This window comes from Arachis ipaensis, chromosome B4, assembly GCF_059453495.1.
Source record: "Arachis ipaensis isolate K30076 ecotype BB chromosome B4, ASM5945349v1, whole genome shotgun sequence".
Taxonomy (NCBI): Eukaryota; Viridiplantae; Streptophyta; class Magnoliopsida; order Fabales; family Fabaceae; genus Arachis; species Arachis ipaensis.
Window position 1 is genome coordinate 98,047,139 of NC_142439.1, and position 70,195 is coordinate 98,117,333.

Here is a 70,195-nt window from a genome sequence, read left to right on the forward strand (position 1 = left end):
TCTCGAATTTAACCACGCTGGATTTTCGTCACTGCAACGCGGCCGCATGGATCACGCGGTCGCGTCGCCTAGCGTCAGAGCAACTATGGCATATTATATATTAAATCGAAGTCCCGGATGTTAGCTTTCCAACGCAACTGGAATCGCGTCGTTTGGACCTCTGTAGCTAAAGTTATAGCCGTTTGAGTGCGAAGAGGTCAGGCTGGACAGCTTAGCAGTTTCTCCAACTTCTTGTATTCCTTCCATTTTTGCATGCTTTCTTTCCATCCTTTGAGCCATTCCTGCCCTGTAATCTCTGAAATCACTTAACACACATATCAAAGCATCTAATGGTAATAAGAGAGGATTAATAATAAGCAAATATAATATCAAAGAAGCATGTTTTCAATCATAGCACAAAATCATGAAGGAAATATAAAACCATGCAAATATTATGAATAAGTAGGTAAAGAGTTGATAAAATCCACTCAATTGAGCACAAGATAAACCATGAAATAGTGGTTTATCAACCTCCCCACACTTAAAGCTTGGCACTGACGGGGGGCTGGTAGCAGCATCTCCACAATCGGGACCGTCATGGCTCCCTGTGCTGGTAAATGAGGTGGAGTCCGGGGTATCTGGGTCTTCTTCTGGTGGGTGGTTACCAACAAGCATCTCCTTGAGGTATGTAAATCGGCGCTTGTTACGGTGCTCCCTTTGCTTTCCTTTCCGGTCAAGCCGGTCTAGCCTCTCAAGTATCTGATGGAGCAGTTGGTTTGTTGAAGGTGCTTGTGATGTGGAAGGAGAAGGAATATCTTCGGCCGGTTCTGCAGGCGGCTAGTAGTGACTACTGGAGGTCTGATATACTTCCCGTTAGGGACTATCTGATCATCCCGTGGAATCATGGCCTTGGTATCCCCAGCTCTGTAGGAGACTCCGGCTGCTGAGACTAGATCTGAAACCAAGGCGAGAAAAGGTAGGTTGCCCGTAATCTGTACGTGTCCCATAGCATGCCAAATGTGTCTTGGTAAATTGAGGTGCTGGTCTGTAAGGATACACCAGAGTAAAACAGCCATGTCTGTGGTGAAGGAGGACTCGTGAGTGCTCGAAAAGACGTAATGGGACATGATTTATGCCCATACACGAGCCTCCAAGGTGAGTGCTGAAGCCAATATGCTCTTGGTTCGAGATCGATGGTATCCATAGATCCATCTGCTACCAGGTTGTGCTATGACTCTGAGAACGGTGTCCCAGTCAAATTGGTATGTTTGGCGCTTGAATGAAGCTCTTTGGAATGTGTCTAATCCTTCTGGAGCAGGGGGAAGATCTAAAGCTTTTTGAATGGCCTCTTCGGTATTGGGAACTTGCTTCAGACAGACATAGATAGACTGCATGGTTGGCATGTGAAAATTAGAGTAGAATTCAACTACCCATGATAGATTAACCTGCCGTGGCTGTCTCCGTAGGAATCCCCATTGTCTTCGCTCAATGCGGGGCTCAACAAATTCAACAATGTGGGTCGGGAGGATGAGTAGGTACTCATTGTTATAACTTCTCTCAGCCAGGATGGGGAACATTTGTTCACAGTAGCAGTTAGTGAACTGCGCAGTGTCCTTTGCTGGAAAAGCTTTCTCTTTTTCATCGACCTTGATAATCCTCTTGATTCATTTTGTTGAGGGCTTTACTGATGTTGAAGATGGCTCTTTCACTAGTGCTCTTTTTGTTCCTTTCCTTGCCGGTTGTTTGGGAGTGGCTTTCTCTTTAGCCTTCTTGGTGGCCATCCTGAAAAGGGAAAAAGAAAGTAACATGTAAAGCTAAGGGTTTGAGCAAGGAAGAGGATGGTACAAGTGATAATCAATGCATGGTAAAGAAGGATGTCGTTAACACATGGTCATGACTACATGTGAAAAGTTCATCAATGGGAATATAGCAAGTGCATGTGATGGCAATTAGATGCAGGATGTTTATTGGCATGCTGGCAAAGGCATGAGTAGCATAGATCAAGCATTAAATGTCCAAATTTGATTATCAACTCTTTCAAACTAACAATCTGTTTGTATTGACAATTATATTTAATCAATAAAATATAAAAGGGGTTTTGTGAAAAACAACAGGCATTTAGAGTAGTAGAATAGAATAATTTAAAATAATGCACAATGCCATACGGGCTTTTTCACAAACACTTAGCATGCATGGTAATTATGTTGTTGAAAGTATTAAACTGAACATGTAAGCAACCATTTAAGAAGTAACATTAATTGTCAAACAATTCCACAATAACTCACAAGCAAAATGTAAAAAAAAATAATCACCTAATTAAATTGCTAACACCAATTAAAAGAATAAAAAGGAAAAAAAAAAGAAAAAGGAAACATAGATAATGAAAGTAAAATGGTTAAGTACTGTTTTCGTCCCTAAGGTCTGAGGTGAAAATCAAATTCGTCCCCGACTTTTTTTTGTTATTAAAATCATCCTTAACGTTACAAAACGTTATAAAATCATCCTTTTATCCATAAACAACATTTTTCGGACAAAATTACCCTTAAACAAAAATAAAAATTATTAAAAAAGAAAAACCACCCCACCCCACCCCTTATCCCCATCCCTCCCACCTAAATCAGAAAACAAAAAGAAAATAAACAAAAGACACATAACAAAAGAAGAGAGAAACAAAGAAGAAGAAACAAAAGGAAAGGAAGAAGAGGGAGGTGACAGCGGGAAAGAGTGTGGCCGCCACCGTGCTTTCGACAGGAGGAAGCGTCTTCGAGTTCATCGTCTTCAGCTTCGAATCCCCCGACATGGCGGCACTGTGACGTGTTCTGGGAAGGGAGAGGCGACGCTTGTAGTGGTTATTGGCTTTCGACAGACGGTGATTGTGGGTGGCAGTTGGAAGGAAGAGGAAGAAGAATATGAAGAAGAAGGAGGGGCGCACTGAGGGCGGCGGCGGCCAGAGGTTGATTATGGCAGTAGGTTCCCGCACCGCACCGTCACTTCCTTCCTCCTCTTTATGTTTTTCATTTTTTTATTTTTTTTATTTTTGAAGAATTTGAACGTCTTTTTTTTTTTAATTTCTATCGTTGTTGATTTTGAATCTGAGGTTACGGTGATGATTGTTAAATTATTGTTAAATCTAAAATTTCTGTTAATTTATTTTGTGGATGTTGTTGCTATTGATTCATTTTAATTTTGGTGTTACTGAAAGTGTTTTATTGTTGCTGAATTTGTTGAATTTGTTATTGAATTTGTTGTTGAATTTAGTTGCTGCTGTTGCTTAATTTGTTTGTTAAGTTGAACAAAAGCTTGTTGTTAATGGAGTTTGAGGAGAGAGAAAATGAGGGTTGATGTAGAGAGAGAAAGGTAGGTGAAGGAAGAAGCTTAGGTTGGGAGTTTGAGTTTATTGGGTTGTTGGGGAGAAAACAAAGTTTGGGTCTTTGATTGGAGGAAGAAATGGGTTGGGAGGATTGATGGAGAAAGAGAGGGATAATGAAGCCGCTGCAAATGGGTTGGGAGGATGATGAACAAAATTAATTTATTTTATAATTTATTTTTTACAAGGGTAAATTTGTCTTTTTAAAGCGAAAAGGACGATTTTAATAAGAAAAAAAGGTCGGGGAAGATTTTGATTTTCACCCCAGACCTTAGGGATGAAAACAGTACTTAACCCAAAGTAAAAAAGGAAAAGAAGAAGAAAACATTAATAAAAATAATAATGGAAAAGTAAAAAGGGAAGAAAGAAAAAAAAAACCTTGATAATGGATGTAAAAAATAAGGGAGGAGAAAGTAAAAGGTGAGAAAGAATAAAGAATGAAGAAGGAAGAAGAAAGAAATAAGAAGGGAAAAGAGAAATTAGGATTGGGGAAGAAAAGATAAGATATCTGGCGCTGATCTAGATAAGCTGTGTGTCACATGTGACGCGGACGCATGGAGCACGTGTTCGCGTGATTTGTGATAATTTCAGGTGACGTGGACGCGTGGGTGACGTGCTCGTGTGATCTAATTTGTGCTATTGGTGCGAGTGCAGCCTCGCGTACGCACAACTGTCTGTATTGTATGCACATTTCCAAAATTTTGGGTGACGTGCACGCGTGAATGGCCTCTTTTTAAAAAACGACGCGGCCACGTGGGGCACGTGTTCGCATGGTAGGGCTTGTGCTTCCAGCACCATTCCAGCCCTACTCCATCATAACTCTCTGCCATATACCTCTTTACGTCGAGTTCGTAGGGTCACGCGTGCGTGTGGGTGACGCGCACGCGTGGAAGGCTGATTTTGCAATTTGACGCGGACGCGTCAGGGACGCGTACGCGTGGACATGTTTGTGCCTAAGGCATACCTCCAGCCACGCTCTCACGTGACTCTCTGCCTTTTTTCTTCCTTGTAGCGAATGCACATATGACGCCGGCGCGTCAACGACGCTTGCGCGTCGCGTGCAATTTTTTTTAATGCAGTATGCGATTGCAAATGCAGGCTATATGTAGAGATTATGAGAAGAATCATTGACAAAAACAAAATAGAATAAAGTAAAATAATACTAAGACTGAAACGGAACGATCATACCATGGTGGGTTGTCTCCCACCTAGCACTTTGCTTTTATGTCCTTAAGTTGGACGGTCTTCCGGCTCATTCTACTTCTGATGGTGGGTCTTCCAAGAGAAAAACCTCTAGTTCTTTGTGATCCTTCATCTTCTCACCATGATAAAGCTTTAGACGGTGTCCATTGACCTGTATGAATTTGGAGCTAGAGGGATGACGCAGGTGAAAAACTCCGTATGGCTCTGCCTTCTCTACTCTGTAGGGACCTTCCCATCTTGATCTTAGTTTGCCTGGCATAAGCCTTAGTCTGAAGTTATAAAGAAGAACTAACTCCCCTGGTCTAAATTCTCTTTGTCATGGACAGCCTTCATCTTCTCTTTGTATCGCCTGGAGTTGTCATATGCTTCTAGACGAAGATTCTCTAATTTTGCTAGTTGCAGCTTTCTTTCAGCACCAGCTTCTTCAAAATTCATGTTGCACTCCCTTACAGCCCAGAAAGCCTTGTGTTCCACCTCTACTGGAAGGTGGCAAGCCTTTCCGTACACTAAGCGGAAGGGGCTCATCCCAATGGGTGTCTTGTACGCTGTTCTATATGCCCAGAGTGCATCTTGTAGCCTGGAACTCCAGTCCTTCCTATGAGGCTTTATTATCTTCTCTAGAATGCATTTAATTTCTCTATTAGACACTTCTGCTTGCCCATTGGTCTGGGGATGATAAGCTGTTGCTACTTTGTGAACTATCCCATGCTTTTTCAGTAATCCTGTTAGTCTTCTGTTACAAAAGTGAGTGCCTTGATCGCTCACGATTGCTCGTGGTGATCCAAAGCGACAAATAATATGGTTTCTAACAAAGGAAACAACGGTGTTAGCATCATCAATATGGGTAAGAATTGCTTCCACCCATTTAGAAACATAATCTACAGCTAACAGTATATAAAGGTAACCATTAGAGTTTGGAAATGGACCTATGAAGTCAATGCCCCAAACATCAAAAATTTCACAGAAAAGCATAATCTGTTGAGGCATCTCATCCCTCTTGGATATATTACCAAATCTTTGGCATGGGGAACAAGATTTACAAAATTCAGCAGCATCTTTAAAAAGAGTAGGCCACCAGAATCCACAGTCTAAGATTTTCCTAGCTGTTCTTTGAGGGCCAAAATGTCCTCCACTCTCAGAAGACTGGTAGGCCTCTAAAATGGACTGGAATTCTGTTTGAGGTACACACCTTCTAGTTACCTGGTCAGCACCACACTTCCATAGATATGGGTCATCCCATATATAATATTTAGACTCGCTTTTCAGCTTGTCCCTTTGATGCTAAGTAAAATTGGGAGGGAAAGTATGGCTGACTAGATAATTAGCTACAAGTGCATACCAAGGGACTACTTCAGATACTGCATGCAAGCTATCAAATGGAAAAGCATCATTTATAGGAGTGGAGTCATCCTTAATGTGCTCAAGGCGACTCAAGTGGTCTGTCACTAAATTCTGATTACCACTCCTATCCTTAATTTCTAAATCAAATTCTTGCAGCAGCAGTATCCAACGTATCAACCTTGGTTTGGACTCTTTTGTAGCTAATAACTATTTCAGAGCTGCATGGTCTGAGTACACTACTACCTTAGAACCAAGTAAATAGGCTCGGAATTTATCCAGAACAAAAACAATAGCAAGAAGCTCTTTTTCAGTAGCAGTGTAATTAGACTGAGCAGCATCTAAGGTCTTAGATGCATAAGCAATTATGAAGGGGTCCTTACCTTCGCACTGAGCCAGCGGTGATCCTACTGCATGGTTGGAGGCATCACACATAATTTCAAATTGCTGGCTCCAGTCTGGTCCTCTCACAATCAGAGCTTGAGTCAGGGCGATCTTCAGCTTATCAAATGCTTGCATGCAATCCTCACTGAATTCGAACTCAATATCTTTCTGTAGCAGTCTGGATAAAGGTAATGCTACTTTACTAAAGTCCTTAATGAATCTCCTGTAGAAACCTGCATGGCCAAGGAACGAACGGACTTCCCTTACGGATGAGGGGTAAGGTAAACTAGAAATGACATCTACCTTTGCTGGATCTACTGAAATACCAGTTTTGGAGACAACATGTCCTAGAACAATCCCTTATTTCACCATAAAATGACACTTTTTAAAATTCAATACAAGGTTTGAACTAACACACCTGTCTAATACTCTAGCTAAACTATCCAAGCAGAGGTCAAATGAATCACCATATACGCTAAAATCATCCATAAATACTTCCATACAGTTCTCAATAAGATCTGAGAAGATACTCATCATGCATCTTTGGAAAGTAACAGGTGCATTACATAAGCCAAAAGGCATTCTTTTATATGCATACGTTCCAAAGGGACATGTAAAAGTGGTGTTTTCCTGATCTTCAGGAGCTATATGAATTTGAAAGTAGCCTGTATAACCATCTAAAAAGAAATAATGGGATTTACCTGACAGGCGATCGAGCATCTGATCAATAAATGGCAAGGGATAATGATCCTTGTGAGTAGCTTGGTTGAGACGCCTATAGTCAATGCAAACCCTCCATGAATTATGTACTCTAGTTGTCAGGAGCTCTCCATGCTCATTCTTTATTGTTGTGACTCCAGACTTCTTTGGCACCACTTGTACTGGACTGACCCATTCACTGTCTGAGATGGGGTAAATGATATCTGCTTCAAGTAGCTTGGTCACTTCTTTCTTGACAACTTCTAAGATGGTAGGATTTAGTCTTCTTTGGGGTTGACGGACAGGATTTGATTCCTCTTCTAAATATATTCTGTGCTAAAAAACTTGAGGACTGATGCCTACTATATCCGCCAAGCTCCACCCAATTGCTTTCTTGTGCTTTCGCAGCACACTGAGTAGTTTCTCTTCCTGTTGGGAAGTGAGTTCCCTTGCAATGATAACTGGAAACTTCTGATTATCCTCAAGGTACGCATACTTGAGGTGTGGAGGAAGGGCCTTCAATTCCAATTTCTGCTCATGGTTAGGCTCTGGATCATTCGGGGCTAGTGATAAGGGTAAGGTATCTTCATTATGTTCAGAGGGTGTCCCCACACTTGGACCTTGCTCCATGTGCCTCTCTTCTACTTCTTCTTGGTGAACTTCAGATATAGTTTCATCAATGATGTCGCACTGAAAGATGGAATGATCTTCCGGAGGGTGCTTCATAGCTTCATTTAAACTGAAACTCACTGTTCTGCCATCTATCTCAAAGGAGTAAGTTCCTGAGAATGCATCCAACTTGAACTTCGAAGTCTTCAGGAATGGTCTTCCAATCAGGATTGATGATGGTCTTCCTGAGTCATTAGGGGGCATTTCCAGGATATAGAAGTCAATAGGAAATGTGAGCCCCTTAATGCTCACTAATACATCTTCAGCAATTCCAACTACTGTAATAATGCTTTTATCTGCTAATACAAAATGAGCTGCCGACCTTTTTAAGGGAGAAAGCCTCAAAGTATCATATATAGACAATGGCATTATACTAACACACGCTCCTAAGTCGCACATGCAATCAGAAAATATTACACCTCCAATGGTACAGTTAACCATGCATGGACCTGGATCACTACATTTTTCAGGTATACCTCTCATTAAAGCAGATATAGAACTACCTAAAGGAATAGTTTCTAATTCATTAATTTTCTCTTTATGAATGCATAAATCTTTCAGAAACTTTGCGTATTAGGTACTTGTTGAATAACATCAAAAAGGGGAACAGTTACCTCAACCTTTTTGAAAATTTCTACCATTTTGGGATCAAGTTCCATCTGCTTTCTGGACTTCCTTGCAAGGTGTGGAAATGGGATAGGAATGGCGCCACTTGCAACTTCTGCATCTTTTGGTGGTCCATTCCCTTGCTGAGTGATGAGACACAGAAATTGGTGAATTAAAAATTATTAAAATAGTTACGTTGCAAGTATAGTTCTTAACTCACCGAAAATCTGCCTATCAATTTAGAAATATGTCATAGAGAGTTTAAATTAAAAATTACTGGGAGTTTAAGTCCCAGGTCGTCTCCCAACGAGTTGCAGAAAAGTGTGCTATTTTATTAATCAGATGTTCCAAGAAGTTGAGTTAAGTAGGTGGGAAATTAAATTGAGAAAATTCAAATAATATGAAATAAAAGCCTTGACTGGGAGTTGATTAGTTGGAATCTCTATCATTGATGGGATGAATTCAAGATTAATTTATAATTAATGGTTGTTCTGTTTAGTTATCCTTTACTAGGTAAAGGAAAGTCAAACAAGTTGGAGTGCTAGATCTGTTCACGAATTGCAACCCACTTAGTTCAAAGGGATTGGTGTTAGTGATTAGATAATAATCCAACAGTTAACCCAATTACAAATTTTCTTTCAATCCTTCCAACTCAAGAGTTCCTTTCAATCAACCCCCCATCAAGTGAGAGAACTACTCGCTCATTGTAAATAAAAAACCCATAACACATGAAAGGGAACTAAAAGAAGACATGATTATTGGAATGGAAATTAAATAAAAATGGAAGAAATAATCCTTGTACTAAATAATCATGAAAGTATTCAAATGAAAAAATTGAACAAAGTAAAGAACATGGAAGAATAAAACCAAGTTAAGAGAACGAACTAGAATGACGAAGTCTTGATGAGGAAATAACTCTTCTCAATGTTCCAATGCTAAGACCAATTGAAAATTAAAATTCTAAAACCTAGAGAAAAAAACCTAAAGGAGTAAAACTAGATCTAAAACTGAAAACTATCCAGAATGAATGTTGTTCTTTGTTTCTCCATATTCTCTGGTTCTAGTCTAATGTTCTGGGCCAAAAACTGGGTCGAAATAAGGTCCAAAATCGCCCCCAGCGAATTCTGCAGATTATGCAGATCGCACATGTCACGCGATCGCGTCATCCATGCGGACGCGTCATTCGCGCTTTTCCTTGCAACGCGTTCGCGTCGTCCACGCTACTGCGTCGCTTGAGCTTTTCCAATCCGCGCGGCCGCGTGAGCCATGCGGCCGCGTCACTGCAATTTGCTCTCCTTCGCGCGGTCGCATGAGCCATGCGACCGCGTCACTTCTCGCTGGTTATCTCCTCAAATTCTTGTGTTCCTTCCATTTTTCCTAGCTTCCTTTCCAATCTCCAACTCATTCATGCCCTATAAAGTCTGAAACACTCAACACACAGATCACGGCATCGAATGGAATAAAGGAGAATAAAAATTACATAATTAAAGTCTCTAGGAAGCAGTTTTCAAACATGTTATAAATTCAGGAAGGAATTATAATTTCATGCTAATTTAATGAATAAGTGGATAAGGATCATGATAAAACCACACAATTAAGCACAATATAAACTATAAAATAGTGGTTTATCAACCTCCCCACACTTAAACATTAGCATGTCCTCATGCTTAATTGAAGGAGATAAGGAAATAAGTATGAACATGTAGAAACTCATGAAATGCAATGCAAGCCTATATATATATATATATATATATATATATATATATATATATATATATATATATATATATATATATATATATGCAACTATATGATTCTTGCCCACTTGATCAAAAGTAAATAAGCTCTTCAAAACAATTACAAATCAAATTCCACTAATTCTATCATTATACAATAAAACAGATAAAAGTGCAAGAAGATAGCTCATGAAAGCAGGGAACATGAAAATTCAAGCATTGAACCCTCACTGATAATGTATGTACGCTCTAATCTCTAGTGTATAGGGTAATCACTCTATCCTTCTCTAATCATGCTTTCTAACTTTTGTTCTTCTCCTAACCAATCAACAACAGTTAATATACCAATGCAAACATCATGAGGTCTTTTCAAGGTTGTAATGGGGCTAAGGTACAGGTAGGGGTATACATTTGGTCAAGTGAGCTAATAAATTGAATCTTTAATTAACCCAAGCTTCAACCCAACATATATATTTTTAATGTAATCTTAAAGTTCATACCTAGCTACCCAGAATTCCCTTTTTCTATCCATACTCATGTATCAACTTTATATTTGGTTCTATCATATGTGCATTGATCTTTGAATTCTGAATTTAACATTGGGGTAATTTTTGTCCCCTTATTTATTTATATAAATTTTTTTATTGACATTAAAATAAATATAGCTTATCAATGCACATAGATTTTTAATTCTTATAGTTTCACATGAGTAGGTATCCAAGTCCCCATTAAATTCTCATGACACATTCCCTTAACAACTTTTGTTCCCATAATTTCCCATACTTAACTAGCACACACAATTCTATCTTAAGCTAACCAAAGATTCAATTTGGGATATACAATTGTTTTTCAGCTTAAGGTTAGTAATGTGGTAAAATATAGAACAAATGGGATTTAAAGGCTCAAAGTGGTTAACAAAGGTAATCGAAAAGGGTAGGCTTAATTTGGATAAGTGAGTTTAAACAGATAATGGCCTCAATCATGTGCAAACATGCAAATATAGTAAATATTGGACATATAAGATAAAACAAAATATAGATTACAATCATAGAGAAGTAAACACACAAGAATGAAATGATTATGGTTAAATAATGTAACCATACATAAAGGCTCAAATCTTTCACAGGTTGTGTGTTCTTTAGCTCAAATATCATGTTCCAAATACAACTCAAGCAAATTTATCATAAAATTTTGAAAAATTAGTGAAATTTTGTTCCAAAGATAGAGTCTTAAAAAAAACTTATTGTCTTTTCAATCAAGTAGAACATGCATGCAACTATCCTAACCTATGCAATTTATTCTATTCTATAAAAGAAAGAAAATCTAACTAAAATATCCTAATTATTGGTGCTAGGGAAAAGAAATTATCTCCGGAAGTCAGGTACTGACCGACCTCCCCACACTTAAGGCTTTGCACCATCCTCGATGCCGTCTGTCAGGAACAGGGGTGGGCTGGTGGCAGTATCTCTACAGTCGGGACCATTATGGCTCCCTGTGCTGGTAAAAAAAGTGGAGTCTGGGGTATCCGAGTCCTTGAAGTGTCCCTTGAGTAGCTCCTTGAGGTGTTTGAATCGGCGCTCGTTACGGCGCTCTCTCATCTTTGTTTCCTGTTCTTGCCGATCCAACCTTTCGATTATTTGCTGGAGTAATTCATCAGTTGTAGGTGCTTGTGGTGTTGAAGAAGGATTATCTTCAACTGGAGTAGTAGGAAGGCTTGTAGTGGCTGCTGGGAGTCTGAGGTATTTCCCGTTAGGGACATACTGATCATCCCGTTGAAGCACGACTTTGGTGTCCCCAGCTCTGTAGGAGACTCTGGCTGCTGAGACAAGATCTGAGACCAAGGCGGGGAAAGGTAAGTTACCTGCAATTTGTACGTGTCCCATAGCATTTCAGATATGTCTTGAGAGATGCAGAGGTTGGTCTGTAAGGATGCACCATAGCAGAACAGCCATGTCCGCAGTGAAGGAGGACTCATGAGTGCTCGGAAAGACGTAATGGGACATGATCTGTGCCCAGACGCGAGCCTCCAAGGTAAGTGCTGAAGCCAAGATTTCCTTAGGGCGGGTACGGTGGTATCCATAGATCCAACGGCTGCCAGGTAATGCGATAACTCCAAGAACGGAGTCCCAGTCAAATTGGTACTTCTGGCGCTTAAGTGCGGCTTCTTGGAAGGCGTCCATTCCTTCTGGAATAGGGGGAAGACTCATAGCTTGCTGAATGGCCTCTTCTGTGATGGGGACTTGCTTCTGCCGGACATAAACAGACTGCAGGGTTGGCATGTAGAAGTTAGAGTAGAACTCAACTACCCAAGAAAGATTAACCGGCCTTGGCTTTCTCCGTAGGAAACCCCATTGTCTTCGTTCAATTTGCGGCTCAACAAAGGAAACAATATTGGACGGGAGGATAAGAAGGTATTCATTGTTATAGTTTCTTTCTGCCAGGATAGGGAACATCTGTTCACAGTGGCGATTGGAAAATCGCGCAGTGTCCTTTGCTGGAAAGGCTTTCTCCTTCTCATCAACCTTTATTATCCTCTTAACTCTTTTTGTTGAGGGCTTGACTGCGGTTGAAGAAGGCTCTGCCATTAATGCTCTTTTAGTTCCTCCTCTTGCTGGTGGTTTGGAAGTAGCTTTCTCTTTTCCTTTCTTGGTGGCCATCCTGAAGGAAGGGAAGAGAAAGTAAATTAAATTCAAAGAGATATACAGCAAGGAAGGAAACGGAAAAGAGGGTGATGGATGCACATTAAGATATACTAACATTATCACATACTCGCGAGTACATGTGAAAAGCCAACAATGGAAAATAGCTAGTGCATATAAAGGCAAGTGACTGCAAGGTGTTTATTGGCATGCCGGCAAAGGGCATGAGTAGCATAGACCAAGCAATATTTTGTAACAAACCATCACGTTTGTCTTGACAATTAAATTCAATTAATACAATAATAAAGGAAAGTTGTGAAAAGCAAGCATTGAATAGTATAACAACATAGAGAAATGCATAATGCCATTTGAGCTTTTTCACAAACACATAGCATGCATGTTGAATAAGGTATAGAAAATATGAAGGTGAACATGCAAGCAATCCCTTAAATAGAATAAAAATAATTGTCAAACAATTTGCAACAATCCACAAGCATATAATGAGGGATAATGACTCAAAAAGGAAAAACAATTAAATTTCTAACGCCATGTAAAAAGAAAAAGAAAAAGAAAGAAAATATGAATAATGAAAAGAAAAAGAAAAGAAAAAAATACATATAAAATAATAAGAATGATAGAAAAAGAAAGTGGGAGGAAGAAAGTAAAACCTTGTTAATGGAGGTGAGAGAGATAGAGAGTGAAAGGTGAGATAGAAGGGGGGAGGGGGAAGGAAGAAATAAGGAGGGAAAAGAAAAACTAGGATTTGGAGGAGAGAAAGATAAGATGATTTGGCAATTTAGGTTGAGCTGTGCGGTGCATGCGACGCGGCCGCGTGGGGCACGCGTTCGCGTGAATGCGCTTCAAGTAAGGTGACGCGATCGCGTCGGTCACGCGGTCGCATGACCCATATTATGCTTCTGGCGCGAGTGCAGCCTCGCACCAGCACAACTCTCTGTTCAAATTAATTTATTTGCCAAAATTAGGATGGCGCGATCGTGTGGGTCACGCGATCGCGTGAGTGTGCGCCAGAAAATGGATGACGCAGCCGCGTCGGCGACGCGGTCGCGTGATAGGGATTGTGCTTCCAGCACCAATCCAGCAACACTCTCGCACAATATTTCATTGTGAATCCTTTTACGTCGAAAACTCAGGGCACGCGGTCGCGTGGGAGGCCATGATTCCCATGCGACGCGAACGCGTCAGCGACGCGGTCGCGTGGGTTGATTTGTGCCATTGGCACGCCTCCAGCCACACTCCAGCGTGACTTTCTGTTCATTTTTATTTTTCTTTACTCTCCCTGTGACGCGGACGCGTCGCTGATGCGATCGCGTCACGTAGCAAATTTTTTTTTAATGTAAATGCAGATGCACGAAAGTACTAAGAAAGAGAAGAGTTATTGAATAGGAAGAACTAAAAATAAAGAGAAGAACGATCATACCATGGTGGGTTGTCTCCCACCTAGCACTTTGCTTTAACGTCCATAAGTTGGACACTCCACTAGCTCAATCTTCCGCTATGTGGGGATCTTCCAAGAGGAAGATCTCAAGCTCCTTGTTTCTCTGCATCTTCTCGTCATGGTATAGCTTCAGGCGTTGTCCATTAACCTTAATAAGTTCAGAGCTTGAAGGATGGCTTAGGTGATAAACTCCGTATGGTTCGGCCTTCTCTACTCTGTATGGACCTTCCCATCTTGATCTCAACTTGCCTGGCATGAGCCTTAGTCGAGATTTGTAAAGGAGGACTAAATCCCCAGGTTAGAACTCTTTCTTCTTGATGTTTTGATCATGCACAGCCTTCATCTTTTCCTTGTATATTCTGGAGTTTTCATAAGCTTCTAGGCGAAGGCTCTCTAGTTCCTGCAGTTGCAACTTCCTTTCAGCTCTGGCTTTCTCAATTCCCATGTTACACTCCTTAACTGCCCAAAAAGCTCTGTGTTCTACTTCAACTGGGAGATGACAAGCTTTTCCATAAACCAAGCGGAAAGGACTCATCCCAATGGGTGTCTTGTATGCTGTTCTATATGCCCATAGTACATCTTGTAGCCTGGTGCTCCAGTCTTTTCTATAAGGCTTTACTATCTTTTGCAAGATACGCTTAATTTCTCTGTTTGACACCTCAGCTTGCCCATTAGTTTAGGGATGGTAAGCTGTTGCAACTTTATGAATTATCCCATGCTTCTTCATTAACCCTGTTAGTCTCCTGTTACAAAAATGGGTGCCTTGATCGCTCACGATTGCTCGTGGTGATCCGAAGTGACATATAATATGGTTTCTCACAAAGGAAACAACAGTGTTAGCATCATCAGTGCGGGTAGGAATTGCTTCCACCCATTTAGAAACATAATCCACAGCTAACAATATATAAAAATATCCATTAGAATTTGGAAATGGACCCATGAAGTCAATGCCCCAAACATCAAAAATTTCACAGAAAAGCATAATTTGTTGAGGCATCTCATCCCTCCTAGATATATTACCAAATTTATGGCATGGGAGACAAGATTTACAAAACTCAACAGCGTCTCTAAAAAGAGTAGGCCACCAGAATCCACAGTCTAAGATCTTTCTAGCTGTTCTTTGAGGACCAAAATGTCCTCCACTCTCAGATGAGTGACAGGCCTCTAAAATGGACTGGAATTCTGATTGAGGCACACAACGTCTAATTACTTGATCAGCGCCACATCTCCATAAATATGGGTCATCCCATATATAATATTTAGACTCACTTTTCAGCTTGTCTCTTTGATGCTTAGAAAAATTTGGAGGAAATGTGCAGCTAACTAAATAATTAGCAACAGGTGCATACCAAGGGACTACCTCAGATACTGCTTGCAGGTTATCAAAAGGAAAATTATTATCTATAGGAGTAGAATCATCCTTAATATGCTCAAGGCGACTCAAGTGGTCTGCCACTAAATTTTGATTACCACTCCTATTCTTTATTTCTAAATTGAATTCTTGTAACAGCAGTATCCAACGTATAAGTCTTGGTTTAGACTCCTTTTTAGCTAATAGATACTTTAAAGCTGCATGGTCCAAATACACTACTACTCTAGTACCAAGTAAATAAGCTCGGAATTTATCTAGAGTAAAAACAATAGCAAGAAGCTCTTTCTCAGTAGTAGTATAGTTGGACTGGGCAATGTCTAAAGTCTTAGACGCATAAGCAATAACGAAAGGATCCTTACCTTCACGCTGAGCCAGCGCTGCTCCTACTGCATGGTTAGAAGCATCGCACATGATTTCAAACGGCTGGCTCCAGTCTGGTCCTCTCACAATTGGAGCTTGAGTCAGAGCAGTCTTCAGCTTATCAAACGCTTGTTTGCAATCCTCACTGAACTCGAACTCAATATCCTTCTGCAGTAATCTGGATAAGGGAAGTGCGACCTTACTAAAGTCCTTAATAAATCTCCTGTAAAAACCTGCATGGCCAAGGAACGAACGGACTTCCCTCACAGAAGAGGGGTAAGGTAAACTAGAAATAACATTCACCTTTGCTGGGTCTACAGAAATGCCATTATTAGATACCACATGTCCTAATACAATTCCTTGTTTTACCATAAAGTGACATTTTTCGAAATTTAATACAAGGTTTGTATTAACACATCTATCTAATACTCTAGATAATCCATCTAAGAAAAGGCTAAAAGAATCACCATAAATGCTAAAATCGTCCATAAAAACTTCCATACAGTCCTCAATGAGATCAGAGAAAAGGCTCATCATGCACCTTTGGAAAGTAGCTGGTGCATTGTACAATGATGCCAAGGCATCTTAGGCTAGTTTCACTAGTATTTTTCTGTTAGTTTTAGTGGTTTTATGCATTTTCTTGAGCTTAAAGTAACCAAGAATGGTTAAAAGAATAACAAAGCAATGAACCATCCAAACAATATGATTTTGATGCAAATTCCATGAGTTTTAGTTATATTACTTGAATGCTATGAATGGAAGATTTCTCATGAATTTTTGCAAGACTTTGATGCATTTGTTTGGATGATTTCAGGGAAGAAGAGGCTAAGCAAGGAAGCAACAAAATCAATAAAGGAAGCTTGAATATCACATGTGGAGTTTAAGTTCCAGTTTAAGCCTAAACTGGAGCTTAAACGCCAGAATCATGAAGGCTAAGAAATGCTGGAATTGAAGTTTAACCTCCAGTTTAACCTTAAACTGGAGGTTAAACGCCAGAATGAAAAGTCTCACCAAAGAAGCATTCCACGTTTAACCTCCAGTTTGACCTCAAACTGGAGGTTAAACGCCAGAATGAGAATGCCACCCAGGAAGGAGTTCCACGTTTAACCTCCAGTTTAACCTTAAACTGGAGGTTAAACGCCAGAATGGGAAAAGCACCAGGGAGCCATTTCCACGTTTAAGCTCCAGTTTGACCTCAAACTGGAGCTTAAACGTGTTCGACCAAGTTTTCTCCTCCAGGGTTGCTCTCTCCATTTCCACGTTTAAGCTCCAGTTTGACCTCAAACTGGAGCTTAAACGTGTTCGACACCTCCAGGGCTACCCTTCTAAGCTTCCACGTTTAACCTCCAGTTTAACCTTAAACTGGAGGTTAAACGTGTTCGACCTCCAGGATGCCTCCTTCCATTTCCACGTTTAACCTCCAGTTTAACCTTAGACTGGAGGTTAAACGTGTTCGACCTCCAGGGCTGCCCTTCCTATATCCACGTTTAAGCTTCAGTTTAACCTTAAACTGAAGCTTAAACGTGTTCGACTACATGACTCTCCAGGGCTGCTTTCTTCCATTTCCACGTTTAAGCTTCAGTTTAACCTTAAACTGAAGCTTAAACGTGCTTCTACAAAAGGCCTCACTGGAAGTGTCTGGTGTTTAAGCTGCAGTTTAAGCTTAAACTGCAACTTAAACGCCACTCTTGGAAAAGGTTTCTGGACCAAAAATATTGTGGTTTAAGTTAGTATTTGAGCACAAACATTAACTTAAACTTATTCTGGTATGAAACCCAATTGAATATCATGGTTTATGGGATTGGGCCTGAAGGATTGATGAGTTTGAAATCTCAATTTATTGAGTCATGTGTCATTATTTGATTATCACTAAGTTGGCTCAATGAATGTTACAGAATTTGGATCAACAACCCCATCAAGATTATGGATCATAAACCCAAGGCAAAAGGAAAGCAGGGAGAGGCCTCAAAGCCCAAGAAACACAACAGAAGCTCAATATAGAAAGTGTATAAATAGGATAGAATTGAAGTTAGAAAGGACTTTTACCTTCACTTTTAGCTAGTTTTCATATCTTTGTAATTGAATTCAGAGCTATGACTCACTAAACCCCCTTTCATTGGGTTAGGGAGCTCTATTGTAATTCAATGAATCAATAATAGTTTATCTTCTTCTTCAATCTTTTCTCTTGAATTTTGTTAGAAAGCTTCTCGATCTAATTCCATTGGGTAGTTGTCTTGGGAAAGAAACTACCCATAATTGGAATCCTTCGGAACCTTGGGAAAGGAATGGAGGATTCATGCTAGAGAAGCTTTCTCACAGTGAATTGGATTGGGGTTTGGATGGATATTGTGACATGTAATCCTACCAAATTGTGGTTCATGAAACTGTGTGGTATAATCAGTGATCGAGCATCATCTCTTCTTATGAACATTTAAACCAAGGGATTGGGAATTTGTTTGTTTTTAGAGAGAATTGGTGAGCCAAGGAATTGGGATCCAATCATATAAGATTGCCAAGCAAAATTTAATGAACGCATTGGTTGAGGAAGAGATAAACATGTTTTGATTCGGAGATCTCAATATCTCCTATAACCCAATGAATTCCCCATTTCTGATTTCCACTTTCTCTTTACATTCGGCAAGTACATTCATGCAATCACCACCATTCCCTTTTAATTTCAGCAATTTAGTTTCTGCTCTTTAATTCATGCAATTTAAGATTCCGCCATTTCAATTTCTTGTCATTTACTTTTCCCGCCAATTTTACATTCCGCAATTCTCATCTAAATCTTGATTCCGCTCAACTAGAACACACTTCTAATCTGAATTGCTCATTCAACCAATCCTTGTGGGATTCGACCTCACTCTATTGTGAGTTTTTACTTGACGATAACCGGTGCACTTGCCGGAAGGAATTTTGCCGATCGTGCAATTTCCTAATTCGTAGCATATGGCGCCGTTACCGGGGATTGGTTTTCGATTGACAATTCTCCAATTGGAAGCTAACTAGATTGAGCAATTTTCTCTTGCTTTGTTAATTCTGTTCAAGTTACTTGTTGAATTTTAATTTCTGCACTCGGTTACATGTTTTCTTTCTTTATGCCTTTAAATTCAAGCAACTAACTCACTGACTCACTAACTGTTTGAATTAATTCCTCAATTGCTCTAACCATACTCTTCCATTAACCAAGAGTATTTCACTTGTTTGTGCCTGTGCTGTGTTCTTGTATGACAGGTAGGAGAGGAGAGACATCAACTCCTCCATATACCGAACCAGAGAGGACCCTTCATAGACTGAGAAGGGAAGCAAGAGGGAAGAGAGTAGTGGGAGAAGAGGAATCTGAAGGAGAATCTGAGGACAATTTTGAGGAAGCTTTAGATCTCAACATGGATAGAGAAGTTCACAACCATGAGAGAGCTGATGGAAACAATGCCATTCCTGAGAGGAGGGTTCTTAGTTCATACATAAACCCAACCTCTGGGAATTGTGGTAGCAGCATCCAGAAACCACCCATTCAGGCCAACAATTTCGAGCTCAAACCACAGCTAATATCACTGGTGGAGAATCATTGTTCATTTGGTGGAAGTGCTAATGAAGATCCCAACCAACATCTCACAAAATTCCTGAGAATTTGTGACACTGTGAAGTCCAATGAAGTCCAGGAAGATGCCTATAAACTGCTTTTGTTCCCATTTTCACTTAGGGACAAAGCAGCTAAGTGGCTGGAATCATTCCCAAGGGGGAGTCTAACAACATGGGATGAGGTGGAAAGCAAGTTTCTGGCACGTTTCTACCCCCCACAAAAGGTCAATAGGCTTCGATCTGAGGTTCAGACTTTTAGACAACAAGATGGTGAGACTCTTTACGAGGCATGGGAGAGATTCAAGGACTTGACAAGGAAATACCCACCAGACATGTTCCATGATTGGGTGCAATTGCATATTTTCTATGATGGACTCTCTTATGAATCAAGGAAGGCTGTAGACCATTCATCAGGAGGTTCATTGAACAGGAAAAAGACTGTGGAAGAGGCCATTGAAGTGATTGAGACAGTGGCTGAGAATGAGTACTACTATGCATCAGAAAGGCACAACACTAAGGGAGTCATGGAGCTGAACCATGTTGATACAATTCTAGCCCAAAACAAGGTGTTTGCCAAGCAACTAGCAGAGCTTACCAGGCAATTAGAAACAAAGCAAGTGGCTGCAATACACACACAAGATCAAGAGGAAGTAAGCATTGAAGGAGGTGATTGGGAAGAGGCCAATTATGTGGGAAACCAACAAAGGCAATCATATGATCCACATTCCAACACTTACAACCCAGGCTGGAGAAACCACCCAAACTTTGGGTGGGGAAACCAACAAACCCAACCACAAAACCACAAACCTTACAACCACAACCAACATAACAATTCCACATACCAAAACTCCAACCAAAGATCATACCAAGCCACACAAAACACTTACCCCCAACCATCATATCATGGCCAAAATAATCAACCTACCCAACTTAATCCGAACCAACAATTTCAAGATCAATTAAACCGGATAGAAGGAATGATGGCAACCATGAGTCAAGACATAACCGAATTGAAAAGCTTCAGGGATGATGTGAGAGCTACCTTAAGAAACCATGGTGAAAAACTCAAGAGGATGGAGTCTCAAGTAGGAGAGCTATCTCAACAGGCCGTCAAATCAACTGCAGTGTTCCCTAGTGACACAGAAAAGAATCCTAAAGGGGAACAAAAGAGAGTGAGATGGGAAGAATGCAAGGCCATTACCATATTGAAGGAAGTTTCAGAAGAAGAAGGAATCAGGCCCTCAGAGCAGGAGCCAGAAATCTTGAAGGAAGGTGTGGAAGAAGTTAAGCAGGAAAGTGGAACTGAGCAAGCCAAGGAACTGCAAAAAGGCATGATGGAAATATACCAACCAAAAGCACCATTTCCTGAGAGGTTAGGAGGAGGTGAAAAAGAGAAAACCTATTCAAGGTTTTTAGAGACATTTAACTCTCTTCATGTCAATATTCCCTTTCTTGAGATTCTCCATCAAATGCCTACACACATCAAGTATTTAAAGGAATTGTTAAGCAAGAAAAGAGTTTTGAAGGGAGGACAAACGGTAACAATGAACAAAGAATGCAGTGCTCTCATCAAGAAGGACACACTCTCTAAGAAAACGGACCCAGGAAGTTTTCATATCCCTTGCATCATAGGGGAAACAAAAATTGACAGAGGATTCTGTGATCTAGGAGCTAGCATAAATGTGATGCCTCTAACTCTTATGAAGAGGCTACAACTGAATGAGGTGAGATCCACTGATGTAATCATACAATTGGCTGACAAAACTCAGAAGCAAGCTGAAGGGGTAGTTGAAAATGTGCTGGTGAAAGTGGGGGATTATTACCTCCCCACAGACTTTGTCATTGTGGACATGGAGGAAAGCTACTTACACCCTATAATTCTGGGCAGACCATTTCTAGCCACTACTAGAGCGCTCATAGATGTAGAACAAGGAGAGCTAATTCTGAGAATACATGATGAACAGCTCATTTTCAAAGTTTTCAAACCTGCATCTGAGCCTGAACCAGAACCTGAAAAGCCTAAGGATGATAGTAGCCATCTGTGTTTGGAGGAAAGTAATCCAGCAGCTGAAACTCTAAAACAGTTCTTGGAAGGCAAACAAGAGTTGCAAGAGTTAAAGCCACAAGAATCAGTGGAAACAGATCAGAAGGATCCTCCTGAGATAAGGGTCAATGAAGAAATCCTCAAGAGAAAGGGAAGAGTGATAGGGAGATTGCCAAGAGGGTGGAGAAACAAGAAAATTCCCACTGAAGGTTTTTCTCCGGGAGATAACGTGATATCAAGTCATTATCTACAAATCCCACCTGACCTCAAAACCATTCCTTCCCAGCTCCCTCAAGTGTTCACAATCAGGAAAGTTCTTTCTATGGAACATTTAGAGGTCATGAATGAATCAAGTGGGGACGTTTTCATAGTAAGAGGAGAAGACGTCAAGCACTACAATCCACCCTAACAAGGGACAACCGTCAAGCTAGTGACGTTAAAGAAGCGCTTCATGGGAGGCAACCCATGTTTTGATATCCTTATTTTTTTTTGTTTTGTTGTGCATCTAATAAAGCATGGTTTCTTATGCATGAACTTGAATCCTCAGGACAACTGCTGAAAGAGTGCACTAAACATTGCATGTAAAATGCAATTTGTCTCTAAGTTTGGTGTGCCTGAAGGCACCCCAAATTTTATTCAAAATGCATTCAATTTTTATTGCACAACCAAAGATTAAGTTTGGTGTTCCTCTTTGAACACGGTTCATGAAAAGCACGAAGTTCCTCTGGATTTCGAAATTCATGACAAGTATACCATTCGCATGTTTTAATGCTTTGGTTTCAATTACTTAGGGTAGTAAATTTGTTTAGAATCGAAGAGCCAAGGTGACTATGATTTATTAGAATTAAGCACATTCATTAAGGACAACCAATATGGATTTCATGTCATCAGGAGACTTGACCAAACACCAAGTGTGGTGTCCAAATAATAAGTGTGCATACATGTAGAAGTCACGGCTATAAGCTCATAAAGACAATCATTGATTTACATGTGCAAGTACTATTCATAATTCACATGGACCGAAAAATGATAGCAAACTTGTTTGTTTGTGCAGGTACAAAAGAAAAGACAAAAATGGAGGAAAAAGACAAAGGGAGGTACGGTGGTGCTTGGTCAAAAAGAAAATTCACAAGTCTTTGAAACTAACACATGGGAAAAGGAAGTTCTGCAAGAAAAGATAGCTACATGTACAACCTAATGCACCCAGAATACTTCCAAGAAAATGAAAAGCAATTCGTCCTTCTCCCTAATTCATATATTTACCATCAAGCCACCCTTCACAAATCACCCTAGCCGTCCATTTTGCACTTACGGGCACTATAAAGAACCACTTGGGGAACAAGTTCAACACCACCAAATCTCCTTCATGCACATTTCCTTCATCATAGCATAAACTATCTCTTGCCGAAAACAACCTCCCCACACTTCCAACAACACTTCTTGTTTCACCTTGTCAACTTTAGCTTGTCACTTACCAAAACTAAAGAACCAATGGCAGCTTCATCTAGCCACAAAAGAAGAAAAGACAAGCAGCCAATGGAGGAAAACAGGGAATTCGATGCATGGAGATACAGATCAGTTTTCCATGAGATTCAAGCCGAATGGATGAGACCTAAAACGGTACTAGCTGAGGTTCCCTTTGACCTTGAAAAGGATGAGTTCCCAGGTGTTTGGGAAAAGATCAAAAAGAGGAAGTGGGAGCTCCTGACTAAGCCAATCACTAAAATCAACATCAACCTGGTGAAAGAGTTTTATGCAAATGCAGTAAGGGAGGATCCAACCAAGAAACCCACATACAAAAGCTATGTGAGAGGGGTGGAAGTTGACTTCAGTCCCAAAGCAATCATGAAAACCCTTGGCCTGAAAAACATACATTTCAGCCAAGCAAGTTATGAAGAAAGGATGATAGGAGAACCTGACTATGCAACTATTGCTGAAGACCTTTGTGCCATCAGAGCTGAATGGGTGAGAAAAACAAGAGGGGCTCCAAGAGTCTTGAGAAGGGGAGACCTAACACCTGAAGCTAAAGGGTGGTATGCAATAGTTAGGAGATCCATCCTACCCACTGCAAACTCTTCAGAAATAGTCCCTAAAAGAGCCATCTTGCTACATTGCATTATGGTGGGAGGGGAGATCAAAGTTCATAAACTCATTGCTGAACAGATACAAGAGTTTAGTGAGAAAAGTGACCCTGAATCCTGGCTCCACTTCCCTAGCACTATCATTAGACTATGCATCGATGCCCAAGTACCACTTGAGGATGAAAGACCTAATTGGCTATATCCTGGATTGGCCATAACTGCGTACAGAATGACTCTTGGCCCAACTCCTCCAAGACATACAAGAAGAAGAAATGAAGAAGGGCAACAAGTGGAAGCCGAGCAAGAAGCAGAACAAGAAAGACAGGAAGGAGAAGACAGAGAAGAAGAGCAAGAAGAGCAAGCAAGTCCAGAAAGAAGACAACGAATTCCCAGAGACCCCATGGATATGAGCAGAATGCAGGAAATCATGGAAGGAATGTCTCAACAATACATGAGGTCTCAGGAGAGACAAGAGGACTTTCACCTAAAAATGATGGATATGCAAAGGAACTTTGAATCAAGATTCTTCGATCTGCAAAGGGAACAGAATCTACACTTACAGGAATCCTTCAGCCACATATGCCAACACCAAGATGCCAATGTCTTGGCAATCAAGGAAGCCACCACTTTACAGAATGCAAGATACTCAGTCCAAGCTGATTACAACATCAGTTCGCAAATCAAGCTTAACTACATAGGGGAACATCTACACAAGATGGACCCAGCATTCCCAGCTTTTGATGAGTATTTCAAAGGGAGGAAAGAAGGAGAAATAAACAAGGCAATGATCCTTGAAAAAGGAGTGGAAGAAACGATGAAAAAGGCTGAATTCTGGAAAAAGCTCATAAGAAAAGACAAAGGAAGCACAAGTGGTCAAAAAGAGGCAGGAAGCAAGAAGAAGCAGGATCCCAAGAATTAAGAAGAACCAAGCAATAAATAAGAGGTGGTCTCGTTCCTTAATAATCAAATGATCATTGGTGGATTGTCTTTATGAGCTTTCTTTCATCATAAGTCATTTAAGTGTTATGTGGAGTTTTTTTTTTAGTATGAGTGTCTGTTTATTGCTTTGAATAAAGTGAATGCCTAGATGTTTGGATATAACTTCACCTTCTTAAACGAGTGCTTGCCATGCTTGTTCTGTTTCCAAAAATAAAAGAAAAGTTTGAACAAAAGTAACTTGGCTAAATTAGTGACAAATCAAGTAGAATTAAGTGGTGGTATGCATGCTTGATTGTTTAGTCAGATCACTGGAATTAGAGTGTAGAATTATCATTCTTTGTGTAGAAATTGAAAACTGTCTATGGATCTTGATGAATAAATGTCTTTGGCCATGAAAAAGAAAGAAAAAGAAGAAGAAAAAGCCACTGAAAAAGGGCAACCAAAAAAAACAAAAAAATTGAGAAAATAAGCTAGGTACCAATGGTTTGAACTTCTGAGACAAATGCCTGTGGTGTTTATGTATTAAGGATATGCTTGGATGAATAGGTTCTGAGGAGTGTTTCAACACTTGGTAACTTGGGTTAACTAACCCGGGATTATCAACCAAAAGTCCATTATCAAGAGCAACCTAAATACAAAACATTTAGTCACACAAAGAGGTGCTGGGCACCAATGTCTCAAGAAGAAATGTGAACTAAAATGCCTAAAGTGGATATGTGTAGTGCACTGATAAGAAAAAGAAAATGCCAAAGGCTTGTGCAACACATGACACTAAGCAAACAAGGAGCAAAAGAAGCTCTAAGAAAAAGAAAAGAAAAACAAAGAAGAGAAAAGTGCCAAGGACATAAGAATAACAAGAGGCCATAGCAATGTTTGATGGATGCAATGAAAAAGTGATAATCTTACCTGATAAGAATGAAAAAGTGATGCTGCAACTTTCTGCATAAAACCCTTCTGAGGAACTTCAAATGCTTGCTAATATAGCCAATGTAATTGCTTTCTGTTTCATACTTTCTTCTTAAATAACTCAGGACTTGCTTAGGGACAAGCAAGTATTAAGTTTGGTGTTGTGATGCCAAGGCATCTTAGGCTAGTTTCACTAGTATTTTTCTGTTAGTTTTAGTGGTTTTATGCATTTTCTTGAGCTTAAAGTAACCAAGAATGGTTAAAAGAATAACAAAGCAATGAACCATCCAAACAATATGATTTTGATGCAAATTCCATGAGTTTTAGTTATATTACTTGAATGCTATGAATGGAAGATTTCTCATGAATTTTTGCAAGACTTTGATGCATTTGTTTGGATGATTTCAGGGAAGAAGAGGCTAAGCAAGGAAGCAACAAAATCAATAAAGGAAGCTTGAATATCACATGTGGAGTTTAAGTTCCAGTTTAAGCCTAAACTGGAGCTTAAACGCCAGAATCATGAAGGCTAAGAAATGCTGGAATTGAAGTTTAACCTCCAGTTTAACCTTAAACTGGAGGTTAAACGCCAGAATGAAAAGTCTCACCAAAGAAGCATTCCACGTTTAACCTCCAGTTTGACCTCAAACTGGAGGTTAAATGCCAGAATGAGAATGTCACCCAGGAAGGAGTTCCACGTTTAACCTCCAGTTTAACCTTAAACTGGAGGTTAAACGCCAGAATGGGAAAAGCACCAGGGAGCCATTTCCACGTTTAAGCTCCAGTTTGACCTCAAACTGGAGCTTAAACGTGTTCGACCAAGTTTTCTCCTCCAGGGTTGCTCTCTCCATTTCCACGTTTAAGCTCCAGTTTGACCTCAAACTGGAGCTTAAACGTGTTCGACACCTCCAGGGCTACCCTTCTAAGCTTCCACGTTTAACCTCCAGTTTAACCTTAAACTGGAGGTTAAACGTGTTCGACCTCCAGGATGCCTCCTTCCATTTCCACGTTTAACCTCCAGTTTAACCTTAGACTGGAGGTTAAACGTGTTCGACCTCCAGGGCTGCCCTTCCTATATCCACGTTTAAGCTTCAGTTTAACCTTAAACTGAAGCTTAAACGTGTTCGACTACATGACTCTCCAGGGCTGCTTTCTTCCATTTCCACGTTTAAGCTTCAGTTTAACCTTAAACTGAAGCTTAAACGTGCTTCTACAAAAGGCCTCACTGGAAGTGTCTGGCGTTTAAGCTGCAGTTTAAGCTTAAACTGCAACTTAAACGCCACTCTTGGAAAAGGTTTCTGGACCAAAAATATTGTGGTTTAAGTTAGTATTTGAGCACAAACATTAACTTAAACTTATTCTGGTATGAAACCCAATTGAATATCATGGTTTATGGGATTGGGCCTGAAGGATTGATGAGTTTGAAATCTCAATTTATTGAGTCATGTGTCATTATTTGATTATCACTAAGTTGGCTCAATGAATGTTACAGAATTTGGATCAACAACCCCATCAAGATTATGGATCATAAACCCAAGGCAAAAGGAAAGCAGGGAGAGGCCTCAAAGCCCAAGAAACACAACAGAAGCTCAATATAGAAAGTGTATAAATAGGATAGAATTGAAGTTAGAAAGGACTTTTACCTTCACTTTTAGCTAGTTTTCATATCTTTGTAATTGAATTCAGAGCTATGACTCACTAAACCCCCTTTCATTGGGTTAGGGAGCTCTATTGTAATTCAATGAATCAATAATAGTTTATCTTCTTCTTCAATCTTTTCTCTTGAATTTTGTTAGAAAGCTTCTCGATCTAATTCCATTGGGTAGTTGTCTTGGGAAAGAAACTACCCATAATTGGAATCCTTCGGAACCTTGGGAAAGGAATGGAGGATTCATGCTAGAGAAGCTTTCTCACAGTGAATTGGATTGGGGTTTGGATGGATATTGTGACATGTAATCCTACCAAATTGTGGTTCATGAAACTATGTGGTATAATCAGTGATCGAGCATCATCTCTTCTTATGAACATTTAAACCAAGGGATTGGGAATTTGTTTGTTTTTAGAGAGAATTGGTGAGCCAAGGAATTGGGATCCAATCATATAAGATTGCCAAGCAAAATTTAATGAACGCATTGGTTGAGGAAGAGATAAACATGTTTTGATTCGGAGATCTCAATATCTCCTATAACCCAATGAATTCCCCATTTCTGATTTCCACTTTCTCTTTACATTCGGCAAGTACATTCATGCAATCACCACCATTCCCTTTTAATTTCAGCAATTTAGTTTCTGCTCTTTAATTCATGCAATTTAAGATTCCGCCATTTCAATTTCTTGTCATTTACTTTTCCCGCCAATTTTACATTCCGCAATTCTCATCTAAATCTTGATTCCGCTCAACTAGAACACACTTCTAATCTGAATTGCTCATTCAACCAATCCTTGTGGGATTCGACCTCACTCTATTGTGAGTTTTTACTTGACGATAACCGGTGCACTTGCCGGAAGGAATTTTGCCGATCGTGCAATTTCCTAATTCGTAGCATAACTAGTTTATGCGCATCATACAAGCCAAAGGGCATTCTCTTGTAAGCATAAGTCCCAAAAGGACATGTAAAAGTAGTCTTTTCCTGATCCTCAGGAGCTATATGAATCTGGAAATAACCTGTGTAACCATCTAAAAAGCAATAATGTGATTTACCTGACAGGCGATCCAGCATTTGATCAATGAATGAAAGTGGGTAGTGATCCTTACGGGTAGCTTGGTTGAGACGCCTGTAATCAATGCAGACTCTCCAAGCATTCTGAACTCTAGTTGCTATGAGCTCTCCATGCTCATTCTTCACTGTAGTGACTCCAGACTTCTTGGGCACCACTTGTACTGGGCTTACCCATTCACTGTCTGAAATGGGATATATGATACCGGCTTCCAATAGTCTGGTCACTTCCTTTTTGACAACTTCCAAGATGGTGGGATTCAATCTTCTTTGGGGTTGACGGACAGGTCTTGCTCCCTCTTCTAAAAATATTCTGTGCTCACATACTTGAGGGTTAATGCCTACTATGTCTACCAAGATCCACCCAATTGCCTTCTTATGCTTCCTCAGCACATCAAGTAACTGCTCTTCTTGTTGAGAAGTAAGTTCCCTTGCAATGATAACTGGAAACCTCTGCTCATCTTCAAGATAAGCATATTTGAGATGTGGAGGGAGGGGTTTCAATTCTAACTTTTGATCATGCGCAGGCTCTGGATTATCTGGAGCTTGTGAAAATGATGAAGTGCCCTCATTGTCAGTTAAGAGGGTCCCCACACCTGGACCTTGTCCAGTGTGCCTCTCTTCAAACTCTTCCTTGTGAACTTCAGCTACACTTTCATCTATGACATCACACTGAAAGATAGAACGATCTTCTGGGGGGATGTCAATGACTCCATTCAGATTGAAGATTACTATGCGGCCATCTATTTCAAAGGAGTATGTTCCTGAAAAGGCATCCAATTTGAATTTTGATGTCTTCAGGAATGGTCTTCCAAGTAGGATTGATGATGGCTTATCTAAATCATTATGGGGCATTTCCAAGATATAAAAATCAGTGGGAAATGTAAGCCCTTTAATGTTCACCAAAACATCTTCAGCAACTCCAGCCACTGTAATAATGCTTTTATCTGCTAACACAAAACGAGCTGCCGACCTTTTTAAGGGAGGGAGTCTCAAAATATCATATATAGACAAAGGCATTATATTGACACATGCTCCTAAATCACACATACAATCATAAATTACTACACCACCAATAGTACAGCTAACTATACAAGGACCTGGATCACTACATTTTTCAGGTAATCCTCCCATTAAAGCAGATATAGAACTACCTAAAGGAATAGTTTCTAATTCATTAATTTTGTCTTTATGGATACATAAGTCTTTTAGAAACTTTGCATATTTAGGTACCTGCTGAATAACATCAAAAAGAGGAACAGTCACCTCAACCTTTTTGAATATTTTTACCATTTTGGGGTCGGGTTCCAGCTGCTTCCTGGTCTTCCTTGCAAGTTGTGAAAATGGAATAGGAGTAGTGTTTTCTGTGGTGTCTGCGCCTTTTGGTGCTTCCTCCTGTGGTTGAGCTATTTCTTCTTCAGCTATGTCCTGTATGTCCTCTTCCTCTTCAACGCCTTCTATTTCTACTACCTCTTCAACTGAGGTGTGTCCTGGTGGGCTTGGTTCCTCCTGATTCCTCTCCTGCAGTGTGGTTCCAGACCTTAGGGTGATGGCATTAATGCCTCCCTTTGGATTGGGTAATGGTTGAGAGGGGATTCCAGTGGAGCTTGAAGGTTGGTTACTGGAATTTTGCGTTGATCCAATCTGTGACATAAAAGCTTGCAAAGTAGAGGTGAGACCATTCAGACTGGCATTAATACTATTCATGATGTTATTTTCCATGGTCTGTTGTCTTTGCTCAAAAGATTGTAGTAGCTCTTCATTAGGAGATAAAGAAGAATGAGTAAATTAAGAGGTCTGCTGTTGATTGTTCTGTGGTCCTTGGTTTTGCCTCAGGTGAGGTGCTCTGTAAGGTTGATTCTGCTGCCTGTTGTTGTTATTATTCCACCTCTGATTTCCCTGATTATCTCGGCCTCCTCTGTTATTGTTGTCCCTCCAATTCTGGTTAGAATTGTCTTGCCATCCATGGTTATTATTTCCACTTTGGTTGTACCCTTGGTTGGGGCGGTCATAGAAGTTATGAGTGGATGCCACCATGTTGTCTTCTTGTTGGAGCTGCGGGCATTCATCAGTGTAATGGCTATAATCAGTACAGATTCCGCAAACTCTCTGTGGGACTAGTTATTGGTTTTGCTGTGGTGGAGGGGGTTGAACTTGCTGAGCTTGTTGTTGATTCAATTGCATCTGCTTCAGCAAGTTAGTCATCTCACATATACTTTGAGTTAGAGCAGCAGTCTCTCTGTTAGAGGATACTTCTGCAACGGCTTTTGAACGGCCTTGCTTTTGCCTGTGGTTCCTAGTAGATTCATCTAAATCACTGATCAATTGCCAAGCCTCATCAGTGGTCTTGTACTTCTTCATAGACCCATTGCTAGCACTTTCCAATGTGGTCTTATCTTGGGGCCTCATGCCCTGTGTGATATAGCTAAATAACACTATCTTGTCAATCATTTGGTGGGGGCATGCTTCCAGAAGATTATTGAAGCGCTCCCAGTATTCAAAGAGAGTCTTATTGTCATCCTGAACAATTGTGGAAATATCCTTCCTCAGTTTATCAGTAACTTCAGATGGAAAGAATTTCTCCAAAAACTCCTTTCTGAGTGTATCCCAATTGGATACATTTGCTAGAGGTTGAGTGTAGTACCACTCTCTTGCTTTTCCCTCAAGAGAAAACGGGAAAGCTTTCAGCAAAATTGAAGTTTCATCAGTACCATCACGCCTGACAGTAGAATAGGCTGCCTGGAAATCTCTCAAGTTCTTGATAGGCTCTTGAGCAGGTAGGCCATGAAACTTGGGCATTAAATTTAGCAGTGCGGTCTTTATTTCAAAATCTGTAGCTACCGCTGGATGATGCGCTTGAAACGGTTGCATTGTAAAATCAGGGGCTCCTTCCTCCTGGATGGTAACTCTCCTAGCTGCCATGTCTTCTGCACGTAAAATAACTGAATCAGTAGAATAGAGGCTGATTTCTTCCTCAAGTTCACTTTCAGATCCGCCCTCAGAGCGGACTAACCGACGATGTTTTCGCCTTATTCGTGAAATAGTCCTTTCAATTTCAGGATCGAATATTAGCAAGCGCGGATCAGGAAGTGAATGCGTCATTTGACGAAAGAAACATGCAGCTCATAGTAGCAAAATAAAATAAAATGTAAATAAATAAATTCTAATTAATAACTTTAGCACTCTATTGCAACTCCCCGGCAACGGCGCCAAAAATTGATGAGACACAGAAGTTGGTGAATTAAAAATTATTAAAATAGTTACGTTGCAAGTATAGTTCTTAACTCATCGAAAATCTGCCTATCAATTTAGAAATATGTCACAGAGAGTTTAAATTAAAAATTACTGGGAGTTTAAGTCCCAGGTCGTCTCCCAACGAGTTGCAGAAAAGTGTGCTATTTTATTAATCAGATGTTCCAAGAAGTTGAGTTAAGTAGATGGGAAATTAAATTGAGAAAATTCAAATAATATGAAATAAAAGCCTTGACTGGGAGTTGATTAGTTGGAATCTCTATCATTTATGGGATGAATTCAAGATTAATTTATAATTAATGGTTGTTCTGTTTAGTTATCCTTTACTAGGTAAAGGAAAGTCAAACAAGTTGGAGTGCTAGATCTGTTCACGAGTTGCAACCCACTTAGTTCAAAGGGATTGGTGTTAGTGATTAGATAACAATCCAACAGTTAACCCAATTACAAATTTTCTTTCAATCCTTCTAACTTAAGAGTTCCTTTCAATCAACCCCCCATCAAGTGAGGGAACTACTTGCTCATTGTAAATAAAAAACCCATAACACATGAAAGGGAATTAAAAGAAGACATGATTATTGGAATGGAAATTAAATAAAAATGGAAGAAATAATCCTTGTACTAAATAATCATGAAAGTATTCAAATGACAAAATTGAACAAAGCAAAGAACATGGAAGAATAAAACCAAGTTAAGAGAACGAACTAGAATGACGAAGTCTTGATGAGGAAATAACTCTTCTCAATGTTCCAATGCTAAGACCAATTGAAAATTAAAATTCTAAAACCTAGAGAAAAAAACCTAAAGGAGTAAAACTAGATCTAAAACTGAAAACTGTCTAGAATGAATGTTGTTCTTTGTTTCTGCATATTCTCTGGCTCTAGTCTGCTGTTCCGGGCCGAAAACTGGGTCGAAATAAGGTCCAAAATCGCCCCCAGCGAATTCTGCAGATTATGCAGATCGCACATGTCACGCGATCGCGTCATCCATGCGGACGCATCATTCGCGCTTTTCCTTGCTACGCGTTCGCGTCATCCACGCTACCGCGTCACTTGAGCTTTTCCAATCCGCGCGGCCGCGTGAGCCATGTGGTCATGTTACTGCGATTTGCTCTCCTTCGCGCGGTCGCATGAGCCATGCGACCGTGTCACTTCTCATTGGTTATCTCCTTAAATTCTTGTGTTCCTTCCATTTTTCCTAGCTTCCTTTCCAATCTCCAACTCATTCATGTCATATAAAGTCTGAAACACTCAACACACAGATCACGATATCGAATGGAATAAAGGAGAATAAAAATTACATAATTAAAGTCTCTAGGAAGCAGTTTTCAAAGATGTTATAAATTCAGGAAGGAATTATAATTTCATGCTAATTTAATGAATAAGTGGGTAAGGATCATGATAAAACCACACAATTAAGCACAATATAAACTATAAAATAGTGGTTTATCACTGAGCTACTTCTTCTTCAACCTTGTCTTGTACTTCCTCTTCTTCTTTAGCATCTTCCACTTCTATCATATCCTCAGCTGGGGCGTGTACCTGTGGGCTTGGTTCCTCTTGGTTCCTCTCTTGTAGTGTGGTTCCGGACCTCAAAGTGATGGCATTGATGCCACCCTTGGGGTTGGGTAAGGGTTGAGAAGGAATTCTACTAGAGCTTAAAGGTTGGTTAGTGGAAGTAGGTAATGAATCTATCCGGGTGGTGAGAGCTTATAAAGTGGCATTCAGACCATTTAGAGTCGAGTTCAGTGTAGTCTGCATGTCTTGTTGTCCTTGTGCAAGAGAGCGAAGCATCTCGTCATTTGATGAGGAAGTGGGATAAGTGATATGAGGGACTTGTTGTTGGTTTTATTGGGGTCCTTGTGACTGCCTTAGGTGAGGAGCTCTGTAAGGCTGGTTCTGATTCTGCTGTCTGTTGTTGTTATTCCACCTCTGGTTTCCATTGTTGTCTCTGCCTCCTCTGTTATAGTTGTCCCTCCAGCCATGGTTGGAATTATCCCTCCAACCTTGGTTGGAGTTGTCCTACCATCTTTGGTTATAGTTCCCACCTTGGTTGTAGTTGTTGCCTTGTTGATTGTATCCTTGATTCGGGCGGTCATAGAAATTATGAGTAGCTACCACAGTATTGTCTTCTTGTTGGAGCTGCGAGCATTTATCAATATAATGACTATAATCAGCACATATGCCGCATACTCTTTGGGGAACTAACTGTTAGCTTTGCTGTGGTGGGGAAGGCTGAGCTTGTTGTTGTTGATTCAAATGTAATTGCTTCAGTAGGTTGGTCATTTCACATATACTCTGTGTAAGAGCAGAAGTCTCAGTGCTAGAGGAAATTTCTACAACAGCTTTTCAGTGGTTGCTTGATGAGTATTTTGGTGAAAAATAAATTTCCTCCAAAACACACATATCTAACCGGCAAGTGTACCGGGTCGTATCAAGTAATAAAAACTCACGGGAGTGAGGTCGATCCCACAGGGATTGAAGGATTGAGCAATTTTAGCTTAGTGGTTAATTTAGTCAAGCGAATCAAGATTTGGTTGAGTGTTTTGTGATTTGCAGAAATTAAATTGCATGGAAGTAAAGAGAACAGGGAATTAAAATGCTGAATCTTAAAGAACACGAAATTAAATAGCAGAAACTTAGAATGCAAGAATTGTAAATAGCGGAATCTTAAAGTGCAAGAAATGTAAACGGCTGGAATTGAAAAGGGAATTGGGGATTGGATTTGCAGAATTTAAACAAGGAAAAGTAAATTGCATCAAGCAGAGAAGTAGAAGAAGGTTTGGGTTAGATTGGATCTTGAAGCAGAAAAGTAAATGAACATGAAAAACAGTAACAGAGAATGTAAAATTGGGAAATTAGATCTCAGGACCCAGAGACTAGAAAACCAAGTCTAGATCTCAATGCCTTCCTAGATCCAACAAGAAATTGAAATTGAAATTCAAAGAAAGTGGATGAAGAGCAATTAACAGAAATTGAAATTCAATCAAGCAGTAAATAAAGCAGTGAGATCCAAGGTTGAGAATGAAACAGAATTTCTTCAATTCTCCGACCCAAAATCCAAGACAATTGTAATTGAAATTGAAAGCAATAAAACTGAGAGGAAGAGAAGTGAATTCTCCTTCCCCAAGACAAAGAAATTAAAGATCACTCAATATCCAAAGCTCTCCGAAAACTATTATGAAAATTCCAAAGGAAAGCTCTCCAAAAGAAAAAGCTCTCTAAGAACTTGAATTCTATCCTATTTATACACTTTCTTCCAATGATCTTCAAGCCTTGAGTTGGGCCTTTGTTCTTGGTGGAATTGGGTTGAAAGAGGCCTTGGTTAATTGCTCTTGGAGTTTGAAGAGGAACCAAAATAAACCAATTGAACCGGGTTGGAGTTTTGCAAAAGTTGGACCAAAAGTTTGAGCAAAAGTTAGGGGTCTAACTTTTGCTCCAACTTTTCATATCAGCTAACACCACTTTGCTGATACTCACGTTGGTGCCAAAGTTAGGGGTCTAACTTTGGCCCCAACATTGGCTTTACCTTGTGCACTTGTGGCGCCAACGTTAGCCACCAAGTTAGGGGGCTAACGTTGGCGCAAACTTTTGCTCCTCCCCTTGTGATTTTCATGTGCCAACGTTAGCCACCAAGTTAGGGGGCTAACGTTGGCGCAAACTTTTGGTGCCCAGGGAGGTTTTCTTCATGCCAACGTTAGCCTCAAAGTTAGGGGGCTAACGTTGGCGCAAAATTTTGGTGCCCAGGGGTGAATTTCATGTGCCAACGTTAGCCACCAAGTTAGGGGGCTAACGTTGGCGCAAACTTTTGGTACCCAGGGAGTGATTTTCAAGTTCCAACGTTAGCCTCCAAGTTAGGGGGCTAACGTTGGGGCTAACTTTTCACCCAAAAGTTTGTGCAAAAGTTTGAGGCTAACTTTAGGTCCAACTTTTTGCTTCTTGGTTCATTTTCATTTATTCCCTTGTCTTCTCTTTACTCCTAGCTATTCCTTCTTGCTTCAACCTTTCTCCAAGCTTTCTTCACCTATCATTAATCAACCAAACACATCAAAGCTATGCTCATAATCATGAGATATCCATTCTATCATAATATGCAACAATTATAGCATAAAACCTCATGAAATGGCATGAATTCATACATGGTTGATTCAATCAAGGGAAACATGAAAATCTACTCAATTAGCTTGCTTATGGTTCAAGAAAGTGCATAATTCTAATGAAAACAAAAGGAAAAGACTAGTTAAAATAGGCTAGGATGACTTGTCATCACAACACCAAACTTAAAGCTTGCTTGTCCCCAAGCAAGAAAAGATTTATTGAGAAGAAAGAATGAGATGGAAGAGGATGTTCATGCTAGCAGAGTATTATTGATAGTTCATGGGATTTTGTGTGAATATGCAAATACTCACTTCTTATTGACTCCTAGGCCTAGAAAGTCTCCTTCAAGCTTCAAGTAACATACTGCTATGACCTCTCATTATTCCTTTATCCTTGGCTATTACTTTGTTCATAAGCTTTATTTGAGTGTCATGTGTAGCAAGTTCATTTTCTTTTCTTTATACTTGACACATTATTCACCATAGACACTTGGCTCACATTCCTTCTTAAAACATTGATGCCCAGCACCTCTTTGGGTTACTAAATGCCTTGTAGTTAGGTTGCTCTTGATAGTGGACTTTCAGCTGATGATCCCGGATTAGTTAACCCAAGTCACCGAGTGTTGATGCACTCCTAAAAGCTTACTAATCCAAGCAGATCCTAGTACAAAGACATCACAGGCATATATTTTAAAGTTCAAGCTATTGGTGTCCAGCTTTGTTTCTTTTTGTTTCCTTTTGTTCTGATCTCTTTTCTTTCCTCCTTTTTGTTTTTCTTTCTAACCAAGGGATTTAATTGAGATTCATAGACAGTAGGCTACTCTCTACTTAGGAGGCGATATCCTGGCTCTTTATTCACTAAAAGTGAGCTATTATACAATCACATACATACCACCACTTACTTTTATTCTACTTCTATCTAACAGAGACCCTCTTACTTTACATTCAAACATTTCTTTTATTGAATTGAAAAATGCAGGGGACAAAGCATGCTTTTTGCTAAGTGAAAGTAAACACACAAGCACACACATAGATTAGCTTACTTATTTTAAGAGAAACAAACATGATGCAAAGACTATTAATTATAATAACTACTTAAAGATGCAAAGACAACTTAAAACAGACACAATGCATGCTTTTTCTTTGTAGTGATGAACAAGGAGCAAGTCCACCTTTCATTTGTCAGGCTTTTTCTTTCTTCTTTCATACACCTGGTTGCTGGTGTTCCCAGTGTTCATGTCTGTTGTCTGTTGACCCCGCCAGAAGCCAGCCTTATTCATAGCCTCCTCCACTCTATCTTCAAGCCCCATGGCCCTGCTTACTTCTACCTCACTTCTCTTTTTGAAGAATTCATCAAAAGTTGGGAATGCCGGATCTATGTTGTGCAAATGTTCTCCAATATAGTTTAGTTTGATTTGGCTATTGATGTTGTAATCGGCTTGTACTTCATACCTTGCATCTTGGAGTGTTGTGAACTCTTTGAGAGCCCTCAAATTTTCAGCTTGCATTTGTTCCAACTTCCCAAAAGATTCATGAGATTGAAAAGCATGTTCTTCTTGCATCACAAGGAATCTTGACTCGAATTCACTTTGTTTGTTCATTATTCTTAGCTCCCTTTCTTCTTGTGCTTGTTGGTTTTTCATGTACAGTGAATGGTATTCCTCTTGCCTTTCTTGAATTCTCATGTACTGTTGTGACAATCTTCCTATTGCTTTTTGCATTTGAGTCATATCCATATTGCCATGTGGGAAAAAGTGTGGCTGTTCCTCCTCCTCTTGCGGCTCTTCTTCTATGTGTGGCTCATCTTCTTCCATTGGTTCTTCTCTTTTCCTTCTTCCATGTGGTCTTCGGCCTTGATGTGCTTCAAGGGGCATCATCATTCGTTCAATGGTTATTGGCATGCCTTGGCTTAACCACATTGGATTCTCCTCTTCCATTGGAACTTTAGCCTTTGCACACAACCTCCAAATGGTACTCGGATAGTACAACCAAGATCCGGCCGAATTCTTCTCAGCCAGCTTTTGAATGTCTTTTGCAAGGATTTCATGAACTCTTATCTCTCCTTCCACAATGATGCAATGCAGCATCACGGCTCTTTCCCTGTTAACTTCTGAGGTGTTCACTGTGCCCAGAATTGATCTTTTCATCAACTCATACCATCCTTTTGCTTCCGGGGTGAGGTTACATCTCTTCAGGAACTTATATCTATTCTTGTCATCTCCTTCCCACTCTGAGTTCTCCATACAAATGTCTCTCGCAATCTCATCATAATCCTGATTCACATTCAATCTTTGTTGGTATCCCGGTTCACTAAAGCGGAGTGACTTTAGTTTCAAGACTTTCTTGATTGCATCCGGGCTAAAGTCTACCTCCACCCCCCGCACATAGCTCTTGTACGTTGGGGGCTCACGCATGTCAAGCCTTGGGACATTTGCATAGAACTCTCTTATGATATTGGCATTGATTCGGATGGCTGGTGATGCAAGTTCCTCCCACCTCCTCTTCCGAATTTTGTCCTTCATTTCTTGACATCCATCATCCGGCAACAAGAATGGAATTTCAGGATAGATTCTTTTCTCGTTCATCCATTGAATTTGCATTTGATGAAACCAAGACTTGAATCTCCGTTGGTCATATTCATGTGTGTCTTCCTCCACCATGGGATCTTTCCCTTTTCTTCGTTTGGTTCTTGAGGAGGAGGCCATGATCACTTGGTCGGTCAAGTCTTGTGAGGTTAGAAGGAGTGTGAAGAATGTTGGAGAGTTTGATGTGTGTTTGGAGCAAAAAGAAATTGAGACTGAACTTGCTATGACAAGAAATGATGAAGAGAAGTTTAAATGTTTGGAGTTTAAAGTAAGAGAAATGTTGCACAGAGCTTGTTATGTTGAGGAGTGATGAAGGGAGTGAAGTTTCCAAGGTTGGAGTGATTCGGTCATGTGCATGGCTTGAAGGTGGTATGCTTTTAAATGAGCAATGAAGGGCTGGGATGCAATTAGACTTATGGAGATCAAAGGTATGCATGTAAGGATGAATGAAGACAAAGTTTGCTCCTTCCCTTGCCTTTGCCGTGATCATTCTCAAGGAGTGGCAGATTTCTTTTTCGAGGCATGTGATGGGATTTTGTCCACATGCTATGCTTTCCTTTGTCTTGTCTTTTTCTTTGAAGATTCTTTGACTTCCTAGTCACCACAACAAGACAACATACATTAGTTTTATCCAACCGTAGTAAGAGTGTTCTTTTTATTAATACTATGTGAACCATCAATTCTTATATCATTTGAACCGTGACACTCTCCTTTGAGGACACCAAACTTAATGTTTGGTCATATATAAAGAAAATGAGTATCTTCCTCCAATTAGTGAGATTCAAATGTTAAATGTTCATAAGAATTGTTTTCATCATACTTTCTTTTTCTCCCCCTTTTTTTTTCATGAAGGATCAATTGTATCCCTAAATCGGTGCACCAAGGTTTGATGAACACCAAACTTGTTTCTTGTCAAAGGGTACATCACAATTAATGCCTTCATTACCGGAAAAGAATTTTTCCATTTATAAGATTTTGGAAAACAACAATTGTATGATTATTGATGCATGAGTTTCTACTTTTCATGAAGCTATGTGGACACCAAACTTAGTGTTTGGCCATATGCTTTGTCAAGATACTCCAAACATGCAAAATGGAATTATTTGTGACATTGGTTTAGTGTGCTTGAAGGCACACCAAACTTAGCATATGTTTCAAAATAGTGCATGCAGTCAATGGACATGTTCATGAAAAGAGAAAAGAATTCATGCTCAATTGATCATAACTTATTGAATTTAAAATGACATGAATCTTAAAGCATGGGTTGCCTCCTATGGAGCGCTCTTTTATTGTCATTAGCTTGACATTGAGGCTTTCTTTTATGGTGGTTGGTGCTTGTAGGGCCTCAATTTGTCTCCTCTGACCGTGATCCTCTTCTTTGTTCTCTGGTGTTCAATTTCAACATGCTCTAATGAGAGTATGTTGCTGACAGTGTAGTAATCCTCGGTTTGTTGATTTGCCCCCAGCTGTTGATATATCAGTTGCACTTTGTCACCTTTGGAAAGCCCCTCTGTTGGAATCTTTCTATTCTTCCAACCCCTTTTTGCTTTGTTTCTGCGTTTCATCTTTCCTTTTGTTGATCTTTCTTTTCTGGCCGTAGGCTTTTCTTGGGGGCCTCTCTTTTCAGTGGCTAATACTCTAATACCCTCTTGGGTTTCTTCATCAGTCTGCACAATCTTTAGCATTGGGATGTTGCTGTGACCTTCCTGGTCATTTTTCATATAGTCTTTCTTCTCCTTGCTAAATTGTGCTTCTGGTAATACTTTCAGAGTGACACTCTGGTCATGCATCCTGAGAGTTAATTCCCCTTCCTCTATGTCTATGATAGCTCTAGCAGTGGCCAAGAATGGCCTTCCCAGTATAACATAGTCACCATCATCGTTTGATTCTAGAACCACAAAATCAGCAGGGTATATAAAACTGTCCACCTTAACCAAAAGATTTTCAATTACACCCCTGGGGTATACCATTGACCTGTCTACCAGCTCCAGAGACATTTGTACTGGTTTGACCTCCTCTATATGCAGCTTTTTCACCAAGGAGGATGGTATTAAGTTAATACTTGCTCCGAGATCGCACATTGCTTTAGTGATGGTCAATTCCCCAATGGTTCAAGGCAACAGGAAGCTCCCTGGGTCCTCAAGCTTGGGAGGAAGCCCCTTTTGAATCAAGGCCCTACATTCCTCAGTAATCATTATGGTTTCTTTCTCATCCCAGCTTCTTTTCTTGTTGACAAGCTCCTTCAAGAATTTGGCATACAGAGGCATTTGCTCAAGTGCTTCAGCCAAGGGGATATTGATTTCCAGCTTCTTAAAAATCTCAAGGAATTTGTGAAAATGCTGGTCTTTAACCTCTTTGTTAAACCTCTGGGGATATGGCAGTGGAGGTGTGATGCTCTTTCCTATTTGCTGCTGTCCTTGAGCTACTTCCTTTGAGCTATGTGGCTGGTTGTCCTTTTCTTTAAGTTTCTCAGTGCCTTTGTTTGGCATCACAACTTGCTCCTTAGCCTCATCTGCCTTTGTTTGATTCTCATCCTCCGTTGGTTCTTTGATGTTCTCTGCTTGCTTCTTTGTAGTGTCATTGTTGCTTATCAATGTTCTCCCACTCCTTAATTGTATTGCCTTGCATTCCTCCTTGGGATTTGGAATTGTGTCACTGGGCAGTGAGTTTGAAGGTCTCTCAACAGATACTTGCTTGGAGAGTTGCCCCATCTGTCTCTCTAGGCTCTTCAGGGAGGCTTCCTGATTCTTGGTTACTATTTCCTGGTGTTTCAACATTTTGTCTATCATGGCCTCCAAGTGAGTGATTCTTTGGGCTTCAGGTGATACTTGAGGTGGGTTATGAGATGTGGGTGGTGGATGGTAGGCATTTTGGTTGGTGGGTTGGTTATTAGATTGGTATTGGTTGAGGTTGGGGTAGTTGTTTTGAGGTTTTCTGTAGGGGTTTTGGCTAGTCTGCTGCTGGTTGTGGTTTTGGTTGCTTCTTGGGTTGTGTTGGTTTGAGTTCCTCTGCCATGGTTGTTGGTTTTGGGTATGGTTATCTCCCCATCTGAGGTTTGGGTGGTTCTTCCAGGATGGATTGTATGTATTACCATACACTTCATTTGGTCCTTGGTTGTGCATATACTGTACTTGCTCTTGTTGTTGTTCTTCTTGAGTTTCTTCACTCTGTCCCCATGTGGTTGATGGTTGGCTAGTATTAACTGCTGCAACTTGGAGACTATCAATCCTCTTGGCCATTTGCTCAAATTGTTGTTGAATTTGCTGCTGCATCATCTTGTTTTGAGCCAGGATTGAATCCACTCCTTCTAGCTCCATTACTCCTCTCCTTTGTGATGGTTGGCGGCTTCTTTGATGAGCAAAGAAATATTGGTTGTTGGACACCATATCAATGAGTTCTTGAGCCTCTTCTGCAGTTTTCATGAGTTGCAAGGAACCTCCAGCTGAATGATCCAAAGCTTCCTGGGATTTCAGTGTTAAGCCTTCATAGAAGTTTTGAAGCTTCTCCCACTCATTAAACATGGCAGGGGACATTTCCTGATCAGAGCCTTGTACCTCTCCCATGCCTCATAGATGGGTTCGGCATCCATTTGTGTAAATGTTTGTACCTCAGCCTTCAACCTTATAATCCTCTGAGGTGGGTAAAACTTGGCAAGAAACTTGGTTACCAAATCATCCCAGTTGTTGATGCTGTCCCTTGGAAAAGATTCTAACCATTGAGTGGCCTTGTCCCTGAGAGAAAATGGGAATAGCATCAGCTTGTAACTGTCAGGGGGCACTCCATTAGTTTTGACAGTGTTGCATATCCTCAAGAAAGTGGATAAATGTTGGTGTGGGTCCTCAAGTGGTCCTCCACCAAAAGAGCAATTGTTCTGAACCAAAGTGATGAGTTGTGGTTTGAGTTCAAAATTGTTAGCATTGACATTTGGAGCCAAGATGCTGCTCCCACAATGTCTAGGATTTGCAAAGGTATAGGAAGCCAAAACTCTCCTCTGGGGTGGGTTGTCATTGTTGTTGTCTTCTCCACCTGGTGGATTGGTTAAATGTTCCTCCATCTCTTGGAATTCTTCGTCTGATTCCTCTTCTCCAACAATATTTTTCCCTCTTTCAGCTCTTCTTAACCTCCTGAGAGTTCTTTCGTCTTGTTCATGAAAATTGGGTATGGTTCTTCTTGTACCTGACATACAAGCAGAGCATGAGAAATGCACAAAACCAGTGACACTTCAATCTACTGCTAGATTGAAGTGTTAGTTAGTTTAAGCAAAAAATCAAACAGTTAGTGGGTTAATCAAAATTAAAGAAAAAGTGCTTGATCTAGATCACCACCTCACTTAATCATTGTCAATCTAATCAATCCCCGGCAACGGTGCCAAAAACTTGATGAGTATTTTGGTGAAAAATAAATTTCCTCCAAAACACACATATCTAACCGGCAAGTGTACCGGGTCGTATCAAGTAATAAAAACTCACGGGAGTGAGGTCGATCCCACAGGGATTGAAGGATTGAGCAATTTTAGCTTAGTGGTTAATTTAGTCAAGCGAATCAAGATTTGGTTGAGTGTTTTGTGATTTGCAGAAATTAAATTGCATGGAAGTAAAGAGAACAGGGAATTAAAATGCTGAATCTTAAAGAACACGAAATTAAATAGCAGAAACTTAGAATGCAAGAATTGTAAATAGCGGAATCTTAAAGTGCAAGAAATGTAAACGGCTGGAATTGAAAAGGGAATTGGGGATTGGATTTGCAGAATTTAAACAAGGAAAAGTAAATTGCATCAAGCAGAGAAGTAGAAGAAGGTTTGGGTTAGATTGGATCTTGAAGCAGAAAAGTAAATGAACATGAAAAACAGTAACAGAGAATGTAAAATTGGGAAATTAGATCTCAGGACCCAGAGACTAGAAAACCAAGTCTAGATCTCAATGCCTTCCTAGATCCAACAAGAAATTGAAATTGAAATTCAAAGAAAGTGGATGAAGAGCAATTAACAGAAATTGAAATTCAATCAAGCAGTAAATAAAGCAGTGAGATCCAAGGTTGAGAATGAAACAGAATTTCTTCAATTCTCCGACCCAAAATCCAAGACAATTGTAATTGAAATTGAAAGCAATAAAACTGAGAGGAAGAGAAGTGAATTCTCCTTCCCCAAGACAAAGAAATTAAAGATCACTCAATATCCAAAGCTCTCCGAAAACTATTATGAAAATTCCAAAGGAAAGCTCTCCAAAAGAAAAAGCTCTCTAAGAACTTGAATTCTATCCTATTTATACACTTTCTTCCAATGATCTTCAAGCCTTGAGTTGGGCCTTTGTTCTTGGTGGAATTGGGTTGAAAGAGGCCTTGGTTAATTGCTCTTGGAGTTTGAAGAGGAACCAAAATAAACCAATTGAACCGGGTTGGAGTTTTGCAAAAGTTGGACCAAAAGTTTGAGCAAAAGTTAGGGGTCTAACTTTGGCCCCAACGTTGGCTTTACCTTGTGCACTTGTGGCGCCAACGTTAGCCACCAAGTTAGGGGGCTAACGTTGGCGCAAACTTTTTCTCCTCCCCTTGTGATTTTCATGTGCCAACGTTAGCCACCAAGTTAGGGGGCTAACGTTGGCGCAAACTTTTGGTGCCCAGGGAGGTTTTCTTCATGCCAACGTTAGCCTCAAAGTTAGGGGGCTAACGTTGGCGCAAACTTTTGGTGCCCAGGGGTGAATTTCATGTGCCAACGTTAGCCACCAAGTTAGGGGGCTAACGTTGGCGCAAACTTTTGGTACCCAGGGAGTGATTTTCAAGTTCCAACATTAGCCTCCAAGTTAGGGGGCTAACGTTGGGGCTAACTTTTCACCCAAAAGTTTGTGCAAAAGTTTGAGGCTAACTTTAGGTCCAACTTTTTGCTTCTTGGTTCATTTTCATTTATTCCCTTGTCTTCTCTTTACTCCTAGCTATTCCTTCTTGCTTCAACCTTTCTCCAAGCTTTCTTCACCTATCATTAATCAACCAAACACATCAAAGCTATGCTCATAATCATGAGATATCCATTCTATCATAATATGCAACAATTATAGCATAAAACCTCATGAAATGGCATGAATTCATACATGGTTGATTCAATCAAGGGAAACATGAAAATCTACTCAATTAGCTTGCTTATGGTTCAAGAAAGTGCATAATTCTAATGAAAACAAAAGGAAAAGACTAGTTAAAATAGGCTAGGATGACTTGTCATCATTGCTCCTGTGCCTGTGATTCCTGGTGGACTTAGCTAAGTCGCTGATCAGTTGCCATGCTTCATCTGCGGTCTTGTATTTTTTTAGAGAACCATTACTTGTACCATCTAGTGTAGTTTTATCCCGAGGCTTCATGCCTTGAGTGAAATAACTGATCAACACTAGCCTGTCAATCATGTGATGGGGGCATGCATCTAGAAGGTTCTTAAAACGCTCTCAGTACTCATAGAGAGTTTCTGATTCACTTTGAACAATGCAGGAGATCTCTTTTCTCAATCTATCTGTAACCTCAGCTGGAAAGTATTTTTCCAAAAATTCTCTCCTGAGCGTATCCCAATTGGTAACAGTCGCTTCAGGTTGGGAGTAGTACCACTGGTGCAAGAATTGTGAATCACACTTTTCACAACTCGTACCACTAACCAGCAAGTGCACTGGGTCGTCCAAGTAATACCTTACGTGAGTAAGGGTCGAATCCCACGGAGATTGTTAGTTTGAAGCAATCTATGGTTATCTTGCAATTCTTAGTCAGGAAGTCAATTATATTTATCAGTTGAATTGCGAATGAACAAGAGAGCATGGGTTAAAAGTTACTTGTTATGCAGTAATGGAGAATATGTTGGAGTTTTGGAGATGCTTTGTCTTCTGAATCTCTGCTTTCCTCTGTTCTCTGATTCACGCACGCACGTCCTTCTATGGCAAGCTGTGTGTTGGGGCATCACCGTTGTCAATAGTTACATCCCCTCCTCTTGTGAAAATGATCCAAATACTCTGTCACAGCACGGCTAATCATCTGAGGTTCCCGATCGTGCTGGAATAGGATTCACCCTCCTTTTGCGTCTGTCACTACGCCCAGCACTCGCGAGTTTGAAGCTCGTCACAGTCATTCAATCCCTGAATCCTACTCAGAATACCACAGACAAGGTTTAGACTTTCCGGATTCTCATGAATGCCGCCATCAATCTAGCTTATACCACGGAGATTCTGATTAAGGAATCTAAGAGATATTCATTCAATCTGATGTAGAACGGAGGTGATTGTCAGACACACGTTCATGGATTGAGGAAGGTGATGAGTGTCACTGATCATCACCTTCTCTATAGTTAGGCGCGAATGGATATCTTAGATAGGAACACGCATGTTTGAATGGAAAACAGAAATACTTGCATAAATTCATCGAGACACAGCAGAGCTCCTCACCCCCAACAATGGGGTTTAGAGACTCATGCCGTCAAATAGTACAAAGTTTTGATCTAAATGTCATGAGATACAAAATAAGTCTCTAAAAGTTGTTTAAATACTAAACTAGTGGCCTAGGTTTACAGAAAATGAGTAAACTATAGCAGATGGTATAGAGATCCACTTCTGGGGCCCACTTGGTGTGTGCTGGGGTTGAGACTTAAGCAATTCACGTGCATAAGGCCATTTTGGGCGTTCAACGCCAGGTTTGGATCCATTTCTGGCGTTGAACTCCAACTTTTGATCCTTTTCTGGCGCTGGACGCCAGAATTGGGCAGAGAACTGGCGTTGAACGCCAGTTTACATCGTCTATCCTTGAGCAAAGTATGGACTATTATATATTTCTGGAAAGCCCTGGATGTCTACTTTCCAACGCAATTGTAAGCACGCCATTTCGAGTTCTGTAGCTCCAGAAAATTCACTTTGAGTGCAGGGAGGTTAGAATCCAACAGCATCAGCAGTCCTTTTTCAGCCTGAATCAGATTTTTGCTCAGCTCCCTCAATTTCAACCAGAAAAATACCTGAAATTACAGAAAAACACACAACTCATATTAGAGTCTAGAAATATGAATTTTTCCTAAAAACTAATGAAAATAAACTAAAAACTAACTAAAACATACTAAAAACTATATGAAATTAACCCCAAAAAGCGTATAAAATATCCGCTCATCACAACACCAAACTTAAACTGTTGCTTGTCCTCAAGCAACTAGACAAATAAAATAGAAGACTAATAGGTTGAGAAGCAATAATATCTCAGAGTTTTTGAGTGAAGCTCAGATTCTAATTAGATGAGCGGGACTAGTAGCTTTTTGCTTCCGAATAGTTTTGGCATCTCACTTTATCCATTGAAGCTCAGAGTGATTGGCATCTATAAGAACTTAGAATTCAGATAGTGTTATTGATTCTCCTATTTTAGTACGATGATTCTTGAACACAGCTATTTCATGAGTCTTGGCCGTGGCCCTAAGCACTTTGTTTTCCAGTATTACCACCGGATACATAAATGCCACAGACACATAATTGGGTGAACCCTTTGGATTGTGACTCAGCTTTGCTAAAGTCCCCAATTAGAGGTGTCCAAAGTTCTTAAGCACACTCTTCTTTCTGCTTTTGGACCTTAACTTTAACCGCTCAGTCTCAAGTTTTCACTTGACACCTTCACGCCACAAGCACATGGTTAGGGACAGCTTGATTTAGCCGCTTAGGCCAGGATTTTATTCCCTTAGGCCCTCCTATCCACTGATGCTCAAAGCCTTGGGATCCTTTTTATTACCCTTGCCTTTTGATTTTAAGGGCTATTGGCTTTTTCTGCTTTTCTCTTTTTTTTTTTTTTTGCTGCTTTTTCTTGCTTCAAGAATCATTTTTATGATTTTTCAGATTATCAATAACATGTCTCATGTTCACCATTCTTTCAAGAGCCAACATATTTAACAGTCTTAAACAACAAATTCAAAAGACATATGCACTGTTCAAGCATTCATTCAGAAGACAGAAAGTATTGCCACCACATGTAACTAATTAGAATTTCTCTTATTAAAACTCGAAATTTTATTGCCTCTTATTCAAAAGATCTACTATTTTATTCATATTTGTTGATGATGAGAAAAATAAACTATGGCTTAATTGGAGATAAAATCAAAATAGATACTAATTACTACTATATGACTCCTAAGGTGAACTTCTATAACGACGCTATCACAGAGTTAAAGCAGAAATTGGAATTTAACAACCTTAGTTCTGGGAAACGGGTGTTCCTCGGATCTTTGGGGTGCTTGGTCCTTCAAGAGATAACTTCTGGCGCTTCAAGTCCCTCAAGTCACGCCCTTGCTCCTCTTGTTCTTTAAACATATAGGTGAGAATTTGACTGTGCTCCTTCTGTTCTTTTATTATTTGTTCCATAGCTTCCCGTATCTTGGTAACAGACGTCTCAAGATACTCCCAGTATTCAGATTGAGGGATTTCTGGGAGAGATTCCTGTGTTTTCTTCTTGGTGGGATCATCCCGTGCTTGTTGTTTTTCCATTGATGCTTTGGTGATTGGTTTCTCAACTGAGATATACTCAGTTATTCCCATCCTTACCCCAGCGTCCTTGCAGAGTAGAGAAATCACGTTTGAATAAGCCAACCTGGCTTCTTTAGAATTTTTGTTAGCAATTTTGTAGAGTTCAGCTGAGATCAGCTGATGAACTTCCACTTCTTTTCCCATCATGATGCAATGGATCATCACTGCTCTTTTAACTGTGACTTCAGAACGGTTGCTAGTAGGCAACAGAGAATGCCCAATGAAGTCCAGCCATCCTCTGGCGACTGGTTTGAGATCTTCTCTCTTGAGTTGATTTGGGACACCCTTTGTGTTGGTGGTCCACCTGGCTCCAGGGATACATATGTCCTCTAGAATCTTATCCAGGCCCTTGTCTGTTCTCATCATTCTCCTGTTGAAGGAGTCTGGATCATCTTTCAGCTGAGGTAGCTTTAAGATCTCTCTGATCTTGTCAGGGGTGGTATGAACAATCTTTCCTCTGACCATGGTCCGATATTCATAGAAAGCAGTTCCAGATAGTTTTTGCTTGTCAGTCTGCCACATATTAGCATAGAACTCCTGGATCATATTCCTTCCCACTTTCGTTTCAGGATTAGCTAGGACTTCCCAGTTCCTGATTCGAATTTGCTCCTGGATCTCCGGATATTCATCTTTTTTCAGATCGAATCTAACTTCCGGGATCACTGATCTCAGACTCATTATTTTGTTATAATGGTCTGAATGTTCTTTAGATAAGAACTTCCCTTGATTCCAAAGTGGTTTTGGAACGCTCTCTTTCTTGCCTCTTGGAGTGGGTTGTTTTCCTTTAGGAGCCATGATCTTAGTGATCGCGGATAAACACACCAAACTTAGAGGTTTGCTTGTCCTCAAGGAAAAGAAAAGAAAGGAGAGGGAAAGAAGGAGAGCTAGGTGCAATTGTTGATGGGAGGGGCGGGAGGCCGAACTCAAATTTAAAGGGAGGGAGGGTGGGTTTTCGAAAAAAGAGATAAAGATATGATAAAAAGATTGATTTGGAAAAGATAAGATAGAAGATATGATAAGAGAGGATATAGTTTAAAATTGAAAAGATATGAAAGATTTTTGAAAAAGATAAATCTAGATTTTGAAAAAGATAATGTGGAGATTTGAAAAAGATATTAGTTGGAAAAAATTAGATTTGTTTTGAAAATAGGATTTGAAAAGAGTTGGATTGAATTTGCAAAGAGGCTTGGTGCTTATGGATTAAGATACATTTGATATTTTTAAAGTAGGATTTTTAGAAATTAGGGATTTTAGAAATCAGGGTTCTTAACATGTTTATGCAAGAAATCATGAATTGAAGTATGAAAATTAAGATTAGAATGAAAAAAATATGAAGAAAAATGAGTTTGCCTCCTCCCTGCCATCCTGGCGTTTGAACGCCCAAACACTGCCTGTTTTGGGCGTTCAACGCCCAAATGCTGATCTCCTGGGCGTTCAACGCCCAGTTGTTACTTTTTTCTGGCGTTGAACGCCAGATTGCTACCCTTACTGGCGTTTAGCGCCCACTGGCTGCCCCTTTTGGGCGCTGAACGCCCAAAATAGGCTCTTACTGGCGTTTTCTTGCCAGTGAGCTCTTTTTCTCTGTTTTGTGTGCAAATTCCTTCTGTAACCCTGTGAACTTATGCAATTGATTCTTTACCTTGTCATCAATGAACTCTATATAAATAAATAAAAATAAAAATAGAAATAGGGCAAAATTCTTAGAGGATTGATGCCCCATAGCTGGGTTGCCTCCCAGCTAGCGCTTCTTTATTGTCTTTAGCTGGACCTTGCTGAGCTTTTAGTCTAGCTTCAGCCTTGAGCACTCTTGCTCAATGTTGTCTTCAAGATAGTGTTTGATTCTCTGTCCATTGACAATGAACCTCTTATCAGAATCAATATCTTGAAGCTCCACATAACCATATGGTGATACACTTGTAATCACGTATGGTCCCCTCCACCGGGATTTCAATTTCCCGGGGAATAGCCTGAGTCTAGAGTTGAACAGCAGAACCTTCTGTCCTGGCTGAAAGATTCTAGATGACAGCTTTCTGTCATGCCACTTTTTTTATTTCTCTTTATAAAGCTTGGCATTTTCGAAAGCCTTGAATCTGAATTCCTCTAGCTCATTTAGCTGGAGCAATCTTTTTTTTCCAGCTAATTTGGCATCAAAGTTTAGGAATCTGGTTGCCGAGTAGGCTTTATGTTCCAGTTCCACGGGTAGGTGACATGCCTTACCATACACAAGTTGGTATGGAGAGGTCCCTATAGGGGTCTTGAATGCTGTTCTGTAAGCCCACAGAGCATCATCCAAGCTCCTTGCCCAATCCTTTCTACGGGTACTTACTATCCGTTCTAAGATTCTCTTTAATTCTCTATTAGAGACTTCAGCTTGCCCATTAGTTTGTGGATGATATGGTGTAGCCACCTTATGGCGAATTCCATACCGAACCATGGCAGAGTAAAGCTGTTTATTGCAGAAGTGAGTGCCCCCATCACTGATTAGTACTCTAGGGACACCAAACCTGCTAAAGATATGTTTCTGGAGGAACTTCAGCACTGTTTTAGTATCATTGGTGGGTGTGGCAATGGCCTCAACCCATTTTGATACATAGTCAACTGCCACCAGAATATAAGTGTTATGATGGTGGGAAAGGTCCCATGAAATCAATTCCCCATACGTCAAACAACTCAATTTCCAAGATTCCTTGTTGAGGCATGGCGTAACCATGAGGCAGATTACCAGCTCTTTGGCAACTGTCAAAGTTACGTACAAACTCTCGGGAATCTTTATAGAGTGTGGGCCAATAGAAGCCACATTGGAGGACCTTGGTGGCTGTTCGCTCACCTCCGAAATGGCCTCCATATTGAGATCCATGGCAATGCCACAGGATCCTCTGTGCTTCTTCTCTAGGCACACACCTACGGATTATTCCGTCTGCACATCTCTTAAAGAGATAAGGTTCATCCCACAAGTAGTACTTTGCATCAGTAATTAATTTCTTCTTTTGTATCCTGTTGTACTCCTGGGTATGAACCTTGCAGCTTTATAGTTTGCAATATCGGCAAACCATGGTGTTTCCTGAATGGCAAATAAATGCTCATCCGGAAAAGTCTCAGAGATCTCAAGAGAGGGGAGGGGCGTCCCTTCTACTGGCTCTATCCGGGACAGATGATCAGCCACTTGGTTCTCTGTCCCTTTTCTGTTTCTTATTTCTATATCAAACTCTTGCAGAAGCAACACCCATCTGATGAGCCTGGGTTTTGAATCCTGCTTTGTGAGTAGATATTTAAGAGCAGCATGATCAGTATACACAATCACTTTTGAACCTACTAAGTATGATCTGAACTTGTCAATGGCGTAAACCACTGCAAGTAATTCTTTTTCTGTGGTTGTGTAATTTTTCTGGGCATCATTTAGAATGCGACTAGCGTAATAAATGATGTGCAGAAGCTTGTCATGCCTCTGTCCCAACACTGCACCAATGGCGTGATCACTGGCATCACACATTAGCTCAAATGGTAATGTCCAGTCTGGTGCAGAAATAACTGGTGTTGTGACCAGCTTAGCTATTAGCGTTTCAAACGCCTGCAGGCACTCTGTGTCAAACACAAATGGCGTGTCAGCAGCTAGCAGATTGCTTAGAGGTTTTACGATTTTTGAAAAATCCTTTATAAACCTCCTATAGAATCCTGCATGCCCCAGAAAGCTTCTGATTGCCTTAACATTGGCAGGTGGTGGTAATTTTTCAATTACCTCTATTTTTGCTTGATCCACCTCTATTCCCTTGTTTGAGATTTGATGCCCAAGGACAATCCCTTCAGTCACCATGAAGTGACATTTTTCCCAATTTAAAACTAGGTTGGTCTCTTGGCATCTCTTCAAAACAAGTTTCAGGTGATCAAGACAGGAGCTGAATGAGTCTCCATATACTGAGAAGTCATCCATGAAGACTTCCAGAAATTTTTCCACCATATCAGAGAAAATAGAGAGCATGCATCTCTGGAAGGTTGCAGGCGCATTACACAGCCCAAATGGCATCCTCCTATAAGCAAACACTCCAGATGGACATGTGAATGCTGTTTTCTCTTGATCCTGAGGATCTACTGCAATATGGTTATAGCCTGAGTAGCCGTCCAAAAAGCAGTAATAATCATGACCTGCTAGTCTTTCTAGCATCTGGTCTATGAATGGTAAAGGAAAATGATCCTTTCTGGTGGCTGTATTGAGCCTTCTGTAGTCAATACACATGCGCCACCCTGTAACTGTCCTTGTAGGAACCAGTTCATTTTTTTCATTATGAATCACTGTCATGCCTCCCTTTTTTGGGACGACTTGGACAGGGCTCACCCAGGGGCTATCAGAAATAGGATAAATAATCCCAGCCTCTAGTAATTTGGTGACCTCTTTCTGCACCACTTCCTTCATGGCTGGATTTAGCCGCCTTTGTGGTTGAACCACTGGTTTAGCATTATCCTCCAATAAGATTTTGTGCATGCATCTAGCTGGGCTTATGCCCTTAAGGTCACCTATGGACCACCCAAGAGCTGTCTTGTGTGTCCTTAGCACTTGAATAAGTGCTTCCTCTTCCTGTGGATTTAAAGCAGAGCTTATGATCACTGGAAAAGTGTCACCTTCTCCCAGAAATACATATTTCAGGGATGGTGGTAACGGTTTGAGCTCGGGTTTAGGAGGTTTTTCCTCTTCCAGAGAAAATTTCAGAGGCTCTTTCATCTCCTCTGAATCCTCCAAATCAGGCTGAACATCTTTAAAGATGTCTTCCAACTCTGATTCGAGACTCTCAGCCATGTTGATCTCTTCTACCAAAGAGTCAATAAGACCAACTTTCATGCAGTTTGTTGATGTGTCTGGATGCTGCATGGCTTTGACAGCGTTCAACTTAAACTCATCATCATTGACTCTCAGGGTTATTTCCCCCTGTTGGACGTCAATGAGGGATCGTCCAGTTGCTAGGAAGGGTCTTCCTAGAATGAGAGTAGCACTCTTGTGCTCCTCCATTTCCAGCACAACGAAGTCAATGGGAAAGGCGAATGGCCCAACCCTGACAATCATGTCTTCAATCACGCCTGATGGGTATTTAGTGGAGCCATCAGCAAGTTGAAGACATATCCGGGTTGGTTTAACTTCTTCAGTTAAACCAAGCTTTCTGATAGTGGATGCAGGTATTAAGTTGATGCTTGCCCCGAGATCGCATAAAGCTGTCTTGGTGCAATTACCTTCTAATATGCATGGTATCAGAAAACTCCCAAGGTCTTTAAGCTTTTCAGGAAAGCTCTTCAGAATGACTGCACTGCATTCTTCAGTGAGGAGAACTCTTTCTGTTTCTCTCCAATCCTTTTTATGACTCAAGATCTCTTTCATGAACTTGGAATAAGAAGGTATTTGCTCAAGTGCTTCTGCGAATGGAATCTTTATTTCAAGAGTCCTAAGGTAATCTGCAAAGCGAGCAAATTGCTTATCCTGATCCTCTTTCCGGAGTTTTTGAGGATAAGGTATCTTGGCTTTATATTCCTCAACCTTAGTTGCTGCAGGTTTATTGCCTGCAAAAATGGTTGAAGAAGCCTTTTTAGAGGGGTTGTTATCAGCATTTGTGTGTGTCTGATCCCTCACTGGCAATTGAGTGCCAGGGTTAGAAACTGGAGTGACGTTAGATGCCAACTCCTTGTCTGTTCCTGGCGTCTGAACGCCAGAAATGTGCCCATTTTGGGCGTTCAGTGCCAGATCTTGCCCATTTTGGGCGTTCAACGCCAGATCCTTGCCTATTTCTGACGTTGAACGCCATTCCTGCCTTGTTTCTGGCGTTGAACGCCAGTCCTGAGCATGGTCTGGGCGTTCAGCGCCAGCCTTCCACCAAATTTCTGGCGTTTTAGTTCCAGAATTACTTTTCCCTGGGCTCTTACTGTCCTCAGGTGAATTTTGGGTAGTTTGCTCATTTCTTAGCTTTTTGCTGCCTTGAGGTGGGGTATTTAATGTTTTCCCACTTCTTAGTTGAACTGCTTGGCATTCTTCTATTATTTGCCTTGATAGCTGCTGCTTTGTTTGCTTAAACTGTTCGTCCATATGTATATTAGCCATCCTTGTCTCTTGTAGTCTCTCTTTGAATTCGGCTAACTGCTTTGTTAGAAAGTCCAATTGCTGATTGAATTCAGCAGCTTGTTTTACAGGACTGAGTTCAGCAGTTGCTGTTTTAACCTCTTCTTTCATGGAAGGGTCACTACTTAGGTACAGATGCTGATTCCTGGCAACTGTATCAATGAGCTCTTGAGCCTCTTCAATTGTCTTTCTCATGTGGATAGATCCACCAGCTGAGTAATCTAGAGATATCTGAGCTCCTTCAGCAAGCCCATAATAGAAGATGTCTAACTGAACCCACTCTGAAAATATTTCAGAAGGGCATTTTCGTAGCATCTCTCTGTATCTCTCTCAGACATCATAAAGAGATTCACTATCTCCTTGTTTAAAGCCTTGGATGTCCAGCCTTAGCTGTGTCATCCGTTTTGGGGGAAAGTATTGATTCAGGAATTTTTCTGTCAGCTGTTTCCATGTCCTTATGCTGGCCTTAGGTTGGTTATTCAACCACCTCTTAGCTTGATCTTTTACAGAAAATGGAAACAGTAATAGTCTGTAGACATCCTGATCTATTTCTTTATCATGTACTGTGTCAGCAATCTGTAGAAACTGTGCCAGAAACTCTGTAGGTTCTTCCTGTGGAAGACCGGAATACTGGCAATTTTGCTGCACCATGATAATGAGCTGAGGATTCAACTCAAAGCTACTGACTCCAATGGAGGGTATGCAGATGCTACTCCCATATGAAGCAGTAGAGGGGTTAGAATATGAACCCAGAGTCCTCCTGGAATATTCATTTCCGCTTAGGTCCATGATGGAGAAAGGGAGATGATGTAAGATAGAAAAAAAAAATTTTATTTATTTATTTATTTCGAAAACAAAATAAATCAAAATAAAATAAATAAAAATGAGTGAAAGATTTTTGAAAAAATGAGGAGAGAGAAAGTGATTAGGAAGTTTTGAAAAAGGTATGATATGGAAAATATTTTAAATTTTTTTTTAAAAAAAATCTGAATTTTTGAAATAAATTTTGAAAATTTGTTTTAGAAATAGAGAGAAAAGATATTTTTGAATTTAGTGAGGAAAGAGAAAAACAATAAAATAGCACAAGATTTAAAATTTTTAGATCTAATGCTCCTAGTTTTCGAAAATTTTGGAGGGAAAACACCAAGGAACACCAAACTTAAAAATTTTAAGATCAAGACTCAAGGAAAACTCAAGAACACTTTGAAGACTCACAAGAACACAAGAATATGAAGGAGGAACACCAAACTTAAAATTTTTAGAAAACCACACTAAAATTTTCGAAAAACACAGAAAAATCAACAAGAAAACACCAAACTTAAAGTTTGTCACAGGATTTAATAGAAAAATTATTTTTGAAAAAGATTTTAAAAAAAAATAAGGATTCTAAAATTTTAACACGACAATAATAAAAGACTCTAACTAAAAAGGGAAATTTTTCCTAATCTAAGCAACAAAATAAACTGTTAGTTGTCGAAACACGAACAATCCCCGGCAACGGTGCCAAAAACTTGGTGCAAGAATTGTGAATCACACTTTTCACAACTCGTACCACTAACCAGCAAGTGCACTGGGTCGTCCAAGTAATACCTTACGTGAGTAAGGGTCGAATCCCACGGAGATTGTTGGTTTGAAGCAATCTATGGTTATCTTGCAATTCTTAGTCAGGAAGTCAATTATATTTATCAGTTGAATTGTGAATGAACAAGAGAGCATGGGTTAAAAGTTACTTGTTATGCAGTAATGGAGAATATGTTGGAGTTTTGGAGATGCTTTGTCTTCTGAATCTCTGCTTTCCTCTGTTCTCTGATTCACGCACGCGCGTCCTTCTATGGCAAGCTGTGTGTTGGGGCATCACCGTTGTCAATGGTTACATCCCCTCCTCTTGTGAAAATGATCCAAATGCTCTGTCACAGCACGGCTAATCATCTGAGGTTCCCGATCGTGCTGGAATAGGATTCACCCTCCTTTTGCGTCTGTCACTACGCCCAGCACTCGCGAGTTTGAAGCTCGTCACAATCATTCAATCCCTGAATCCTACTCGGAATACCACAGACAAGGTTTAGACTTTCCGGATTCTCATGAATGCCGCCATCAATCTAGCTTATACCACGGAGATTCTGATTAAGGAATCTAAGAGATATTCATTCAATCTGATGTAGAACGGAGGTGATTGTCAGACACACGTTCATGGATTGAGGAAGGTGATGAGTGTCACTGATCATCACCTTCTCCATAGTTAGGCGCGAATGGATATCTTAGATAGGAACACGCATGTTTGAATGGAAAACAGAAATACTTGCATTAATTCATCGAGACACAGCAGAGCTCCTCACCCCCAACAATGGGGTTTAGAGACTCATACCATCAAAGAGTACAAAGTTTTGATCTAAATGTCATGAGATACAAAATAAGTCTCTAAAAGTTGTTTAAATACTAAACTAGTGGCCTAGGTTTACAGAAAATGAGTAAACTATAGCAGATGGTATAGAGATCCACTTCTGGGGCCCACTTGGTGTGTGCTGGGGCTGAGACTTAAGCAATTCACGTGCATAAGACCATTTTGGGCGTTCAACGCCAGGTTTGGATCCATTTCTGGCGTTGAACTCCAACTTTTGATCCTTTTCTGGCGTTGGACGCCAGAATTGGGCAGAGAACTGGCGTTGAACGCCAGTTTACGTCGTCTATCCTTGAGCAAAGTATGAACTATTATATATTGCTGGAAAGCCCTGGATGTCTACTTTCCAACGCAATTGGAAGCACGCCATTTCGAGTTCTGTAGCTCCAGAAAATCCACTTTGAGTGCAGGGAGGTCAGAATCCAACAGCATTAGCAGTCCTTTTTCAGCTTGAATCAGATTTTTGCTCAGCTCCCTCAATTTCAGCCAGAAAAATACCTGAAATTACAGAAAAATACACAACTCATAGTAGAGTCCAGAAATATCATTTTTTCCTAAAAACTAATGAAAATAAACTAAAAACTAACTAAAATATACTAAAAACTATATGAAATTAACCCCAAAAAGCGTATAAAATATCCGCTCATCAACCACTCCCTTGCCTTTCCCTCAAGAGAAAATAGGAAGGCAGTTAACAGAATAGAAGTTTCATTTTCACCCTGACGCCTAACAGTAGAACAGGCTGTCTGAAAATTCCTGAGGTGCTTAATGGGCTCCTGAGCAGGTAAGCCATGAAACTTGGGCATTAAGTTGATTAGTGCAGTCTTCAATTCAAAATCTGCAACCAGAGTTGGATAATGCACTTGATACGGCTGCATTGTAAAATCTGCGGCTCCATCTTCCTGGAGAGTAATCCTCCTAGGTGCTGCCATTCTATCTGCACGGGAATCAACTGAATCAGTAGTAAAGGAGCTTGTTTCGCTCTCAGATGGCAGTTCAGATTCGCCCTCAGATGAGACTGGTGAATCGATAACAATTACTTCACCACTCTCAGAGGCTAACCGACGTCGAGCTCGCCTAATACATGAAATAGTTCTTTCAATTTCAGGATCAAATGCAGATAAGCTCGGATCAGGCAGTGAACGCATCATTCAATGAGAGAAACATATAACTCATGGTAATAAAAATAAAAATAAAATATGCAAATAAAAATAAAAATCTGTACACTGATTAATAATTTAGCACACAATTGCAACTCCCCGGCAACAGCGCCAAAAATTGGTGCGTGGCAGAAGTTAGGCCAATTAAGAGATTGTAATGTAAGAACAGCGTTGCGAGTATAGCTCTTAACCAGCTAAAATCCGCCTCACCAATTTAGAAAGGTGTCACAAAAATTAGAATAAAAATACTGGGAGTATGAGTCCCAGGTCGTCTCCCAACGAGTTGCTAGAAAGGGTGCTAATTTATTAATCAGGAGTTTTCAAGAGAGTTTGAGTTTGGATAATGAGCAATTAAATAATTGTAAATTAAAGCAATAAAAACTAAGATTGATTATTAATATTCTAGATAAAAAGCCTTGACTGGGGGAATGATTAAAAATAAAATAAAAGTAATCCTTTGCATTAACAATCCATGAAAATAATCCAATTACCACTCTAAACAAGAATTAGGGATATGGAATAAATAAAAGAGCAAGTAAGAAAACAAACTAGAATAGTGTCTGCAACAGAGGTAATGACTCTTCAATATCCAAAGGCAAAAATCAATAAATTAATAAACTATGAACGTAAAGAGAACCTAGAGGGAGAATAATCCTCTCTAAATTCAGATCTAAAAACCTAAAACTATCCTAATGAGAATGTGTCAATGTGTATCTTAAGTCTCTGCATGTTCCCTGGCTTTATTCTGTGTTTCTGGGCCGAAAACTGGGTTAAAACGCAGACCGTAATCGCCCCCAGCATTTTCTGTTATTTCTGCAGATCACGCATGTCACGCGTACACGTCAGTCACGCGTGCGCGTCATTCAACAAATTTCCTTGTCACGCGCACGCATCGTCCACGCGTGCGCGTCATTTGTGCAGACTCCAATCCGCGTGTACGCGTCAGGTACGCGCACACGTCGCTGCAAATTTCTTCATATCACGCGCACGCGTGAGCCATGCATGTGCGTCGATGCTTGCTGGTCATCTCCTTAGTTTCTTGTGTTCCTTCCACTTTTGCAAGCTTCCTAGTGCACGAAATTGTGATTCACAACTCTGCACAACTAACCAGTAAGTGCACTGGGTCGTCCAAGTAATACCTTACGTGAGTAAGGGTCGATCCCACAGAGATTATCGGCTTGAAGCAAGCTATGGCTATTTTGTAAATCTTAGTCAGGAGATTAATGATAAGAGTGATTGTATTTATGAAAAATAAATAACATGAAATAAAGGGTACTTGTTATGCAGTAATGGAGAACAAGTTGAGGTTTTGGAGATGCTCTGTCTTCTGAATCTCTACTTTCCTACTGTCTTCTTCACGCACGCAAGGCTCCTTCTATGGCAAGCTGTATGTTGGTGGATTACCGTTGTCAATGGCTACCATCCATCCTCTCAGTTAAAATGGTCCAAATGTGCTGTCACCGCACGGCTAATCATCTGTCGGTTCTCACTCATGTTGGAATAGGATCCATTGATCCTTTTGCGTTTGTCACTACGCCCAGCACTCGTGAGTTTGAAGCTCGTCATAGTCATCCCTTCCGAGATCCTACTCGTAATACCACAGACAAGGTTTAGATTTTTCGGATATCAAGAATGGCTGCCAATAATTCTAGCCTATACCACGAAGACTCTGATCTGAATCAGGAGGCTAAGAGATATGCACTCAGTCTAAGGTAGAACAGAGGTGGTTGTTAGGCACGCGTTCATAGGTTGAGAATGGTGATGAGTGTCACGGATCATCACATTCAACAAGTTGAAGTGCGAGTGAATATCTTAGAAGAGAAACAAGCGTGATTGAATAGAAAACAGTAGTAATTGCATTAATTCATCAAAACACAGTAGAGCTCCTCACCCCCAACCATGGGGTTTAGAGACTCATGCCATCAGAAATACAATATGAAACGTGTAAAATGTCATGAGGTCTAAAATAAATCTCTAAAGGTTGTTTAAATACTAAACTAGTAACCTAGGTTTACAAAAAATGAGTAAACTACGATAGATAGTGCAGAAATCTACTTCCGGGGCCCACTTGGTGTGTGCTGGGGCTGAGACTTGAGCTTTACACATGCCTAGGCTGTTTCTGGAGTTAAACGCCAGGTTGTAACCTGTTTTGGGCGTTTAACTCCAACTTGTAACCTGTTTCTGGCGTTTAACGCCAGAATGGAACATGGAACTGGCGTTAAACGCCAGTTTACATCATTTATCTTTGCGCAAAGTATGAACTATTATATATTGCTGGAAAGCCCTGGATGTCTACTTTCCAACGCAATTGAGAGCGCGCCGATTGGACTTCTGTAGCTCCAAAAAATCCATTTCGAGTGCAGGGAGGTCAGAATCCAACAGCATCTGCAGTCCTTTTTCAGCCTCTGAATCAGATTTTTGCTCAGGTCCCTCAATTTCAGCCAAAAATTATCTGAAATCATAGAAAAATACACAAACTCATAGTAAAGTCCAGAAATGTGATTTTTATTTAAAAACTAATAAAAATATAATAAAAAGTGACTAAAACATATTAAAAACTACCTAAAAACAATGCCAAAAAGCGTATAAATTATCCGCTCATCACAACACCAAACTTAAATTGTTGCTTGTCCCCAAGCAACTAAAAACAAAGTAGGATAAAAAGAAGAGAATATACAATGAATTCCAAAAACATCTATGAAGATCAGTCTTAATTAGATGAGCGGGGCTATTAGCTTTTTGCTTCTGAACAGTTTTGGCATCTCACTTTATCCTTTGAAGTTCAGAATGATTGGCATCTATAGGAACTCAGAATTCAGATAGTGTTATTGATTCTCCTAGTTCAGTATGTTGATTCTTGAACAAAGTTACTTTATGAGTCTTGGCCGTGACCCTAAGCATTTTGTTTTCCAGTATTACCACCTGATACATAAATGCCACAGACACATAACTGGGTGAACCTTTTCAGATTGTGACTCAGCTTTGCTAAATTCCCCAGTTAGAGGTGTCCAGAGCTCTTAAGCACACTCTTTTTGCTTTGGACCACGACTTTAACCGCTCAGTCTCAAGCTTCTCGCTTGACACCTTCACGCCATAAGCACATGGTTAGGGACAGCTTAGTTTAGCTACTTAGGCCAGGATTTTATTCCTGTGGACCCTGATGGGATTTTTTTGGAAAACGAATTCCAATCACCTAAAACTTACCGACAAGTGTATCGGGTCGCATCAAGTAGTAAAACTCACTTAGAGTGAGGTCGATCCCACAGGGATTGATGGATCAAGCAACTTTAGTGGGTGATTGGTTTAGTTAAGCTAACATTGGTGAGTGATAATTGGTGCAGCATAAAGTAAATGACAAAAAAATTTAAAGTGCAGAAAGTAAATTGGACATAAACTTAAAGAGCAAGAAATGTAAATTGCAGAAACTTAAATGACAAGAAATATAAATTGCAGTGAATGTAAAGGGGAGTGAGTGCTGGAAATTAAAGAAAGCAATAGATCAAAGCATAAAGCAATTGCAGGAGAATTAAACTTGCAGAAAAAGTAAATCACATCATGAACAAAAATGTAAAATGCCAAACAAGTGCAGAAGAAATAAATTGCTTGAAAGTAAATTGAATTGGGTGCTGGGAATTAAAGGAAGCAATAATTCAAGCAACTAAAAATCTAAATTGCAGGAAGAATAAAAGGATTTTGGGAGCTTGTATTCAAGAAATCAAACAAGGAAATGTAAATAGCAATGAAACAGAGAAGTAAAAGATGCAGCAGATTCAAACAGATTTGGAAAATCACTTGAAAAATCAAAACAGAAAGCAGCTTGACTCAATTACAAAATCTAAATGAGAGGTTGAAGATCTCAGGAGCTCAATGAGACTAGAAAACAAGTCTAGATTTCAATCCCTTCCTTGATCCAACAGCAAACAGATTGAAGAAGAAATAGAGATGAAAGCAGTAAAGAGAGCTTTGATTCAAATCACAATTCACTGAAATTATGCAGACAAGCAAACAGAGAGAATTCTCAAGGTGAGATTGAAACAGAATTTCTTCAATTCTCAACCCAAGATTCAAAACAAAAATCAAAACTAAGAGAGAGCTCTCTAATCCTAATGCTCCCTAGTAGAGCTAGCCTTTGTGCTCTCTAATGGGGCTCTCCTAACAAAGATGGAAATGATGCCTTATATAGGCTTTTTGTAAAATAAAATGAAATTGAAATGAAAAACAAATTAAATGAAAATCCTAATTCTAGCTTGTTCTTGTGCCTTTGAATGATGATTTGGGCTTTGCTTGCTTTGGATTTGAGGAGAAATGGGTTTGGTTGGCCTTGATTCAATTTGGAGAGGAAATGAATTTAAATAGAATTTTGGTTGAATTTTTGGCCCATGGGTGTTTGCTCTCGGTAGAATGCTCTGCTCTTATGGGGAGCGGAGCATTGGCTTGCCTTGTGTGTCTTGTGCGCTCCAAGCTTCCCTGGGCCATGTCCATGTTGCGCAAGAAATAAGGAAAGTAGCGCTCTGCTCTTGGCAAGAGCGTAGCACTCCTTTTGCTTGGGTGAGGTCCCAAGTTCAAATCCTTGTGGCTTCACTAGCAAACATTTTCCTTTGATTTTTTCTTGGAGAGAGCACGACAATGCTCTCCAAGAGAGCGGAGCACAATAATGATGTAGAGCGCTACTTTGCTTTGGAGTGAGGCTCTAGCTTCGATCCTTGGTGGTTGCACTTTGGTATATTTTTTACTTGTTTTTTGCCCTTAAAGATGCATTTCACTCATATCTCAATTTCATGCCAAATATAGATTTCCATACATCGTTGGAAAGCTCTGAATGTCAGCTTTCCAACGCAACTAGAAGCACATCAATCGAACATCTGTAGCTCAAGTTATAGCCCTTTGAAGGAGGCATGGTCATGCTGTGAGCGCCCAGGTTTTAACTTAGCGAAAATTTTCAATCAAAGCCCAATTAACATCACGATAAAGCTCTGCTCTTGCCAAGAGCGGAGCTTTGTGTGCTGATTGCCTATTCTCCTTTAATTTGGTCATGGGCCACGCTTTTAAAAGCGTGGCCTAGGGCTCCAAAGTGTGCTCCAACTTCAAAGTGTTCCCCAAAGCTCTTTTTTTCTCCTTTTTAGCTTATTTTGTGCTTCTTTGCTTCTTTTTCTTCTTATTTCCTACAAGATTTATAAAATTAAAAGATCAAGAAAATATACTATTTAAGCACAAAAGCATTCAATATTTAAGCACAAATCATCTATTTCTTGTATGTAAAAGCATAGAAAAACATGACATGGTGACATGTCATCACAACACCAAACTTAAACCTTGCTTGTCCCCAAGCAAGAAAAGAATCATGCTATAAAGATTTACAATCCAAGGTAAGAAGAATAGCAACTCAATGTTCATGGTAAGCTAGTTTTCTAAGGATGCTACAATCACAAAAGAAATGTAAATGATTGATGCTTCTATCTAGCTCAATTTATGAAATCTTTTCCTTATAATTTTCCCTTGAAACAAGCTTTTGATTTTCTTATTAGCTCCTCCTTTTGGGTGCTTTGCCCCATGAGTTAATAACAAAGCTACGATTCTAAATGCTTTGTTTTCAAGTATTACCACTTGATACATAAGCACCACAAGCATTTGAATTAGAGGACTTCATTAAGCTCATTTTTCTTTTCTTTTCTTGACTCTCTAATCATTGATGCTCAAAACCTTGAGCTTTGAGGGAGTGCATTTGCACTTGAGCCTAGCCTTGACTTCTAAGTGTTTTGTTTTCAAGCATTTGGCTTGATACATAAACACCACAAGTACTTAACAAATTAATTGTCATTGGTACTCAGAGCCTTCAGCTTTCTCATTCTTTCCCTTTTTCTTTCTTGCTTTATTTGCATTTACTTCCTTCAAGGTTTTCATGATTTCAAAAGATTTCATAAAATGTCCTAGATGAAAACTTCAATTAAAATAAAATCTAATGCAATTGAGCAACAATTAATCATACTAGCTTTCTAATACTTGTATGCACATGCTAAAATCTTCTTTAATTCCTTGTTTGTTTATGATCATGATAATTTATTGCTTTTGAACTCACAAAACTCAAGTTGGTAGTCATAATGTCACAGCAACATGTTGGAAATCAAAATTCAAGCTATGCTTTATTCATACACACATGTAAACAGAAAAGATGAAGACAATCATGTAATTTAAGTGCTGGAAACAAATGAGAAGAAAAGGAACTCGACAACCTTGTAATTCATCTTCATTATTGTTGTCCTTTTTCCTCTATTCTTCCTCTTTCCCTTGCCAAACTTAGAATGCTTGCTCATCCTCAAGCAACAATTAGAACAATGGCTATGGAGCTAAGATGGATCATGAATGTCTTATACAATGAAATGTTAGTAGCACATGTGTTTTAAGCAAGCAAAATTAAAGATAATAATCAAGGCACAAGAGACAGAGACATTGTGATTGCAAACTTAAGAAGGTGAGCACAATACATTGCATAAAAGATAAGTGACATACCAAACTTAGTGTGACACTTTCACTTGAAATTAATGCAAGTATCTTGTAAGAATTGGAACCAAATTTTGTTGCATATTAACACCAAACTTAGAATGCAATCATATGTCAATTTATTTGAATTAAAACTAAGCAAATGAAACTGTTATTTGTTAAGTACAATCACCAAGCCAAGAATCTGTCATGAATAAGGATCTCTTGGTGATGTACTAACAAAGACACTTAATAAGCAAGCTAGAGGAAAGCATTTAAAAAAAAACAGAAAAATAACTACAGCAAGTAGAATGAAAAAGTGTTAAATCAAAAAAGAAAAATAAAACTGCAGAGGCATTATGATTATGCAGACAAGTAGTGTTGCTTGAATGACTTGCATAGAAAATTAAGTGGCACACCAAACTTAGAATCTTAGTGTGACACTTTAAAATTGATGCAATCATCCAGGGGGATTGAAAACAAAGTGTTGCATGGCAACACCAAACTTAGAATGTAACCATATGCCAATTTATTGAATTTAAACAAAGCAAAGAAAGAAATGTACCTACGGTCTACCTATGCTTCACTTTCTTCCTCTTCTTCCAATTTGTTAAAAGAAATGACCTCAAGGGGGAGAGGTTTCAGCTATTGTCCCCTTTCTTGGTTTCCTCTCAGCAAGCTTTCTTTCGTACATGGCTTGATTGAGCTTGCTTGCTAATGGTCCAGGGGTTGGATTGCTTGTGGTTGACCCTTTATTCTTCATGAATATTGTCCTTGGTAGCTTGGTCACAATCCTCTTCTTGGTGCTTTTGTTAATTGCCTTCACTTCCCTGAATCCAAGTCTTGGTGGTTGTGTGATTGTTGGAGTCTTCTTTTCATCAAGAGCCTCTTGTATTAGTGGTTCCCTGAGCCTTTCCTCTTTCTTCTTTACTTCACTTGAGTGTGAATTCTCTTGAGTATCTTCCTCCATTTTTTCTTCATGATTTTCCATTAATTCCTTTGGGAGGGAATCTTTATGTTTCATTGTCACCTCAAGTAGCTTTTGTGATTGTAAAATCCTTGGCTCATGTCCTTCATCCTTTATTGCAATTTCACTTGCAACAGGGACCTTTTGTTCTTGTTTTTCCACTTCCTCACTCACAAATTGGTCTTCATCCTCACTGTTTGATAGTTCTAAGTTCCTCCTTATTTGCTCTAAGGGCCCATTCATCTTCTTGAAGATGATTTCTTTCCAGGATTGGGATTGTGTGTATCTTTCCACGAGTTTTTCTGTGTATTTCAATGGCTTGGCATTGGCTTTCTAAGGGTTCTTTAGAACATTGAAGGTAATCCTCATCTGCTGGTTCAAGAGATGAAGGTTGAGAGTAATTTTGGTAACATGGATGTGTTGTGGTGAAGTTGTGTTGAGGGTGTGGAATAAGTTGTGTGATTGATGGGATGACTTATATGGATTTTGGAGGAAACTTTGTGTTGAGGCATAATCAAGTGATGAAGAACTTTCAAATGAGAAACTGGGATGTGAGGGTGGATGTTCTTTCATTCCTTGGTGATACTCCCAGCCACCATTAGAATAATGACTTGCATCATTTTGTGGTGGAGGAAAATATCCCATATGATTCTCTTGCTCATCTTGTGTCTCTGAAGCAAATCTCCATGAATTGGAGTGCTCAGAATTTGTATTTTCTTGGTGATATTCCCAGCCATCATTAGAGATTAATGATGGTGGGTAATATCCCATAAAATTTTGTTTGACCATAAGATGAGTTGAACTCCGTTTGTATTTTGTAAAATGCAACATCAATGAAAATAAAAATTACTCATATCAGAGATGAGAATTTCTTAGTGAGGCAAAAACACAAACACCTTGGTTTCAAGAACAAAAACAAAAAAAATGCTTAATCTAGACTTCTCACCCACTTAATCATTGTTGATCTAAATCAATCCCCGGCAACAGCGCCAAAAACTTGATGGGATTTTTTTGGAAAACAAATTCCAATCACCTAAAATTCACCGACAAGTGTATCAGGTCGCATCAAGTAGTAAAACTCACTTAGAGTGAGGTCGATCTCACAGGTATTGATGGATCAAGCAACTTTAGTGGGTGATTAGTTTAGTCAAGCTAACATTGGTGAGTGATAATTGGTGCAGCAAAAAGTAAATGACAAAAAAATTTAAAGTGCAGAAAGTAAATTGGACATAAACTTAAAGAGCAAGAAATGTAAATTGCAGAAACTTAAATGACAAGAAATATAAATTGCAGTGAATGTAAAGGGGAGTGGGTGCTGGAAATTAAAGAAAGCAATAGATCAAAGCATAAAGCAATTGCAGGAGAATTAAACTTGCAGAAAAAGTAAATCACATCATGAACAAAAATGTAAAATGCCAAACAAGTGCAGAAGAATTAAATTGCTTGAAAGTAAATTGAATTGGGTGCTGGGAATTAAAGGAAGCAATAATTCAAGCAACTGGAAATCTAAATTGCAGGAAGAATAAAAGGATTTTGGGAGCTGGGATTCAAGAAATCAAACAAGAAAATGTAAATAGCAATCAAACAGAGAAGTAAAAGATGCAGTAGATTCAAACAGATTTGGAAAATCACTTGAAAAATCAAAACAGAAAGCAGCTTGACTCAATTGCAAAATCTAAATGAGAGGTTGAAGATCTCAGGAGCTCAATGAGACTAGAAAACAAGTCTAGATCTCAATCCCTTCCTTGATCCAACAGCAAACAGATTGAAGAAGAAATAGAGATGAAAGCAGTAACGAGAGCTTTGATTCAAATCACAATTCACTGAAATTATGCAGACAAGCAAACAGAGAGAATTCTCAAGGTGAGATTGAAACAGAATTTCTTCAATTCTCAACCCAAGATTCAAAACAAAAATCAAAACTAAGAGAGACCTCTCTAATCCTAATGCTCCTTAGTAGAGCTAGCCTTTGTGCTCTCTAATGGGGCTCTCCTAACAAAGATGGAAATGATGCCTTATATAGGCTTTTTGCAAAATAAAATGAAATTGAAATGAAAAACAAATTAAATGAAAATCCTAATTCTAGCTTGTTCTTGTGCCTTTGAGTGATGATGTGGGCTTTGCTTGCTTTGGATTTGAGGAGAAATGGGTTTAGTTGGCCTTGATTCAATTTGGAGAGGAATTGAATTTAAATAGAATTTTGGTTGAATTTTTGGCCCATTGGTGTTTGCTCCCAGTAGAGTGCTCTGCTATTATGGAGAGCGGAGCATTGGCTTGCCTTGTGTGTCTTGTGCGCTCCAAGCTTCCCTGGGCCGTGTCCATGTTGCGCAAGAAATAAGGAAAGTAGCGCTCTGCTCTTGGCAAGAGCGTAGCACTCCTTTTGCTTGGGTGAGGTCCCAAGTTCAAATTCATGTGGCTTCACTAGCAAACATTTTCCTTTGATTTTTTCTTGGAGAGAGTGCGACAATGCTCTCCAAGAGAGCGGAGCACAATAATGATATAGAGCGCTACTTTGCTTTGGAGTGAGGCTCCAGCTTCGAGCCTAGGTAGTTGCACTTTGGTATATTTTTTACTTGTTTTTTGCCCTTAAAGATGCATTTCACTCATGCCTCAATTTCATGCCAAATATGGATTGCCATACATCGTTGGAAAGCTCTGAATGTCAACTTTCCAACGCAACTAAAATCACATCAATCGGACGTCTATAGCTTAAGATATAGCCCTTTGAAGGAGGCATAGTCATGCTGTGAGCGCCCAGGTTTTAACTTAGCAAAAATTTTGCTTTAAAGCCCAATTAACATCACGATAAAGCTCTGCTCTTGCCAAGAGCGGAGCTTTGTGTGCTGATTGCCTATTCTCCTTTAATTTGGCCATGGGCCACGCTTTTAAAAGCGTGGCCTAGGGCTTCAAAGTGTGCTCCAACTTCAAAGTGTTCCCCAAAGCTCTTTTTTTCTCCTTTTTAGCTTATTTTGTGCTTCTTTGCTTCTTTTTCTTCTTATTTCCTACAAGATTTATAAAATTAAAAGATCAAGAAAATATACCATTTAAGCACAAAAGCATTCAATATTTAAGCACAAATCATCTATTTCTTGTATGAAAAAGCATAGAAAAACATGACATGGTGACATGTCATCACAACACCAAACTTAAACCTTGCTTGTCCCCAAGCAAGAAAAGAATCATGCAATAAAGATTTACAATCCAAGGTAAGAAGAATAGCAACTCAATGTTCATGGTAAGCTAGTTTTCTAAGGATGCTACAATCACAAAAGAAATGTAAATGATTGATGCTTCTATCTAGCTCAATTTATGAAATCTTTTCCTTATAATTTTCCCTTGAAACAAGGTTTTGATTTTCTTATTAGCTCCTCCTTTTGGGTGCTTTGCCCCATGAGTTAATAACAAAGCTACGATTCTAAATGCTTTATTTTCAAGTATTACCACTTGATACATAAGCACCACAAGCATTTGAATTAGAGGACTTCATTAAGCTCATTTTTCTTTTCTTTTCTTGACTCTCTAATCATTGATGCTCAGAACCTTGAGCTTTGAGGGAGTGCATTTGCACTTGAGCCTAGCCTTGACTTCTAAGTGTTTTGTTTTCAAGCATTTGGCTTGATACATAAACACCACATGTACTTAACAAATTAATTGTCATTGGTACTCAGAGCCTTCAGCTTTCTCATTCTTTCCCTTTTTCTTTCTTGCTTTATTTGCATTTACTTCCTTCAAGGTTTTCATGATTTCAAAAGATTTCATAAAATGTCCTAGATGAAAACTTCAATTAAAATAAAATCTAATGCAATTGAGCAACAATTAATCATACTAGCTTTCCAATACTTGTATGCACATGCTAAAATCTTCTTTAATTCCTTGTTTGTTTATGATCATGATAATTTATTGCTTTTGAACTCACAAAACTCAAGTTGGTAGTCATAATGTCACAGCAACATGTTGCAAATCAAAATTCAAGCTATGCTTTATTCATACACACATGTAAACAGAAAAGATGAAGACAATCATGTAATTTAAGTGCTGGAAACAAATGAGAAGAAAAGGAACTCGACAACCTTGTAGTTCATCTTCATTATTGTTGTCCTTTTTCCTCTATTCTTCCTCTTTCCCTTGCCAAACTTAGAATGCTTGCTCATCCTCAAGCAACAATTAGAACAATGGCTATGGGGCTAAGATGGATCATGAATGTCTTATACAATGAAATGTTAGTAGCACATGTGTTTTAAGCAAGCAAAATTAAAGATAATTATCAAGGCACAAGAGACAGAGACATTGTGATTGCAAACTTAAGAAGGTGAGTACAATACATTGCATAAAAGATAAGTGACATACCAAACTTAGTGTGACACTTTCACTTGGAATTAATGCAAGTATCTTGTAAGAATTGGAACCAAATTTTGTTGCATAGCAACACCAAACTTAGAATGCAATCATATGTCAATTTATTTGAATTAAAACTAAGCAAATGAAACTTTTATTTGTTAAGTACAATCACCAAGCCAAGAATCTATCATGAATAAGGATCTCTTGGTGATGTACTAACAAAGACACTCAATAAGCAAACTAGAGAAAAGCATTTAAAAAAATAGAAAAATAACTACAGCAAGTAGAATGAAAAAGTGTTAAATCAAAAGAGAAAAATAAAACTGCAGAGACATTATGATTATGCAGACAAGTAGTGTTGCTTGAATGACTTGCATAGAAAATTAAGTGGCACACCAAACTTAGAATCTTAGTGTGACACTTTAAAATTGATGCAATCATCCAGGGGGATTGAAAACAAAGTGTTGCATGGCAACACCAAACTTAGAATGTAACCATATGCCAATTTATTGAATTTAAACAAAGCAAAGAAAGAAATGTACCTGCGGTCTACCTGTTCTTCACTTTCTTCCTCTTCTTCCAATTTGTTAAAAGAAATGACCTCAAGGGGGGAGAGGTTTCAGCTATTGTCCCCTTTCTTGGTTTCCTCTCAGCAAGCTTTCTTTCGTACATGGCTTGATTGAGCTTGCTTGCTAATGGTCCAGGGGTTGGATTGCTTGTGGTTGACCCTTTATTCTTCATGAATATTGTCCTTGGTAGCTTGGTCACAATCCTCTTCTTGGTGCTTTTGTTAATTGCCTTCACTTCCTTGAATCCAAGTCTTGGTGGTTGTGTGATTGTTGGAGTCTTCTTTTCATCAAGAGCCTCTTGTATTGGTGGTTCCCTGAGCCTTTCCTCTTTCTTCTTTACTTCACTTGAGTGTGAATTCTCTTGAGTATCTTCCTCCATTTTTTCTTCATGATTTTCCATTAATTTCTTTGGGAGGGAATCTTTATGTTTCATTGTCACTTTAAGTAGCTTTTGTGATTGTAAAATCCTTGGCTCATGTCCCTCATCCTTTATTGCAATTTCACTTGCAACAAGGACCTTTTGTTCTTGTTTTTCCACTTCTTCACTCACAAATTGGTCTTCATCCTCACTGTTTGATAGTTCTAAGTTCCCCTTTGTTTGCTCTAAGGGCCCATTCATCTTCTTGAAGATGATTTCTTTCCCGGATTGGGATTGTGTGTATCTTTCCACGAGTTTTCT

General features: G+C 39.6%; 2 non-coding genes across 2 annotated transcripts; one reads left to right on the forward strand and one right to left on the reverse strand.

Moving 5' to 3' along the window:
* Positions 1 to 19,620: 19,620 nt before the first annotated feature.
* LOC148568507 (small nucleolar RNA R71) lies at positions 19,621 to 19,724 on the reverse strand. The gene has a single exon (XR_015881581.1). It is a non-coding gene; the product is annotated as a small nucleolar RNA R71 (small nucleolar RNA).
* Positions 19,725 to 44,388: 24,664 nt separating this feature from the next.
* LOC148568508 (small nucleolar RNA R71) lies at positions 44,389 to 44,492 on the forward strand. Its single transcript, XR_015882140.1, has one exon. It is a non-coding gene; the product is annotated as a small nucleolar RNA R71 (small nucleolar RNA).
* The last annotated feature ends 25,703 nt before the right edge of the window (positions 44,493 to 70,195 follow it).